The 66,501-nt window shown below is 39.0% G+C and overlaps 3 pseudogenes; 2 read left to right on the forward strand and 1 right to left on the reverse strand.

The window, feature by feature from the left end:
- Positions 1-14,879: 14,879 nt before the first annotated feature.
- On the reverse strand, positions 14,880-14,998 carry LOC112483161 (annotated as a pseudogene).
- Positions 14,999-35,157: 20,159 nt separating this feature from the next.
- LOC112483147 lies at positions 35,158-35,276 on the forward strand (annotated as a pseudogene).
- Positions 35,277-52,198: 16,922 nt separating this feature from the next.
- On the forward strand, positions 52,199-52,317 carry LOC112483113 (annotated as a pseudogene).
- The last annotated feature ends 14,184 nt before the right edge of the window (positions 52,318-66,501 follow it).

Here is a 66,501-nt window from a genome sequence, read left to right on the forward strand (position 1 = left end):
TCATTCCTTTCTATCCAAAACCACCCAAATGCTCCCTTCTCAGGAAGTCCATCTTATCAGTTCTCCTTCACTCTGAGCAAACAGGCTTGGTGAGCGGGTAGAGAGATTGGACTTCCTTGTAATATCAGGGGCTCTTGGATGGTGAAGAAATACTCAGCCATGTATTCATCATGGTTTAGCTGTCAAGTCTTCTTGCTGGCCTGTTTGGATCTGTTGTCTGAAAATAAAGTTCACCTGTTTAGGGCATTTCTCTTAGGTAGTTCAGCTTACAATCATAAAGTCAGTTCTGATGCATGAAAAGGTAGTTGTTGAATGAAAAAGTTGCATAGAACCCCATAGCTTCATTTTTCCCTCAGAGCAAATTTGGATGGAATAGTTGGATCAAGTTGGTTTTTGGATAACGTCACAACTAAAGTAAGAAGAAATCTAAAATGTCGTTTTGATCAAACCGTTGATCTATTTTGGATGTGGCCGTTTTTGCTCTTGAATTTATTAAAAAAAAAAAAAAGTGAACACCCTTAACAATAACGCCTCTCTGGAAAGAGAGCCTCAATCCTAGAGACCACATCTGAGTTCAGTGTCTTTCACAAATAAACAAAGTACTACAATGATTTCTTGGTGAGTCATAATTCATAATAATTAATGATTACAGCAGCTAACACTTGTTCAACTCCTGTGTGTCTGGCATTAAGCACTTTATTCAAATTATTTACTTCTTTCCGTATGTAAGTCTGTGGGGGTAGGTACTATTTTTATGCCCCTTTTTAAATTTTTTGGGTATTTTATTGTTTTTTATTTAATTAAATTTATTGGGGGATAACATTGGTTAATAACATTATTTAAGTTTCAGTTCTGTAGTTATCTGTATATTGCACTGTGTGCTCACCACTCCAAGTCTAGTTATCTTCTGCCACTATATATTTGACCTCTTCCTCTCTGGTAACTGCCATACTGTTGTCTGTGTCTGTAAGTTTGTTTTGTATGTTCATTTGTTTTTCTCTGTTTTATATCCTACATATGAGTGAAATCATAGGGTTCTTGTCTTTTTCCGTCCGACTTACTGCACTTAGCATGATACTTTAAAGATCCATCCATGTCGTCACAAATGGTTTTGCCCCTTTAAAGGAAGAGGATTTAATAATCTATAAAGGATCTTGGGCTCCAAAGTTGGTCTTGGTTATGATGCATTAAACTCATTTTCCCTGTTAGTTGAAGAGTATAAATGCAGTGTGAACCAGCAGGGGCCATAGAACCCCAGGGGCCTTGGTCCTGTGCTGACCAAAAGCTTTCCATGGTGTTTCATTGATTTCTCTGACAGTTCCTTTAAAACCTCTTTTTTCCACCTGTCACTACCCAACATTTTTCAGTGCCATAGTCCTTACCTCATTAGCCCAGTTATCATAGTTCATCCTGTCTGGCTCCATCCTTCTAGATGTCTGCTTCCTCTCCTGCAGTGGATGCCTACTTACCCTGTGGTCAGTGGGGTTCTCCCCTAACCCAGCTGTAACGGGGATGTAGTTTTATGGCTTCTTCTTTGCTGTCATCAGGTACTAGGCATTGAAACTTTTCAACATCATGGACATGTCGGTTAAGAACAGACTCTGCATTCTGATCTAGGTCCCAGTCCTGGCTCTGGTACTCAGCTGAGGAATCTTGGGTAAGTTACTTATTTTCTCTGAACTTCAGGGTTATAAGAGATTAAATAAAGTAGTTAATGTGAAAGATTTAGCATAGTATCTGGCACAGAGAAGGACTAAATAAATGGTAACTGGAAGCCTCTGTTCTTATTTTGGTGGGGATTGGGAAAGAGGGATCACTTGATCTATCCCCCTCTCCACATTCGATGCCTTAGAGCCCCTAGAAATTCTTGTTTCTATAGAGGTACTCCATGGACTCCTGAGATCAGAGTTACTAGTTTCCTTTAGAAAAGTGTAAACACCTGGGCTCTACCCCAGAACTACTGAATCATAATACCTTGGGCCTAGAAATCTATATTATGAAACAAACATTCAGAATGGTTTTTATTCATACTAAAGTTTGAGAACCACAATATAAATGAACCTTTGACTTTAAAGCACCTTGCATTTCTGAAGCTTCCGGATTACGCTGTGCCTTGCCAGGGTACATACACCATTTTCTGGTTGGCTTTCTGGGCCAGTTGTGGACCTTCCTTTTCTTTGCAGGGTAAGTGTTATTTCAGGATCTTGGGAGACCTTGGGCATTAGATGAGGGAGAGTGACTGGCCTCAGGGACAAGCCTTTCCTTTCTGCAGGGATTGGGGGAACTCCTCTGGCCCCAGGGTTTAGGTCTGGAGGGTTTAGGTCTGGAGAGTTTAGGTCTGGAGGGTTTAGGTCTGGAGGGTTTAGGTTTTTCGAAGATGATTGCTCCTCTTCAATGGCTCCCATTCCTTCTTCCTGCCCAGAGGTCAGTCCCAGAGGCCTAGGACCCATGATGAACACAGTTGCTTAGGCTCAGAGCATACGTATTTTTCCTCTTCTGGGTCTTACTCTGAGATATCCAGTTACAGATGTCCTTTCAAGGACCAGATGGTCATTAGGAGTCTCTGTAGGTTGAGGGACATTTCCTGGAGCCTGGCATCTGACAATGTCACATATTGGATATGGCTGGATATCAGGGATTCAGGGCTCACCTGTGTCTTAACTGTGGCTTAACTGCCTCTTTCTGTCCCAGTAACAGATTGCAAGGATCTTGTCAGCTTACAATCTCTTATTATTATTATTTTTTTATGCCTACAGCATCTGCTCTTCCTAGGTAGTCTCCCATCCAAGTACTAACTAGGCCCGACTCTGCTTAGCTTCCGAAATCAGACGAGATTGGGCTTGTTCAGGGTAGCGTGACTGTGGACCAGAATTCTTAAGATTCTTCCATAGATTAGATTTAAAAAAATACAATGAAAGCCATGAAGCCTATTCCCCAGAATAATGTGCATGTGCACATTATATATGCATTAACAAGGAGTTTATGAAGCCCCTGAAATGCTTCCATAGACTCCCTAGGGGTCATGGACCTCAGCTTAAGAACCTCTGCTCTGGAGAAAAGTGTCATCACCATGCGTCTCCCTCATTTAGTTATTTGTATTTTTTATTTTATTCATTCATTCATTCATTCATTCATTAATTACCCCTACAGCACCTGCTCTTCCTAGGTAGTCTCCCATCCAAGTACTAACTAGGCCCGACTCTGCTTAGCTTCCGAAATCAGACGAGATTGGGCTTGTTCAGGGTAGCGTGACTGTGGACCAGAATTCTTAAGATTCTTCCATAGATTAGATTTAAAAAAATACAATGAAAGCCATGAAGCCTATTCCCCAGAATAATGTGCATGTGCACATTATATATGCATTAACAAGGAGTTTATGAAGCCCCTGAAATGCTTCCATAGACTCCCTAGGGGTCATGGACCTCAGCTTAAGAACCTCTGCTCTGGAGAAAAGTGTCATCACCATGTGTCTGGGATTTCAGGCAGTGCTTGGGATTACTAGGGGACAGACCTCATCTCTAGGATGTTTCTGGGATGCTCTCCTTTGATCTCAGTGCCCTTCCCTCGGCCCCTTGGTATGTGTACATTATGGGGGCCTCTGGCTGGAGATGGAATTCAGGTGCAGGAGCTGCTGGCTCCAGTTTAGCCACCACACTCAGGCAGGAGTCTTGGAAAATGGGGACTCCTCAGCAGGTCTGAGGGGTTTGGGAACCCTGGTGGCTGGCAGACTCATCATAAGCTATCTAGAAGGCATTGGGCCTATATTACTAAAAATGTCTAGGGGAGAACAGTACTAGTCGTCAGCACAGATAGATGAGCTGCACCGTGGCTGTATCCCAGGACAGTGGGCGTAGCAATATTTCTTGGGTACAGCACGTTAACAGTACAAACTGCTGAAGACCCAGTACAGCTTGTTGCCATTTGTACTCTTAAAGAAGAGATTTTACTGAGGCCCCAGCCAGTGTACTTGAGAATTACAGAACAATTAACTAAAGCTCAGATAAAAGTACCCAGTGAATATTTTCAAAATAGGTATTGTAAAAACAGTGTAATTTTTCACCTAATCAACAATGCTATAAAGTTTAGCATATCAATTTTAAAATCAAAATAATATAAGAAACTACAACCAAGGAGAGACTACCATAGACAGTGTAATTTATAAGGTGTAATGAAGGAAAATTGGAAGAGGTGACCAACTCTACATTCTTTGTTCAGCCAGGCTACTCAGTGACCTTGAATGATAGATTTTTTTAGAAGAACAGATGCAAATAATGACTTGGAGGGGCCAGAAAAAGGATGTGAAATATTGAGGTATATAGGCACTATGCCACTCCTCTCCCAGGTGGGCTATTGTCGACATTCTCACTAGGAAAAAAAAAAATCAATCAATTAATTAATTAATTAGTGCTGATGTAACCAAAATTTATCATTGTGTTATAGTTGGGTGAAATTTCTCAAGGTAGGGGACATACTGGCTGAGAGCATGTAAATGACATTTGTGATGCCGAGTTGTATTTCCTCCATTGGGGACTGTCCTCCTTTATCTTGGCCCCCTCATAGCCAGCAAGGCAACAATTTTATTAAAAAAGCGTTGAATGTGGATGGTTACTTCAGGCAAGAAGGCAAATTTATAATTGAGTTCTGTTGCTATAAGAGAAGGTAGACATGATGTGACAGAACTGAACTGGCACCTGAAACTGAGCAAGTGAACACCTATGAGAGCATGGAGAATAGACCTTGAACAGTTTACAACACATCTTAAGTCAGAGCTGGAGAAAAGGGCTCTCAAAGTCCTTTAGACTCTCTGAATTGGAGTATTCTAGCAGTTATATTTTGATATGTTAACTTTTTTTTTTTTTTTTTAAGCAAACAAATTTTACCTCCAGGGAATGGGCTTTGGGTTTTAGAGTGTCCTAATGATTAGGGTTCTCATGCTTCTGACTCAGGAAGGGGCCAGTAGGTGAGCATTATGCAGGCCATTGTCAAATGAGTCATCAAATCAGTGACACGCTCAAATGCTTGAGTTCCTCTATAGACAGCTGCTGTCTACCCAAACCTCAGGGAAGGGTGAAGGAAGTGAGAAAAGTGTTTAGACCTCTAGGATTCTAGGCCACTCACTACCTCTTTTGCTTGTTCTATTTTGCAAATTTATTTTGAGACTATCTATTTCAGCTTCTTCAATTTTCAGAAGGCAGCTGGGACTTGGAGGTATTGCTTATTTAGCAATTTAAACCAGGTCTTGCTTTTTTATCGAAGTCCTTTCCTTGACTCTTCCCAGATGCTCTCAGGCACTGACATCTTACTTAAGAGTGAAGATTGACATCACTGCTAAGTCCCACTCGCTTCTATGTCCTCCTCATAATATTTTTTTTCACCTAAAGGTAGAGTAGAAAAAATAGGACTTAGGCTTGTATTTGAGGCTCATCTCTGTTCCATGTTAGTTGTGTGACACTGGGTTAGTCATATAACCTCTCTGACCTCAATTTCATCATCTGTCAAATGGAGCTAAAATATATATCTCCCAGGTTGACCAAGGATTAAACAGGCATGAACATGAAAGGGCCAGGCACTTGTGCGGTCCAGCGCTCATCAATGCTCATCTCCTCTGCCAAACCCCATCTGATCTGTGAAGCCTTGGTGAGAATTCTCTTGTCAAGCTCCTTTTCCCTCCCAGTCATGGTTTCTCATATTTAAAACCAGGACCTTGGACTAGGTTATATTAAAGTCCCTCCCTGTAAGATTTGAGTTTTCAGGCTTTAGCTGGTTAGTTCTTATTGCTCTGTCCTCAGGGTCTCTTTTTCGAAGACCAAAGTCGGTGGATGAGTTTTCTAAAGCACAAGAGATTCTTTGCATCCATTCCTTAACTTAGAAAGTAAGTTTTAAAGAAGTCTTCCTCTGCCCCCCTTTATGCTGTTTCTGAACCCATTTTGGGAGTAAAGGGCATAGCCAAATCTAGAGGTTTAAATGACATCATTTCCATCTCTTCTGCTTCCTGTATTGATCTCTCCGGAGACAGCAAAAATAGCCATAGGCCTTGGACAGAGGGTAGCACTTTTCCCTCTTTTATTCCTATAAAAACACAGAAAGGGCCCTGTCTCCTTTGCTTAAGTCTCAATCATCTCTGGCGTAATCTCTGTATCTCTTAGAGCGATGGCATAACAGGACCATCTTGTGTTGGAGTGCCATGGGACTGATGGCCTCACCAGAATTACCAAGAGCAGGAAGGATCTGTTTGCAAACAATAGGTGTTTATCACTCACGTGGACTGCACACGTTGTCCCAGCATGACGGTAGTTCCCTTGGCCCACACTGTTGTCATGGGAGCTAAGACTGAAAAGGAGGCAAACAGTTCTGGACTTCTGGCAGCTACACGTTGAAAAGTTGATACAACCCATTGCCCCCTCCCCCAACCTGTACTGCCTTGATTGAAGGAAAAACTATTATACATTCAAACCGAATAATTAGTTACTGGCCAAGGGCCTTTTGCATAAACTTGTCCAGAAACTAAAGAATGTACTCTTACTGGTTGGAGTTGCCAGGGTCCTGGGGCACATGTCCTGGTTCACCAACAGGCCACCAGCCTTTGCTGCTCTTTCTTTGGCTGCATTCTGGAGATAAGAGGCTGGGGTCAGGACAGGGGAAGGGGCTTTGAAGGATGCCTGAAAAGCCAGTTGAGGGTTGGATTCTTATCTACTACTGAAAGCATTTCCACTATCATAAGTATTTTTAGAGAATTGCCCAGTGACAAGGGAATGAAAACTGTTACTTTTGTTTTTAAAAACCCATAAAGGGAGAAAAGTTCATGACTGAGCAAGGGGAGGAAGTAGGTCAAATACAAAAATGGGATCCCTCCAGCTAGTCAGGCATTAGAGAAGAGGCCTCAATCAGTATGCCTATCTGAATTTTCCTCCTGAGAAGCTGATAGCCCATATGTCCCCTTAATGAAAATGAGAAAAGGGTGACCCCTGCAGGTGGACGCATTTAGGCCACACTCACCCCTGAGGCTGAGGCCCATGAAAGGTACAACTGCATAACGTTACAGGGTGGGGACCCTGTTTCTCACCAGGCCATGAGGTTCTCTAGAATATGATGTTTCTTTGGTTCTCCATCATGTACCCAGTGAAATTCATTGTACCTGGAACAGAATAGGATCCCAATAAAATTTTTCAAGTGAATGAAATCTTGCGTCATACTTTAAAAGCATAAAGAAAACAGAACTCTTTCTTTTGCAGCTGAATTTAACTGTCAAGTGTGTTGTCTGGTGAGGCTGCATCTTTGGTTTTTGTAAATATTTCGATAAACACCCAGCTGCCATTGTTTATAGGCAAAGTATTTCTCATAGATAAGGATTAGTGGAACATAAACATGTTACTATTTTCCCACATAACGTTCAAGATTATCAGTCTTTGCTGTTCAAGATTATCAATCTTTGCTAACAACCCAGGCAATTAGGGCTATTGGGATTTTCCGTGTCTTTTCTGTGGTCTATTCTTTTGGGTTTACTATCTTTAGCCAGCAGATGGCAGCCTTTGAACAATAAATTCTTATCTGTCTTGTATAATCCAAAGCTTTTTTGGGAAGAAGTTTTATATAACTCTCATGTTTCAGAAACATCATTTCAAAATAAAATATATAAGATTTTTAAAAAATAAGGCTGATGTGTGTTTAACTGATCTTCTAATTAAGATAGAAGTTTGAGAGAAAACCAGGGTGTAGGTGAATACGAAGCATATATAATTGTTAAGGAGAGGCTGTTTGTCTTGGAGGTTAAATAGACTCTAAAATTGGTGAGAGCCAGGGTTGAGGCCTGATTATGACATTTATCAGAATGAGGGTTTTGAGGCATGTTAAGTGCATGATAGGCATTGAAAATATGCTAGCTCATTTCCTTCTCTTAATTTGAGCCCAAGGTAGGATCTCTTGTTCTCATCACAAGTACACCTGGGAGTAGCATTGGGAGCAGACACTTCTCCTGGGCATATCTTTGAACAGTGGCATTGTTATTATGTTGACATATTTGTTGTTAAGTCTCTGATGGTTCATTATTAAAGGAAGCACTGTCAAAGCTGGATGAATGAAACAGAAGGCTGTGTGTGCGTTTTTTATGGGCCAGCCTCCCTTAAAATCTCCCTCTGACGTAAGAGCCTAGCTTCACTTCTGTCCTCCAGCTCTTCCAAGACTTCTGTCTTCTAAGCAGGCAGAATCAATGCCCCAACCTCAAATAGTACCAGAACATTAAGAGCTGGAAAGAACTTTGCAAACCAAGGCTTCTGATAATGTGGTGAACTCTGTGGACCCTTTCCCCATAGGTTTTCATAAAAATCAATCATCTGTAGATTTTCTAGGACAGAGATTCTCAACTAGCATGTGTGTGTATATATGTGTATGTACATCCTGTAGGCCTTGACTATTTCAAACCATGCGGTTTTCCAAACCACACCAGAAAGTCACTCTACTACCAGTGCGAGGGCATCTAATGCCGCTGGGGCTTTGGGTAGACAAATGTTTACTCTCTTGCCTTGAGAATTTATTAAAACTCTTTAATTGCCTCTGATATTCCATTGAGTGCTTTGGGACACAGAAATGGTTGTTTATAACACCAGGGACAGACTTACATCCTTATTAAACACCAAGAGTGCTTATGTTCCCAAATTCATGCTGGGAGCAAATATACTAAAATATTAATGAATGGTCTTCTCTGGATGGTGAGAATGTGGGTAATTTAAATTTTGTTTTATTGTGCAGATTTTTAATTATCTACAGTGAATATATATTTGGGAATATGAAAAAAATAAGTTTTATTTAAAAAAAGTAATAGATCACAAGGGAATGCAATCAACATTATTTGAATCAATAGCTGATAAAACCAAAAATGGCTAATAATTTCAACGTCATGTCAGTTTTCCAGCCCTCTAGAGACAGAAAGACATCCTGCAAAGCTAAACTCCAGGCCTCTAACAGGTTCGATTGGGCCTGAGGATGACACAAATGAAGGTTATTCATGTTCTGGATCTGATTTCATTATCACTAGAACTAGAAAAGTAGATTTTCTATTTGCCCCCAACCTCAATATCTGTCTCTTTCACAGAGACACCAGCTATTCTCTTGTTCAAAATTGTTGTCCACAGCAACTTTCTATTTGTTTTTGTAAGTGTCTTTAAGCAGCTATGGAGGTCCCATGATTTCTCTTGTGTGTTACGTTGCTGTGGCATGTTATAATAAGTTTTAATATTGAACTATCCTTGAGTTCTGAAAATGAACCCTCTGGGTTTCCGAGGGCTGCTCTTTCAATGTTGACTTGGACTCCAGGAAACAGTTTTTGATGGGATGGGGATTGGGGAATAAAGTTTATAGATAAGTTCATGTGTGATTGCTTTGTGGCCTGACATAAAGTATCAGAAGGGGAGGGGGAGCAAATGGGAACTGAAGTCTATGGATAGGGTTTGGGCTTGCTGGATCAGTTCTCAGGATATACTTTATGGTAGAGAATTCAAGTAATTAAGAGAAGTGGAAAGGCAACAAAAAGAAGTCAGAAAAGTTAAAACAATCTACATAATGAAGAGGGAGGGAGGAGAAAGATGAAAAAGATACATGAGGTGAACATTTGGGGAAGACATCTGGGAAATGAAAGCTTTGGAGTGGTCAGGAGAAGAGGGGATTTGGAGCAGGATTGCTTTCCCTTGATATGACCTGGATCCCCTTTAATGATTTTTGAGTGATGTAAGCAAATATAAGATACTTCATTTTTGGAGGTGGAGGGGGAATTTTAATTTCTGTTTTTATTCCAATTTTCATATCTTGTATTTTTTCTCTAGATTACAATTGCTAGATGTTTGCTTATATTATTATTTTTCAGCTAAGTAGTTCTTGTATTTGTTAGTTACCTTCATGATTATAATTCTTTCCTTTTTGCTTTTATCTATTTTTTCTTGCTTTATTTTTTCTAATTTTTTGAGTCACATACTGAGTTAATATATTTTACTGTTAAAATATCTTTTTACTAATAATTGAAATTTTAATGAAAATATTTACAATTATGAATTGAATTGCTGGGTTAAACTTGAGACTTATGGAGACTGTATTGGCTGTCGATAATAAGGAGATATTTATTCTAATTTCAAGACCTGAACCATCAGTTTTCCTTGTGTCCATCAGAGAAGGCATATATTTAAAGTGCTAAAGTGAAGTGGTGTGTTTATCCCTAGGATAAGGCTTCGTTCCTTTCATGTTTTACAAATATTTTTTCTTATAAATGAATAGCCTTTCTCCTTACCTGACTTTAGCAATGAAATAATATGACCTAGGCAATGATCTGCTGTTAGTCTTTTATATGATTTTAAACCTCAAATATTATCTCCTTCAGTTAGGAATTGGCATTTCGATTCTATTTGTGCAACAAAAACCTTTCGGTATTGTAAAGTCATCACCAAACCCAAGGCCACCTATGTTATCTTCTAGGAGTTTTGTAGTTTCGTAATTTACATTTAGATCTATGACCCATTTAGATTTAACTTTTGTAAAAGGTGTAAGTCTGTGTCTAGATTCATTTTTTTGCATGTGGCTGTTTAGCTAAAGGATTAAAGTATTACCTAATGGGGAAATTTTTTAATATGCAGTAATCGTCTCTTTCCTCCACTCCTCCTCAGGCTGTTTTTCTTCCTCTGATAGCTGGAGGGGGAGTGGGGTTATGGGAGCCATTGCCTTTCCTGGGCTGGGTGTGCCAAACTGTTTCTAACTCTAGTGGAACCGTCAGCAGAGGCCGCTCACCTCCTGTCTGTGCCTGTCTGCCAGTTCGCAGGCACCATGGAATGGGAGCAGTGTTCAGAAAACTGTGCATTTGGCTTCGTATCATAATCCCAAACTCACTTTAAAATTTGGGGAAAAATGTGCATGGGCAGCCACTATCAATGTTAAGTGTGAAAAGTCAGTCCTTTGTAGAAGGCATGATTGAATTGTCACAGTTTGGAAAGAACTTGTCACAGTGTGTGGTCTGCCTAGAGGCATTCTCCAAAACACCCCCAAATCCTCCAGGAAGAAATCTTTTCATCTTTTTAAAATTCCAGTTTGCCTTTCCAGGAGTCAGGCTGACCTACTGAGCACAGTGTTCTGTAAAGGCAGAGTTGTATTTACCATTACTGGTGGTGGGAGGAACATACCAGAATGGTATCTTTTTTGAGAAAGAGAGGAGGAACTCATCCATGAAAGGAGATGGGTACAGAGAGCATTCGACTGCCCGGACATAATGCATGAGCAGCTAGGATAGGGAGGTCTCTGGAGACAAAAGTAATTTCCTATGATAGGTTTGCCAGGAAAAATAGAAACTGGTCCCTTCAAGATAAGATTTGTTCCCCGTACTGGGGCCTAGGAAATATGGTGTCCTGGGTACAAAGGCACCAAATGAACAACACTGAGGCTCCCTTTGTGTCAGGCATCAACCCTGGCTACATTGTCATAAGGTAGGTGGCTTTAGTTTCACTTTGTTTGAGGAATTTACAACTCAGAGTGCTTATATATCACAGACCACAGTAGGGAGTGGAGGATAGGGCAATCAGGAATAGAACTCTTTCCTCAGGTCCAGGTACCTTTTCCTAGGTATCCGCACCTAACATGAGCCTTGAATTTCAGTCAAAGTGTGTTAGGTGGCAAGTTGAGAATGACTAAGCCTGGCTGAGTTGGAGACATTAATGGAAGGCTGGGGCATGCTGTTTGGATGACGGGACTTCTTTCCTCAGTCCCCAAGGGGCGGAGGTTGGTGGGCACGGGAGAGGGGAAGGGGCTGCTGCTCCAGCTAGCTGTGAGGCTCTTGCCCGCCTCCTCCCTCCCCTCTCATCCTGGGAAAACCTAGCTGGATTTCTGTGCTGAGCTGGGGGGAAGAAGCTGTAGGAGCCACCACTGGAATTCTTACCATGACAGTGCCCCTGGAGCGGGATCCTTGGCTTGTTGGTGGTACAAGAGGTTGCCCATTAGGGCTCTATGAGGAGGAGGTGGGTGACAAGGAAGATGGTGACTTAGAGGGAGTCCTGGGTCCCAGAAGGCCCAGAATAGAGGAAGGTAGCCCTGTGTCTTTCCCCAGGTTCTGCAGCAGATTTCGAGATACCCTCCATGGTGGTGAGCTGGTCTGAACCTTGCCTGGACTTTGTACCAGGGACAGAGCTGGGGCACGGGGTCCTGGTGTGGGGCCCTCCCCGGGGTTTGGGGTTGTGGGAGGCTTGGGCCCTGCAGGTGCTGCTCGTCACTGGATCCAGGCCCAACATGATCTGGACTAGGACTGCTGGCTGCTACTCCACCCAGGTGAGGGCATCGTGCTGGATTGTGGTCAGTGAATGTAGCTCACCCAGGCAACCAGGCTGTGCTTGGATGCCCAGAGGCTGGGCTGTGAAAAGGGGCCCCATCATTTCCTTGGGGCCCCAGGGCCACTAGTATAAAGTGTATTTGTTGTTGTTCTATTTTTGTTGCCTTGTGGAATACCTGTGCCTATTGTATCCTCAGTGACCAATATTGATTTTTCTTAGTCAAACTAACTGAAGTGACCCACATCCTAGAATCTAGGGCCTGGATGACAGCCACACTAGAAGATTTGGAGTGTCTGGATTCGAATCCCAGATCCATGGCTTAGCAGCTATGGGACACATGACAAGTTGTTTAACTTCTCTGATCCTTGGATCTCTCACCAGTAAAACAGAGAAACTGTAATAGGTCACCTTGTAGGATCACTGTGACGATTGAATGAAATAATGAGAGTAAAGCACTTGGTAGATGGGTCGCTATGATAACTGTGGCAAATAGTTGTTTTCAAAGGAAACATTCTTGTGGAATTGGTTTAATCTATTCATCTGAATTCTTGGTTTCTTTTCTGATAAGGAACTACACAACAATGAGCAGGCTTAAGAAAATATTCATTTGATAGATACAAAATATGCTTAGGACCAAACAAGACATCCTTGACAAAACAAGTCACTTTTTAAAATTTAAATTTTTTCTATTTTTTAGTTTTTTAAATTACAGTTGACATCCAATATTATATTAGTTTCAGGTATACAGAATAGCAGTTAGACATTTATATAATTTATGAAGTGATTCCCCCCAATAAGTCTAGTACCCACCTGACATCATAGATAGCTATTACAATATTATTGACTATATTCCCCATGCTGTACTTTACATTCCTGAAAACAAATCAGTTTTAATTCAAAAGAATTTTGAGAAAGGAAATAACTTAGCTTTGTTATCTTAGCAAAGATAACAGCTTGCAATGGTAGTTTCCATACTGATTAATAAACTTATGTTTTTAAAGTGGAAAAATAATCTGGCAAGTGAAGATTTTAGGTGAATTCACTTCCCAGGTGTCTGGAGCAACAGCCAATTTCAAGATTAAACTCCCAGTCATTTGGCTAGGGGCACATTAAAATCCCAACTCATTTGTTGTGCCCTATGGAAAGTAAACAATTTGTATAATTACAGACACCTGTCCTATCATACCATCCACACTCTGAGTCTTTTCCTGTTTTCCATGTGTTCCATCCTCAGAAATCCTATGAGATTTTAAACCAATGGGACTAATAGCAAAGATGGTCAACAGGGCATCCTCTCTCCTTCTGTGGTCCATTTCTTTATGGATGGGGCTACTCTATATACACATAATTGTATTTTGCATATTATCTACTCTTTTATTTAAAACCTGAAGAGGAGTTTTAAAAAAGACAAGCAAAGGACCTTAAAAAATAAATGCAGGCAGATTCTTTGCTCACAATAACATTCGTAGGCTAGCCTGATAGTACTTTGTATTATAATTAAAAGTGTTTTTGAATTGCTTTTCAGTTTCTCATCACTGTATTCATATTGCTTCTGTTTCTTGAGAGAAAAACCTAATTTTTGTCTTTCTAACAGAATTACCTGATTGCACAGTTATTTTCAACCGTATAAAAGCCAGCATTAAAAATGAGTCAAGGGAAATAATTACGACATGTAGACAGGGAAGAAGTAAACGATCTGATATATAATTCTTGTGCTTGAGGTATTTAATTTGACATCAACAGAAAAAGGATTTGCAATTTAATCCACAATGTATTTTACTGTAGACAGTTCTATTGACAGAATTTGTATAATGTTTTTCCAGTTCATTTGATGTTTAACAAAGGGATTACTTTACCTCTTGCATCTAAATTCATTGTCGTATTATTCTTTAATCTTAATTTTTGTTGACTTAATTTAATCTTAATCTTAATTTAATCTTAATCTTTAATCTTAATTTTTATTGAGATAAGTAAAATAATTATAGTGAGAGATTTTAGTACATATAAAAATTGGACATCTCCAGAAGGCAACAATAAGTAAGGACATATAGGAAAAGTAAACTCGTGTGTGTGTGTGTGTGTGTGTGTGTGTGTATGTGTGTGTGTGTATAGAAAATGGGGGTGGTAGAAGGAAAACATGGAGGGCTTTCCTTTATAGTGGAATTTCAATAGGAATTTTACAGGAAAAAGTCGATTTAGCCAGCCATCTTAAACTAGAAACTGATAACTTTTATGAGAAAAGCAATCTATATTTAAAAAGGAATGAAGGACAAATAAGCCAATGCAGTTTGGTTTACATTAAAGTGTTAATGTATTATAAAGTCACTAAATGCACACTGAAAAGTTACCATAGTAACAGTAATTTTCATGAAATAATTTTAGATACTAGATTCTCGAGTGATGGCATGCTTTGTTATTTGCTTTAAGGCATCTTTAGTTCTCTCTCACACTCTCCTTGGAGGATAGAAAAGGGAAAGGGACCTGTACCTTACACAATTCTGTGATTGAAAGCATCAGATTAATTTTGACTCATTTAAGCCCCACCCTCCAAAAATATATATATATATGTATATATACATATTTTTATGCCTATAGCACCTGGTCTTCCTAGGTGGTCTCCCATCCAAGTACTAACCAGGCCTGACCCTGCTTAGCTTTCGAGATCAGACGGGATTGGGCATGCTCAGGGTGGTATGGCCTGAGACCAAAAACATATATTAATTGGTGGGATCAAAGGATGGTTCATAGGGTTGAAGGAAATGTGGAAGAGGGGGCTTTAGAGGGATCAGGAATATGGAGCAACTGAGGACGTGGCAAGTGGTAACTATGAGACAGCCTCATCAGGGCAACCAGAAGGATGAGTGAGGCTCTTACCATTTTCAGTTTTGTGTCCCTGTGTTAAAAGTTCAAATTCTAGGAAGTTTCTGCTTTGCCTGGTTTGAAAAAAAATTCTACATACACTCACACAAATGCACACACACATATACATTTTTTTTTCTTATAGAGGATTCTTACAGAGAGATTCTCTGTAAGAATAGGGATTTGCAGCCTCTTTCAGACTATAAATTATAAGTTATAGGTAATAGACTAGGATGGCCACATAAATGCCAGTTTCAAATGGAAAAACACATTATGCTCGAACAGTTACATTCCTCTGTGCAGTTTTCTTAAAATTGGTCTTTCTTTGGGATTTTCTTTTATCCTTCATGTGTCTGTGTCTTCCTACTATCTTATATTGTTTTTATTTCAGAACTTTTCATTAGTGAATTTCATTCATGAGGGTGTTCTGCTTTATTATGTTCTCTTCCAGGGACCTCCACTGTGGCATCTCCTGTAGCCCTTCCTCCCTCCTAGGCAATGTCTAAAATACTACACATTTCTAAAACCTACTGTCCTCCTTTCCTTCTGTTCTATTTTCTTAGTGTCCCCCTTTTAAGACCAGCTAGTATGAAAACAGAAAATGTTACTGTATTCTTACTTAATAGTGAGTTCGTGTTACTTTTGGAAGATTGCATTATTGTTCCCAATTCTTCAATCCACCTCTGTGTTCCCGCCCTTTGCCGTGTGACTTTTGGTTCCTCTCACTAGGGATGGAGTATATTTCTCAGTCCCACAGGTGTTGGGATAGGCCATGTGATTTCCTTTGGTTAATGGGATGTTAGTGGATATAATCATAGCAAAGGCTTCAAATATGCTCATGTGTTTTAGCTTGCCCTTGTGTACTTATGCGTAGCCATAAACACATCCTGGATTCTCCACTATTACCAGAAGACTAAGGACATGTGGAGCAAAGCTGCCCCAACTAACTAACATACCCATAGCATGAGGCTGAGCTGTCATCAAAGACCTGGAGACTTATGAACATGAGAATAAATACTTCCAGTTGCATGCCCCTTAGTTTGGGGGTGATCCGTTAAGCAGCATTTTTGTGGCAGTAGTTAACTGATATATTAGTTTTCCAGTGAATGTATTTTCATTTAAACTGAAGTATTACAGGGTCCATGCCTTAATATTTGTGCATGTTTTATAGAGTTTCATGCAGAGTGGAGAGAAAATGCTGGGTAGAAGTTGTCTTGTGGGATCCCTTTATTGTATACCAGGAGCAAAAACCTACTAAATAGATGTTGATTTCCCAAAATAAATGGTCAATGTATTAGAAAAGTGAAGTAGATTCTAAAAAGCCTTTATAACACAATATAGTTATCCAGACTTCTTTTCCAGCTAAGAATATTTTTATTATAATTCTAGTATTGGTTAGAGTGTGGCTCTAGTTATTATAAACTTGCAGGGCTTTGGTGGGTTCTTGAAACTGCTTAATATGGTCCTCAGCAAATTTCCAGGCTGATGTCTTTCAAGGGGAAAGTTGTCAGCACTTTCCTGGAACTTGCCCTGTCTAAGGGATTGACTCTGAGTTCAAAACTAGGGTTTTTTGAGTCTGTAAATATCATTGTTAAGAATCCTGGCATTTGGGAAGTATATAGAGGAGTGCTCATCTGTCATCTGTATCTTTCAGGAGCTTATACTGTGAGAAGACAGCATGAATTAGTTTTTAAACTTTATGGTTTTTTTTATTCCTACAAAAACCCCTACTTCTATAAAATAGTCAAACACATAAATGACACTGTAAGTAAAAGTTCTCAGTAATCCTCCACCTAGAGATAACGACTCCCGATTTCTTTCCTTTTTTTTTCCTTCTCTTTTCTAGGATCAGATTCTAAACCAACATAATTGGTTATTTGCAATTGCTGAAAGCAGTTAAAACTTGGAAGAAAAAATTTAAAAAGGGTATTGGATAACCAGTTAATTCTAACAAATCCAGGTGTTAGAAATTCACACTCTTTACTCAGGAGTGAGCCAAATTTTTGCTTTTACTGTACAATTGTAGTATAAACCCTTAGTAGAAGCAAGACATTAGAAGGGATAAGAACCGTTAGAAGCCCATGTGATGACAGCTGCAAGAAGTGACAGGTGCCATTCTACTCTGAGGATGGATTCAGAAACAATGTTTCAAAAAGACCCAAGAATTTAAAAAAGATAGTGATCCAGAGCCTTTTAGTATAGAGGTGAAGGCTCAGTGACTCTTCAAGAGTTCCTGAAGGCAGTTGCAGGAAAAGAGCTCATCTTTATAATAATGAAGGTCCTGAGCCATAGGAAAAGGATCATTATTGCCCAGTCTGCTGAAATAGGAAAAGTTTAGGAAAACTTTCATCAAAATGTGTAAAATTTAAAAATTAAATGTTTAGAGGGCAAACTCCAGTTTTGTGAAGATAATTGGGGAAGCCCATTCTTTGCCTTTAGAGTAAATCCAGTTGTCCATTCCATTCTTTTAGTTGGAGTGGAGAAGCAGTGTGAGTCCATTTCCCAGGATCCCTTGCAGTTAGATTGGCCATGAGACTAAGTTTTCTCCAGGTGAATGTGAGTGGAAGTGAAGATCTGGCTCATACACAACATCCTCCTCTGTCTTCTCCCATCTGCTGGTGGGATGTAGGTGTCCGGGGCAACCTGAAAAGCCATATCATATGTTGAAGATGATGAGGCCTCTAGCAACCTAGTTTCTGTCCTTTCTGCTTATCTCAGGCTACTTGGACTTTTAAATAAGAAAATTATTTTCATTTTGTTCAGCTATTGAGAAAATGAGGTTTATCTTTACAGTGGTAAGCATTACTTTCACTAATACAGAGTAACATAGTCCTACCCCAGGAAACCTGGCAATCTGTGGAGATAGTCCAACTCCACTTGTTTGTATTTTTTGTGTGTGTGACCTCTCATTGCCACTAAAACATGGTAACAAATGGACCTGGTGTGGCATAGTGTCTTCCGCATCGTCCCGTGACTGATGACTAGAATCATGCAGGAAGCCCAGTTCTCTAGGTTTGGGCATCACAAAGTCACTGGTTTTGGCCTTGAATGGGGCGTCAGTGGGCCTGGCTGGATTTCAGTTGTATAACTTTTGAACTTTCCTGGAAACTGACTCAAATTTTCCTTTACGTTTTACAGCTTAGGTTTGTAATTTTCTCCCAATCTGCATCCTCCACATTTCTTAAGTTTATCTTAGTGATTATTCTTATGTGTAAAAAGATCCTATTGCTACTGGAGCAGGATTTATATTATCATATTTTTGGCTTATTGCTAATATATAGAAAAATTAGTAAGTAATTTGGGTAATTTATTTCATAATTACCCCTTAGCGAATATTCTGATTCGTTTTGATAGTTTGGCAGTTGATAGTTTATAGATAGACTCACATGTGATAATTCTTTCTCTTTTCTGATATTTATACTTGTTTCTTTTTATTGCCTTCTCCCTATGCCCATTTGCCAAAATATTCAAGGAAATAGTAGCTGTAATATTGGATATTCTTGTCTTGATCCTAAAACTTATATTTATAAGGGGTTTGATTTCTCATTTTCTGTTTTTCTGTTTAGGGTTATGTAAATTTTGTTAAATGAAAGAAATTGTTCCCTAAGTTTAATGCTCTGTAATGCATTACAGAGCATGAGAATTATCTCTACCTTGAAAATGTGCTATTTTCAAATTATGTCAACTAGGATATGGAAGAAAATCACATAGATCCTTTTTTTAGAAAGAAAGAAAATTTTAAGAACAGAACTACAATTTTCCTCGTTACGAATTGTCAACTTATCAGTAAAGTGCTTGTTAACTAGATTTTGAAGGTTCAAGAAAAATCTCCAAGACAAATGTATTTGCTTGGATTGAACTAACTGTTCTCCAGCTCCTGATACCCAAGGAGAAGTTAAGAATTTTTCTAATACTAAAAAAGTCCTGTTAATTGCTTTTCTGTAGCACACAATAAACTCTTTTTAAAATTTACTGTTTCTAACACTTATGAAATATTGTTTAGATAAATTACATTATTTTAATAGTGGTTTTTATGAAGAGGCGTAATGAATGGCTCAAACGTTGTTCGGTTTGTAAATGTTTAACAGTAAATTCCTAAGACCTTCCTTAAAGGCTCATTGTAATCAACATTTATATAAAAACGTACACCTGATTTCTTCTATGATAGATTAAAAAAAGAATTCTTGGCAGTTTTGCCCCTTGAAACTTAAACACAATGCAATAAGTAATAGGGTGAGATAATTATGTGCTCATAGATAACCCTAAATTGTAAAACAAAGTCATTAAGGCAATGTATGAAATGGATTTAATAAACTTATTTGGCACATATTATGTTGAGAATTAGGCACACACTTCTGAGTTATGTGCATGACCCACTTTCCTGAGCCCTATGCTCTTCCTGAGCTTTCTCTACCGCCCTTCCTACTTTGAGAAACTCACTCGGTCCAATCTCTCAGTACTTAACTTCCTTGGCTTCCTTCTTTTTCTTCTCTTCCATTCACTCTCCCAGCTCTAAGATTGAAAGCAGTTGAGGCCACTCATTTAGCCATAAGGTTTTAAATTAGGAGAATAGAAGAACTAGAGGGTAGGGTGTTAGGTTTAAGAGAGTGTTTTTCAATGGACATAGGGAGTGTTGGTCAGGGCAAAAGGCAAAATTGTCTCTTTTTTGCCCACTGGTATCCTATGAAACTCTTCCCAACTCTATGAGAATACTTTCTTTTTCAGCATGACATGGGCAGTCCGAGGACCCCCAAGTCATTGAAGGCTGGGAAGGGCTCGATTCACCGAAACAGCTTCTCTCCCATCATTGAAATTCTTTTCACATATCAGTTGGTTATTCTCTTTTACATTTGTACAAGGCATCTATGGCATGAGTCACAGTAAGAAACTCATCATGAGAATGTGCCAGATTGCAAAGTAGATTTTCTTTTTTCTCTCTAATGGCAGATTCAAGGTTTTGAAATTGCAGTGATTCAGTAAGCTTAGGAGTATGATTTTCGAAGCCCCCATACTTTTTTTTTGGCTAATGTAAACTGCACTTTTGACTATAAAAATTAACTAAAATTGTCATTTAATTTAGACATTCTCAAGTTTAATGCCCCTACAGAGCTGTACTCTTCAAATGGAAAATGAAAGGTACAATTACACCATAAATGGGTACAGGGAGGGGATCAGAAGTGCAGATAGCACATGCTGCTTTAGTGTTAGTGTGTGTGTGCTGTGTGTATATGTTGAGTATGTGATGTGTGTGCGTGGTTTGTGTGGCACGGGTGTCTTGTGTTACATGTGTGTATCTGTGGTGTATGTGTGGTGTATGTTTTGTATTTATGGTGTATTTCTTGGTAATGAATATGTGTGTGCTGTGGTATGTGTGTGGAGTGTGTGTGCATGTGAGCTATATTTGTGGTGTGTATTATGTGTGTGGTGTTTGTGTGTTTGCCTGTGGTGTAAATGCATTGTTTGTATAGTATATGTGTGTTTTGTGTGTGTGTGATGAATATGTGGGGGGTGTGTGTGTGTGTGTGTGTGTGTGTGTGTGTGTGTGTGTGGTATTCTGCAGGAAGCAGAGATGGAGAGCTTAGAGTTTTTGTTTTGAGGGTATCTCTGCATTGAGATCACTTGGTAAAGTCTTTTCAAATGTTTCATCTCTCCAGAATTATTTGGAAGGTGTTTTCTTAAGCCTAAGTATTTGTTCATTTTTAGGATGAAACTTCAAATATTACAAACTAGATTAAAGTAAAAGTTTTTGTATTAATGTAATTTTGGCTGACACTATAGTTTAATTTAGCAAACAAACTTGTATTCAGAGTTATTATATACTTGGAGCTTCAAGAGGACTCATCTTCTCTGTCCCTGACTTGTAAGTCTATTTCCCCTTATCAGTTGCAACCATTTCTTTCTCTTTGGAGGATGTTGTATGGGATGATATGCCTCACTTTGGCATCTCTCCCCATTGGCCCTGCGTCATCCTCTGGGAGACAGTATAGCTTAGGGGCTAAGAATGGGAGCTCTTGTGTCAGAACACTTGGATCCAAGTGCTGGCTCCACTAAATGAGCAAGGGCTTAACCTCAATGAGTTTCCTCATCTGTGAAATGGGGTGATAGTGGTACTTACCTCGCAGGGCTGTTGGGAGGCTTATATGAGATGATGATGTAAACATAGGGCTTGAAATATAGTAAATATACAATGAACGTGTGCTTTGATGATGCAAGGGGTCTTGTATGGATATGGCTGTGCCTCTGCAGGTATAGGGAAGAGGGGAGTGGGAGATGTTAGTGGGTAAAAAAGAAAGCTTGACTTGGTGAGCTAGGTGGGAAGGACATCACAGTCACATCTAAGCATGATGCAAATCTTTCAAGATTTATTGTGAATTTATTCCACTTGGCCTGCCTATACCACTTGGATTTATGAGTGACCTCTCAGCTCTTGTATCAGTGTTGCTTGATCTCTTGGTGGGGTTAATAATACATCACTTAAGGAATGCTCACTAGGGGTTTTGAAGATGCCTGTAGTTTTAGGTCTGGTCCAATGCTAGGGTGAAAGTGCTCTCCCTCACCTGTTAAAACTGGCTCTACCATCTGTTTCCTGCTCTGAAATAGGTGTCTCAGCAATGCAGAACTGTACTCTGAGAGCATTAAACCCCCCGCAAAAACACTGGCATATTTATATAAGTCACTCTGACTAACATGTGGTTATTTGGCACAATTTTCAGATGAAACTTCACATTTTGTCCCTGCTATTTCTGGTCCCCTATGTAGACATTAATGTCTGAGCAAAGTGTCCGTTAGAAGGCTCTGGATGCTGAAACAGGCTGTGGGTGCAGAGTGTCTGCTGTGATCATTTGTTTTTGCTCATCCATCCTGTTTAATGAGGAGGATCTTGACGCCCTCTCCTGGTATGAGGAATGGAAATTGTAGGTTCAAGGGGCTTGTGGTGGATGGGTGGGGGGCGAGGAACACCAGAGAAACTCAAAACCCTGCACTTGTCTAGTACTGTAGCCACTACGAAAGAGTTTTGTGAAGATGTGGAGTGCACAGCCAGCTGTAAGGATGCCAGTGGGGACAACTGCTGCACCCACTATGCCAACATCACTCCTGCCACTGGCCTTCATGGTTAGTGCTGGTCTTTCAGATCGCTGCTGGCTTTTTGCCGAATGTCAAGAGTTAATGATGAGGGGACAGTTATGCTAAGTTTTTATCAGAACTTAACTTCTTTCTCTCTTTTCTCCTCTCTTTTCTCTCTGACCTTAGTCTGGACCCCACAGATGAAGGGATGTCTTTAGCATCCCTACCTCCAGGCAGTCCTCAGTCAGACAAAGCCTTCTCTTTAGACCCCAAATTTGTTCCACCTCTCTTCCACCCCATCTACTCTTCCAAAGGTTCTTCATTATCTCTCCAGCAAGATTTGGATCAACAGCTTCACCTTTCTTCAGGCCCCTCTCCAGGCATCCTCGAACTACTTTCCCCCCATTATTTCGCTTTCTCGCCACCAGTTTTTCCAGGAGCATTTTCTTGGAGAATGTTTCATCCCTTCAGGGTTTTCTGCCACTAAGCTTGTGTCAGGCTTAGTTATGCCTGCAAAGTCCTCTCTGTTTAGCTCACCAAGTCAAGTTCTCTTTTTTATGCAGATAACTCCTATTCTCTCACTTCTAACAAATTTTTGTCCACTGTTTGAAAGGAATATGACAACTTTCTCTAGACCCTACTTATTCAACTTGTAACCAGATGTGGTTATGCCTTTGACCAATTAATCAATGAAGAAATCAGTATTTTAAGAATGTTATTGAGCAAGTATAAGTTCTGCTCCTTGATATGTACTTGAGGAAAGATGAGTGACCATGATATATAGCCTTGCTTTCAAGAAGTTTGTCATGTTAGAGAATATTAATATCCATATCAATAAAAGAACAGAAAACAAACATATTAATTTTTATAGTCTACCTACATCAAGGAATTGAGGTGGTTTACAATGAGAGATAGCTCTATAGAATGTTATCATAATAAAAGATCAAGAGCCATGTAATTGATAATTAAAAAGGAAATTCAGTTTAAGGTAAGTCGTTGGGCTTGAGTACAAAATTTAGAATTGGGCTTCCTGGAAGTTAAGAAAAAAGGGAAGTATGATGAATTATATAGTTTTCATGTCTTGTAAGAGGATACTTATCAGTTTGCAAACAATGAATTTTTTTTTTTTGGCATTAACTACTAAGGAGAACTTAGTAGGTTTCATGAAAAATTCTCTGTCCTCATGAGGTTTATAGTTTTAGTAGAGCGAGAGAGTCAACAAAGTGAGTAAATAAAGTAACATTAGGTAGTAAAGAGTGTTCTGAGGCAAATAAAGTGGATTCATGGGATAGAGAGTGCTGATGAGGCAGCAGGAAGGTCTCTCTGAAGAGGTGACAGCTGGGCTGGTACCTGAATGGTGAGAGGGAGTGAGCCATGCAAAGAGCATTTCAGAGAGGGAATAGCAAGTTCCGAGGCCCAGAGGCAGGGGAAAACTTGATATAGTTGAGAAACATCCAGTTTCTCAAATACATAGTGTAGGGGATACAGCAGTGGTAGGGGTGAGTGGCAGGGGACTAGTAGGAGATGCACCTAGAGAAGGTAGCCACATATGGCTTTGTAGAGATTTTGATTATTTCCCCAAGTGTCATCGGGGAGCTGTTGGAAGTTTTGAGCAGCAAAGTCTTATCATTTTTTAAATGTCTGATTCTAATTCCCACTAGCTACTATCTAGGGAATAGTGCGCAGGAGGCAAGAGTGGGAGCAGGGAGACCAGTTAGGAGGTTATTGCAAAGATCTGGGTGAGAGGTGAAAGGTTTTGGTTCAGGATGAAGCTAGTAGGGGTGATGTTAAGTGTTCAGGTTGAAATAGAATCAACAAGATTTGCTCATTAGCTATGTGAAGGAAATGAGAGAAAGAGAGGAATTGAGATTGCTCTAGGTTTTTGTCTTGAGCAGTTGAATGAATGGTGATCCATTTATTGAGATGGTAAAGATTGGATACAAGCAGGTTTGGGGAACAAAACCAGGAGTTCCATTTTGGGCATGTTCGATTTGCTTTACTTTTGAGATAATTCAGTTGAGAATTTAAGTGGACAGTTGGATCCATGAGTATGGAACTCAGGGAAATGATATACATTTGGGCATCAGCAGCATACCCAAGTTGTATGTGTCACTGTTTCAATGGAGCACTTAACATAGTGTGGACAAGGTTTTCAATGGGGATTAATATAGAAACATTTTCAAATAGCCACTTGGTGACTGTATTAGTCAGGGTTCTCCAGAGAAACAGAACTCATTGGATTTGTATATAAACAAACAAATAAATAAAATATAACTTATTATAAGGAATTGGGTTATGTGCTTATGCAGTTTAAGAGGTCCCAAGATCTCTAGCTGGCAAGCTGGAGACCCAGGAGAGCCATTATATAGTTCCAGTCTGAGTCCGAAGACCGAAGAACTAGGAAAACTGATGGTATAAATTTCAGTCTGAAGGCAGGCTGTTGGAAGAGCCATTGTTTCCCTCCAAGTCTAAAGGCTGGAAATGACCAATATCGGAGCTCAGTCAGGCAGGAGTTTCATCTTACTCATCCTTCTTGTTCTACTCAGGCTTCAATTGGTTGGATGAGACCCACCCACACTGAGGAGGGCAATCTGCTTTACTCGATCTTCTTATTCAAATGTTAATCTCATCCAGAAATACACTCAGAATAATGTTTGTCCAAATGTTTGGGACACCCCATGGCCCAGTTCAGCTGATGCATAAAATTAACCACCAAAGTGACGATAGAGCATTACATCAAATTATAATTCTATGAGGAGTGTATGTGGCTAAAATAGGTGTTCTAACTTTTCTCAGGTTAGAACTTATAAACTCCAGAGGCAGGTCTGGCTTGCATGGTAATTTTTTTTTTTTAATCATGAAAGAACTTTAGTTTTTTCCTTATAGAACTTTAGCTTTTGAGTAGAGCTGAATCCAGTGAGCCTGCCAAAATGAATGCCAGATGAATAAATTAATTGACCTAGTGAATGAAGTTAATTATCAATCCATTAGACATTTATAAAAATTTTTTAATTAGCCTGATAATACTAGTCATTTGGGAGAATACCACATAAACAGATAAATTATGATTCAATGGGGCTAGTGCCTGGCCACTGCCTGGGTGTGAGGAATGGGCTATGGAAGAACAAGTGAGGAGGAGACAATTCTGATGGAGCAGTGGGTAGTGGTCAGGGAAGGAGTCACAGACCAGTTTTTTTTTTATTTGCTAGGGGAAGGAAGCAGAGGAGTTGTATGTAGAGAAAGGCATGGAGGTATGGGAGGTCCTGAAGTGTCTAGACAAGAGTGACAGGTTCAGTGTGACTTGTGTGTAGGGTGCACTATATAAAGTGGAGAAAATAGATCAATTGGGCCCAGAAAGTGAAAGACTTTGTATTACTGCCTAAAGAGCTTGGATTCTCTCCTGCAGGCCAGGAGGCGTCTACCTTTAGTGGGCACAAGAATCATCTGGGGAGCTAAGTAAAAATGGGGATTCCTAGGCCTCCTCTCCAAGGAGATGGATGCGATAGGTCTGGGGCGTAGAAAGCGACAGCTTAATGAGATCTCTAGCTGATTCCGGTGTAGTTGGTCCGCAGACCCCATCATTGCTATGGACTATGAAGGCTTTTAAGAACATGGAGTGACGTGACCTGATTAATTTTTAGGAAGATAATTCCTCAAACTGTATGGAAAATGGCTTGACTTCACTAGCAGGGAAAACATATAGGATGTTGCTATAAGCATTCTGGTGAGGGATGGTGGGACTGGGGCTAAAACATTAGTGGGGATGAAGAAAAGGGCTGAATTTAAGAGACCTATCTGAGTTAGAATATACAGTTGACCTGAACAGGCAAAGAACTGAGAAAGATGAAGATTGATTCTCTCTAGTTTAGAAGAATGAGTGATCAGTAATGGCTGACACTTGGAAACCATTTGTTGAATGAATGAATGAATAAATATAGGACAAAAAGTAAATGAGATAAGGTAAGAAAGAAAAATTTCAGTTTCGATGTGTACATTTAAAGTCAATACAAAAAATATTGATCTGGTATTTGTGAGGGAAGTTCACACAGGTTTGGATATACAGATTTGGAAGTTGTTAGTGTAGAGATAGTTCTCGAAGCAATAGTAGAATTTGAGACTACTCAGCAAGACGATATAAACCTTAAAGAGAAGAAAGCGAAGGACACAAACCTGCGTGTTTGTGGGACAGACAAGACAACTAGCTGGCATAGAGGGGAAAGTGGCTGAAAAGAAGTTAGAGGATCAAGGGGAGGCATGTTCTGCAAAGTTTTGAAATTAAAGGATTTTTAGGAAGTATAGCATGTGTATGAGTGTGAATGTGTGTGTGTGTGAGAGAGAGAAAAAGGGGGAGTGTGTGTGTGTTGGTAGAATATATTGTCAATATGAATGCTGAAGTATTTTTTACCAACATTTTTTTTACTAATGTAGTTTGCTAGTAGATTTATTTCTTTTAAGGTCACTCTGAATCATGATAGAAAAACCAGGTCAACAGCACAAAGGAAGATAGTAGTTTTCCTATTTGCTGTAGCTGGAGAGCAGTACTTATTTCTTACAAGTAAAAGCTGTTTTGACTTATTTAGGTGTGAGGTGGGCTGGGACATATTAACACCTGTCCTCACAGCATTTCTTAATAGCAGTTAGGTTAGAATTATCCTTGTTAGCCTTATTTTGATTTCTACCCCAGGCAAATACTTTTCAGATGGTTATTAGACTCATTTATATTAATGTTTTTTCTGTAAATTCTATTCAGGATTGTTGACCATTTGTATCTTGGGTCTTAGCTGTTTTTTGGTTGGATATTTGTATGTTCCTTATATATTAAGGGCATTAATAGCCCTTTGTAATACTTATCATAATCATTTTTCTAAACCATCATCAATGTAGTGATGGAAGGGAAGTGTTAACCATTGTTAGAGAAGGCTCTACATCAAATTCTGAGGTTCATTAGCCAGGCTTGTCTTCTGGCCCTTACCCTTTTGTCTACATTTCTGGGAGGTTCTATAGTCCAGCCCAAGGTAGGCCTCCTTATAGGGTCAGCACCCTTGAAAACAAGGAGCGCCTGAAAGTAAACTGAGTATGAGCTTATGGATCATATCAGCTGTATGACTTAGCTTTCTTTCTTTTACCCCAGAACTCAGGCAGACATAACTGGAACTATTATGGCACGTGGGACATTGAGTTTGCAGCTGAATGCCAGGAGAGTTGTGCTGAAGGCCTGTCTAAAAGGAAGACGTGGATATATTCATGTTTGCTGGAGAAACTGGAGTCCAGTTGTCCAATTGTGTAAGTGTAGACCATCTCTTATAATTACTTCCTCCAAAGTATTAAATTCAGCATCAGATGATTATTTAAAAACAATTAGATCTGAGCTCCATTGGGAGGGAGAAGGTGAAAGCTACTATTGCAAAATTTTTCAAATCTCATTTTCTAATAGTTTATTTTTAGTATTTTTGTTGTATATTGACCTCATTTACAGGTAAACTTGAAATATTTATTTTTTTATAGATTATCTTCTCTGAGAGAAGTTGTCTTAGCATTGGTATTTCTCCTTCCTTAAATGGAAGAATTCATCAGTGAAAACTAGATAGGGAGATTTTTTTGTGGAAAGGTTTTAAAATGATAGATTCAGTGTCTTTAATAGCTAAAGCTTTATTCAGATTTTATGTTTCTTCCTATATCAGCTTTGCTAAGTTATTTTTCTAGGAGTTGGTCCATTTCATCTAAACTTTCAAATTTATAGGCATAAAGTTGTTCTAATATCCTATTAGTATATCTTTAATATTTGCAGGCTCTGTAGTGAGGTCTTCATTTTTATTCCTACTATTGGCAATCTGTGCCTTTTCTGTTTTTTCTGGATCAGTCTTGCTAATAAAGAATTGCCAGTTTTATAAGTCTTGAAGAGAAATCACTGTATGTCAGGCTTTCTTTCCTAGGCCTCCCCTCTTCAGGAGTCTTGGCTATTTTAAGTCCTGGCTGCCTTGGCAGGCCTCAACTCCTGTTTTTCTTTCCCAATTCCATGAGAGTACTGGTTCTCTGCCTCTCAGCATTCATTCTCTGCCTGGCTTCTCAGCACCCTTATACCTTTAACCCTCCCACAACCCCTGCCACTGTTAGGAATCATCATTGCCTTGAGGGGTAAAGAGGTAAACAGAAAATTGGACTTACTTTAGTGAACTTCCCTTTTTTTTTTTTTTTGAATGTTAGCCTTTTAAATCTCGGTTATTTTGACAGCTCTCTGATATCTTTAAACAGGTGGCTGAAGCCCCATACCCTGTAGCTCTCATTTTCTAATTCCCCCATCTCACCCCAACCCCCTTCCCTAGGCAACCATTAATCTACTTTTTGTATCTATAGTTTTGCCTATTTAGACATTTCATATTGGTGGAATCATATAATATATAGTCTTCTTTTACTTAGTATAATGTTTCAAGATTTATCTATGTTGTAGCATATACCAGTACTTTATGCTTTGGCAAATTGTCATAATCCTTTCTAAGTCTGAATCAGCTTTCAACATTTTATCCTTTTCATTTTCAATGTTATGAAATATCTCTGAGAGTTCCCCTAACCTGAGGTTTTATTTTGCCAGTGTCACTTCCTCTGAGATATCTTTATGTTTTTTGTCACAGCCACTTTTATATTTGAGAGCATCATAACTACCTGCCTTAACTAATCCTTGGAATCTGGGTTTAGATTTCACAGCAGCATCCTTATTTGTGCTAGTCATTTCATTAGGTAGTTTAACATTAATCAATTCATGGCGACATCTGAATCAATGAAAGCAGTCTTTATTGGCAATAAAAAGTTCTTTTTTGACCGTTCCAATTTTTTTTTTCAATATGGCAGCTACCTTTAACACTTTGGCCTAAATGCTAGGCAGACTGGTTGTGATTATTTTTTTTTTTTTGCAGCCTTCAATCCAAGTAGAAGTAAGTGCTGCATTTCAAACATAATTGGCTTTCTGTTCCTACTACAGTTTAAAATATGTTGAAGCAACTTTACATTGTTTTTCATATTCATTGAATTTTGCCAATGTAGTTTATACCATAGCTTCATGAAAGCCTAGCTCTTGTCCTACCTTTGCTTTTCTGTTACCATTTTTCAAATTTTCTAATCACATCCAGTTTTACTTCCAGCATTATAACTTTTTATTTTTTTGCTGCACTTTAATCTTTGTTGTAAAATGTTTCATGAGCTTATCATTGGGAGATAAGGAGGCAACACAGTTATATTCTAATGTCTATGTAAGAACTGAATAACGAATGCACAGTGGCCCATCATTTACTCATAGTTAATATACGGTGGTAACTGAAATTTGAATTGTTTCATTGAATGGTGTTATTTAACTAAACCATGGAAACTGAAATTTGTACCTCTTGGAATGGTGCAAAGTAAAGGATACCTGTAATCTATTTCAATGACTCACTTATCTTTAAACCCCACTTACTTAATAATCTTGGGTCTCAAACTAACTATGAATATTTTATTTGAGTAAGAGTCTCAAGGCTATACCACTCTAACCTTTGAATTTAAAAATTATGGTAGCTGCTCTGATCCCTGTAATTGTCTCCTCAAAATGAGGTCTCCTCCTTGCTTCCTACCTCCACTAATGAAGTCTTGAGCAGCTCTGCCTCTGACATATGTCACTTCCTTTTATGGACAAAACGGCAAAGCCTTCTCTGTCTCTGATGTCTCCCGTCCGCCCTCTGTTTCTCTAATGTTCTTGTGTTTTAGAACTGCCCTCCAGAAACACATGGCAGCCCTTACCTGGCTTTATAGCTCTTACCTTCCAGCCAGGATGAAAGTTTTGCCTTAACACCCACAGCGTCAGCCAGCTAGACCCTGCCTTTCTAATGAATAACTCATAAACATTGAAAGCACTATTTTCCCTGAAGAATGCCTCATAGTGGCTGTCACAACCTCTTTCAAACCTCAGGCAAACCTGTATTTTTTCCCCTCCTTTTAAGAATCTAAGTTTCAAAAACTCTTCTGTAGTATTTAACAGGGGCTTCAAAAGCTCACAGAGGAAAAAGTTTCTTGAAGAGGTCTGCCTCTCTTTTATCTTTGGAACCTTTGAGGCATTTTCAATGTGACAAAATAGGTTTTAAATGGATCCGGAGAGATTCCTTGTTCTTTTGTGCTTCCAAACACTTAGAGCATAGTTAGGCACATAGGAAGCATTTGACAAATGCTTGTCACTTTATTGATTGAAATGACAAGCTACAGGCATACTTGGATTTACATGTTAATTTATGTCTGAAAATTGATTTTTTTGAGGATGGAAAGGGAGACATGATACTGATTTGGCAAGAGCGGGGAAAACTTGCTCTGAGAAGATTCCCAAAATGGATTCTCCTAGCAGTGACAAATTCAGACATTTTTTGATGATGCTTTTGATGAAAATAAGTAGTTTGCAGGCAAAAATATCTTTTAAATGCGTATTTTAAACATATGCTTTAATGTGACGTGCTCATGGACAGACTGTTAAGTCCTCATAGGTAAGACAAAATAAAAAGGAAAATAGCTCAAACTTCCAACAAATTGGGGCACTGCTCTCTGGGGGGAAAGGATGAAACCTAATGGAAGTTTCTTCTGGAGACGTGCTCATGGACAGACCATTAAGTCCTCATAGGTAAGACAAAATAAAAAGGAAAATAGCTCAAACTTCCAACAAATTGGGGCACTTAACGGTCTGTCCATAAGCATGTATCCAGAAGAAACTCCCATTAGGTTTCATCCTTTCCCTCCAGAGAGCAAGAAGTCGCAAAACCTTTCCCCAAATCTCACGGCCTTATCATTTTAAATACTAATCTTTTGTTTTAACTGCAAAAGTTTCCCTCTAATAGATAGCTATCACATTAAAGCATATGTAAAGTTGAAATGGCAGCTGCACACAATGAAAGTCTCACATAATACCAGTGCTAATTCCATCCCAAAACAGCACAGTTCAGGAGTTTCTCAGTGCTTGCTTACTTTGGTTTTTGTTCATGTTAGTTTGTGTTTTAGATGAAAAGTTTCCAGAAAGCAGGGTTCAGGCCTGTTATGGCCTGAACTGTGTCTCTCCAAAATTCACATGTTGAAATCCTAACTGTAGTACCTCAGAATGTGACTGTATTTGGAATGGGGTCTTTTAAAATGAAGTCATATGGGTGGGTCCTAACCCAAATATGACTGGTGTCCCTATAAGAAGAGAAGATTAGGACATGGACATGCATGGGAGACGATCATGTGAAAACACCAGAAAAAGATAGCCATCTATGAGCCAAGGAGAGAGGCTTCGGATTAAAAATAACTCAGCTGACACTTTGATCTTGAACTTCTAGTCTCTAGAACTATGAAGACAAATTTCTGCTGTTAAAGCCACCCAGTCTGTGATATTTGTTATAATAGCTCTAGAAAACAAATCGAAGGTCTATTTATATTTTTATGAATAGTCAAGCCTTAAGGCCATATGTAAAATAGATGCATTTAATAGGGCAGAGGCAGGCAGAAATATAACAGGTGATCAGAACTTTTATTTTTACCTTTTTAATGGCAGGTATGTCATATAAAGGCCAGAGCTGAATTGAGCAGAGCCAGACAGAATGATAAATTTAGTATCTTCTATTTTATATCTGAAGATTTCTCAACACCCTGAGAACGAAGTCTTTGGTGGGAGGTAGAGAACAGGAGGGACTTCTGGGACACTTTGATGCTGTTAAGGGTTTAGTAGAGATTATGCTGAAAAACAACTTTAGAGAGAGATTTAGAAATGATCAATATCTACTATTATCTGGTCTAAGCAGTGATTTTAAATAGCAGTCTATAGCTGCATCTTTGTTTTTATCAATGTTTAGGGAAAATTAAGGTTTAAATAATGGAACATGTAGTATATATCTGTGTTTGCCCCTGCCCACTGTTGTAGGGCTTCTACACTGCTGTCAGTCTCCTTACCCCTCATCTTTGTTTCAAGCAATTCCCAGGGAAAGATTCCCCTATAGCCTCATGAACATGGGCCTCTCATGATCTCCCTCACCGTCTATCTAATTATCTATCTACCTATAACAATTTAAAGACCTGTTTAATGTGTTTCCTAAGTCTGAAATTAGTTTGAATGTTTTAATTTGTTTACTTATATTTCATGAGAAGTCTAATATAACCACAATGCAGTCATGTGTTGCTTAATGACTGGGATATGTTCTGAGAAATGTGTCATTTTTGTCATGTGCAAACATCATAGAGTGCACTTACACAAACCTAGATGGCATAGCCTACCACATACCTAGGTCATACAGTATAGCCTAGTACTTCTAGGCTACAAACCTGTACAGCATGTTGTACTCAATACTGTAGGCAACTGTTAACACAATGCCTACAGCATTTGTGAATCTAAACATAGAAAAGGTACAATAAAAATATGGTATAAAAGATAGAAAATAGTACACCTGTATAGGGCACTTACCATGAATGGAGCTTGCAGAACTGGAAGTTGCTCTGGGTGAGTCAGTGAATGAGTGGTGAGTGAATGTGAAGGCCTAGGACATTACTGTACACTGCTGTAGACTTTATAAACACTGTACACTTAGGCTACTAAGTTTATACAAAATATTTTTCTTGCTTTAATACTAAATTAACTTAAGCTTACTGTAACTTTTTAGCTTTATCAACTTAAAAATCTTTTAATTTTTCTACTCTGTTGAAGTAAGATGTAGCTTCAAACACAAACACATTGTACAGCTGTACAAAAATATTTTCTTTCTTTATATACTTATTCTATAAGCTTTTTTCTCTTTTAATAACACTCATAGTAGCCTAGACTTACACAGGGTCAGGACCATCAGTATCACTGTCTTCCACCTTCACAATCTTATCCCACTTTAAAGTCTTCAGGGGAAAAACACACATGTTGCTGTCCTCTCCTATGATAACAATGCTTTCTTCTGGAACACCTCCTAAAGGACCTGCCTCAGGCTCTTCTTCAGGAGGTGTCACTCTTTTCAGAAATAGGTTTATGGTGGTTTGCTTGATTGGTTTCTTTTTTCATCAGAGCTTTTCTTGTAAGCAGATAATGTACCATGAATATTCCTCTCTATTAATGAAAACCTTTTGGTGTTGGGGTCCATGTTTTCAAACTTTTTAAGGGGCTTGTTGAGGTCTGTAAAAGCTTCTGCTAAACCTTTTCCTGTGAATTTTCTTGTGGGTTCCTCTTTTTCCTTCTCCTGCAGTTTCCCTTTCTCTTGCCTCTTCTTCAGCTATGTGTTCCTGTTCCAGTTACAACAATTCATTAGTCAATTCCTGAGGAACCACCTCCTGGAGCTCCTCAATGTCATCTTTGTCCACACCCAGGGTAAAGGTGTTTGCCATCTCAACCACAGCCTCACTGATTTTTGCAACCTCCTCATTCTTAGCGAATCCTTTGAAGTCATGGATGACTCTCTTGAGTGTCTTCTTCCAGATGCCATTCATACCTTGGTGACATCCTCCTAAGCCCAAGCAAGGTTCTTGATACAGTCATAGATGTAATCCTTCCAGAATTGCATGTGTCTTCTTATTAGATGCAGCAATAGCCTGGGCAAAGGTCCTCCTCAGGCAGTAAGCCTTAAAAGCTTCTATAAGTCAGTCTTTGATCCACAGTTTGGATCAAAGAGGTGGTGTTTGGAGGGAGAAACACCACTTTGATTTGGGGAGGATCATCAATAAAAGGAGGATATCTAGGAGCATTTTCAACAGTAAGCAAAATCTTGAAAGGTAGGTTATTCTCTGAACAGTACTTTTCCATTTCTCTCATAGAGCAATCCAAGAGGGCATCTTAGAAGAACAGCTTGGCCACCCATGACCTTATTGCTTCTGTAATACACTGGCAGTGTGTGCCTAGTGGTATGCTTGAGGGCCCTGGGGTTCTCACTGTGCCAGATCACAAAGGGTTTCAATTTGTAGCCTGCAACACTGCTCCCAAGGAAGGCTGTTATTCTGTCCTTAAAAGCCTTGAAAGCTGGCATTGACTTGGCCTGCTTAATGGATGAAAGCCCTTTCAGACATTTGTTTCCAGAATAGGGAGACTTTATCCATATTGAGTATTTACTCTGGCAAGTAATTTTCCTCCACAATCAGCACATCTAGAGTTTCCAAAAATTCTTCAGCTGCCTTCACATCAGCACTTGCAGACTTACCACTCACTTTTCATTATGTAATGAATGGTGATTCTCAAACCACCTGGAGCTAGCAGTAAATTCAGTATCATAGTCAGGTCCAGCCTTTTCTTTCAATAAATTTTTTCTTTGGCCATGATTCTCGTAGTGATGAGAGGGATACACTCATATATCTGGTCTTTAATCCGAGTCATTAGAAGTTTCTCCATGTCTGATAAAGGCCCTTCTCAAATTTGTTAGTCTTTTTGCCTTCAATGAAGCAAAGTCCTGTAACAGCTTTTATCATTGTTGTTCTTTCAGATTGTAGCTGTGGTGGAATGGAACATGCCTGACTGGCGAGAAATAATCATCACTGATTTTCCACCTTTGTAGTCCTTAATCACTTTTAATGTTGTTTTCAGATCAGTCACTTAATATGGCCTCTTACTGGCAACATTAGCAGAGGATTTTGTATGCTTAGGGGCTATGATGAATGAAACATGAGAATGACAATGGATTTCTTTGAACATACTTTCCCCTCCTGTTTTTTATTTACTCCTTAGAATACATTCCTATTAGTTGAATTACTATGTGAAAAGGCATGCTCATTTTTGTGTGTAGAAGCTTAGAATATGTCCTACTGTTGGCAGTAGCATCTCTTATAGAGAATCTAGGGCCACTCTTCTTAGCTTATCCTATGCCAAGATCGCCAATATCTTGGAAGCACTGCTGCTGCCCTTTGGGGAACCATCTATCTAGGTCATAGCTAGTGCATTTTGCCTAATAAGTTTGCAGGATTAGTTTGATGAAATTCAGTGGTAAAGAAGAGACCAGTCTATGGCCATGCTACCCTGAACAAGCCTGATCCCATCTGATCTTGGAAGCTAAGCAGGGTTGGGTCTAGTTAGTACTTGGATGGGAGACCACCTAGGAAGATCAGGTGCTGTAGGCCTAAAAAATTTTTTTAAAAACAATTGAAAATAAGGGATTATAAACTGACAAGGTCCTTGCAATCTGTGAGGTCAACTAAGGGTTGCCTTGCCTATAAATAAAAATAAAAATAAAAATAAAAAATAAGAGTGAACCAGCTAAGACTCACATGAGGAGTTGGTTGAAGTGTCTGAGGACACTTCATATCCTCAGTGACACTTCACATGTTAGTGAAAGGGAGTGTGAGCACAGGAAAATGTACACAGAGAAGCAGCTCTGTTGTACTCATCAGGAGGAGACCTTGGGTGTGGGGGATGTAGTGACCATATCACTGGGCTGTGGGTCTTGTTTGGGGAACAAGATGTCAAGTTTTCCTGGAGTTTGGGGAATATCTATTCCATACCCATTATATTTCCTTTGTTCTGAATAATCTTCTGATTGTTGTTTGTCTTCTTTGGTATTTTGATATCAGAGTGGTGACAGTGTGCCCTGTAACTCACTGTGTTTGCCTCTTTATTCCAGCAATAAGGAGGCTACTTGAGAAAGAACATAGGATCTCCTGTTATAGTTTGCAGGCTGACTTACTTCCCATCTTGTTTTCTTAATTTTATTTGCTCTTTGCCTCATCTTTCTATTTTGGATTTATTTTTCTCTTGTAACATGTTTACATATTTCTAAATAGCCTTAAATTTGTTTTGGAATAAGTCATGGTTCGAATGAAGAATGAAAGATTGGCTTTCTGGGTTTAGAAACTGGTCTGATCCATTTAGTCTGAGCTTGTTACTGAGAAGTTGCTCATCTTGGGTTCAGTATCTGAATCTGCCTGACATTGGATCCTGATAATGCATCCTCAGTGTTGTCCTTGACATCCTGTTGTTAAATATCCAGCCCCTCTTATGCATTAACTTCCTCCACTTTGTGCCTCTTCCAAATGACAAGCACAGGTAGGTATACTTACCTCATTTCTCTTTTCTGCCTCTTTATATATTTAACTTGTATACTTTCAACCTATAGAAACTTTAGTTTTGGCCAAAGGAATAAAGTGGATTTATCTTTTAGCCTGCGTTATTCTGCTAAGTAAATGTTAAAATTTAATAATTTAGAATTTTGGAACTGACCCCTTTTAGTACTGGGTTACTCTTATATTGTCGAGTTTCCCAGCATATTTTTAAACGAACTTACCTCTTCTTCCTTGAGGAAGCTCTTGAAGGTAGGAACCTCTCCATCTTTTAAGTCCTCACAAAACTGAAATGAAGTCTTTGCACAAAGCAGGAGCTCAACACGTGTCTGTTGAATACTCTCACCTCCAAACAGGCTTGAGAAATAAAGATTTTTAGGCATCTTATCCTAAGAAACAGAAGGCAATCCTGCTAATAAGTATATATAGAATTGATCATCTTTACGAAGGACTCTACTCATTCACTGATGGTCAGGAAAGACCTACCCACCAGAGGTGTCACACTAGGCTCTGATTTAAGTTCCACTTGCAATCAGGAGCCTTGTTAATTTTAACATTGAAAAGTATTTGTATGAAGAGTTCTATGAAGATTGTGCTTACTTTTAATTTGATTAATATCATTTCTATTTGGTTGTTTGAAATTAAATTTCAAATTTTCATAATAGTGAGAAACATCCAAAATATTTCATATACAGAGAGAATAAGAGCTAAAGCTTGTAGTTCTGGCAGGCCAAGAGTCTCTAATTTGAAGTGAAAACGTGATTTCTTTGGAAATCTCGTCTAACCTTCCAGTACATTTTCTTAATTTCCTCTAGTGAGTCAAATATTTCGAGAGCATATGTAGGCTGAGCCATTTGAGCATTTAAAAATAATAACTATACTTTGGGTATCCAGCTTATTACTGTGGTATTTCTTGAGAACATAAGATACAGAAAAGGATTTTTTTTTTTACAGAAGGTGAATTCCATCTAGTTGCATTAGATCCTAACTAGGGAGTGAAAATAACCCATTTCAGAGCTCTTCAAAGTGATTACATTCCACATTTACTGCTGAATAGTCCTGATCAGGAGAAAGGATTTAAATAATACCACCAGTGCTCTTTTTTTTTTTCTCTCACTTGCTTTTGCTCTGCACTTTCTTGTAATTAAAACAATGCTTTCTCTTATGTATTTATTGTTCATAAAACAGCTTCTTTCTTCTGGTGGGATATATGGTCCCTAGATTCCTGATGATGGGCAAATATTCACTAACACTCTGTCTACTGCTGGCAAAATGACCCAGTGAAACTGGACATCCAAGGTATGAGGCATATGTGTTTGAACACGCTGCACAGGACATGCAACTGTCAGCCATTGTCACATAGGAAATACATTCTTTAATAAAATGATGTTTTATGCCTATGTGTAAAGATCAATGGAAAGGTTGTTATATTTGAAATAAAAATTCTGAGGTGAGACTAGGGCATTAGATCCAAGTGTGAAATTCATTCACCGCTATTCATAGTCAATCTAGTGTAGGAAAGAATTGAAGTCAGAGGGTACAGATCTCCACAGAAGGACGTTTATGTAATTAATTTTATAAAAGCAAGGATTTAATAGTAGAATCATCCCAAACTTTGTAAAGAGAAAGAGAGTGACCATGAAAATCTTTTGTATCACAAGAAGGCTTCTGGTCATCTTGTAACAAAAGAATGATTCTTCTTAAAGATGAGTTATACATTTCCCTTTTTAATAAGTATTCTAAATTCATTGATCTCTTTTGTGACACTAGCAGCTATTTTTTTTTTTTAAAGTTTATTCTGCTTCTTCAAGGCAAAGGTGACATTTTATCAATGAGAGAGAAAACATCTGCTTTTCAAAAAAAAAAAAACACCTCTGCAATGGATGTTTGGAAATATTTCTTAGAATTATATGATTTTGTTGTTGAAAACAATGGACCCCGACCACAAAACCGTTGATGTGTCTGCACTTCCAAAACCAGAATTTTCTAACTAGTTAGTATAAAAAGTTCCAGAAGAGAAAGTCAGTGGATTCGATTAGTTTGTAAAAAATGATTGACATAGGAGAAGGTGAGTATTTATAAACCTAATTTCAACAAAAGTCTTTGCATAATTGGTGATTGGGATTAAGAAATCATAATGTTGAAAACCCTGCCAATGATTTGTCTCTTTTTTCCATTTGGACCTATTGTCATTATGAATTAGGTTTTCAGCTATGCAGCCATTAAAACCAACTATTACAGATGAACATAGCATCCTACATGACTCTTTGTGTCATAGAGTTGATGAAGTCTTAAAACAATGACTAATTAATGAATAATAAAATTTTAAACATTTTATTAATACATTTATTATAGAGAATAAAAAGATTTTGTGCATAAAATTAAATATTAAAACATTTAAAATATTTGAGATAATGAAAATCATATTTATGCAATATACAAATGAATATAATTATGAATCCAATTTATAAATTAAAATATCTGTGGAAAGTGTAGTAAACCTTTTTACTGATAGGGATGTACTCTCAAAAAAGTTCAGAGGTCACTGTTCTATACATATAACTGTCTAAATCCTAGATTCCCAGGAAAGAGAAGACAATTAGTTTAGTTGGGTCAGATGTTCATCTCTGATCCAATCAGCTGTGGCCCAGGGAGGAAGGTGGCATAATAGAGGCATCCTGAATATTGGAGTGTTCACGATCCCAGTCACAGCAATTACATGATTTCATAGGGAAGCAACATTTGTCATCACATGAACATACTCTTCAACCTGTAAAATTTGTCTTCTCCTAAGTATCTAGCCTGCTTTAAATGCCAGAACCTGCCTCTCCTCACCTGTCATATTTTCCCAGTCAGTTTTGCTGATGAGTATTGTAACCTTTGACAGTATAAATGCAGACTCAATGTAAATAGATTGTGAAGTGAAATTATACTCTTGTAAACATTTCAAGATTTCATGAAGTTGAAGAAACTGATGTTGGAATGTTGTTCAAATCATGCACAAATGAGGTTTGGGAAAGTCAGGTCAGTTAACCAAAGAGAAAGCCAGTAAGGGTTATGACATAATAGGTCTTCAAAGCAAATGATTTGAATGTGAAAGGATGTTGATATTGGTAAATTAATATATCCTTGAGTATATATATATTTTTTTTTTGCTGAAGTGACCCTCTTTATGATCTTACTACAAAAATTGACCATGAAATGAAGGATATTATATAATGCTTTTATATTCTTTTTGTTGGAAAAGTTATGTCCCCTAACATAAATATTTGACTTGTTTAAAGACTTAGTACATAGCTGTGCGAATTAAAACCTAATTAAAAAGTAAGATAAAACAAGCTTATTTTTTTAAATTTAAATTTCATTTATTAAAGATAAAGCCCTAATCAAATGTTTCCCTCCAACTTATTTTAGTAAATTTACTAAATTTACTATCAATTTACTTGGTTTTGTTCCTTGATTGAGGATCTGATGCCCAGTTTACTGGTTATAGGGCTGACCTTTCCGAGAGCTGTAGGTGGGAATTGATATTCTGTACCCAGCCCTTAGCACCTTCTTTGACTAATCCCTGATCATTTGCCTCTTTAAACTTGATCCAGCTTGAACCCTAACCCTTCAGGGTCTTTCCAGGCATCTAATTTGTTGATGTTTATAAAATTAATTTGAGCCAAGATGTTTAAAAAAGGTAGTAGCTCAAAAGGTTACTCTTTCCTGAATGCACCTTCATTTGAACAGCAACCCTCAGTGCCTAAAGCCGAGAGGTGAAAATAGGAGAGGTTTTGGCATTTTGAGAGATGATTATAGGCAAGGGGGCCTTTTATGCCACCTGCCATCTATAAGTGCGCTGTCTTTGCCATTTGCAGAAGGCCAGCTCTGCAGTCGGTTTATCTTCATACCATCAACTCCAATACCCCTGTGTGCTCCTGGGGTGGGATCTGTGTACACTCACCCCCACATTGACATTTTGGCCCTAACCATCCACAGGCTAAGAATGGCAAATAGAATTCATCTCACATGCCAGCTCTGATCCATGAAGAGTGACTGTCTGAAGAACTGCAATGAGCAGGTTTCTGGGACCTCGCCTGGTTTAGTAGGACAGAGTATCAATTGATTAATAATGTCTGCCATAGTCACTGGAGATGGGGTGGTAGCATGCATACCACATTTGTGCTATCTCTGTTTTGGATTTTGGGAGTGAATGTTACTGCACCACAACAGGGATGTCATTTGTCACCATTTAGCTCTTGACTGTTTACCAAGGCTCAGGGTTTACTATTAAGTTCTCATGACTCCCAGCAGGTCCCAGTGTGTACCTTATATATATGCCTATGTCTGTGCATATAAGATTCGTAGCACATCTTGGTATACACAGAATGTCTCATTATTTCTACTTATTATAACAAGTACAATTGATTTCATTAAAGGAGCCTTGCTTTCATTAGAGAACACCAAGGTATGAAACTGTCAAGTATTGTGCTCGAGCTACAAAGAGTATTTTAGATTTGGCCATTCATCCTTTAAAACATACCTGGAACAGACATTTCTGTGCAGCTCAAGCATAGGGAAGATATCATTTTTCAACATGTCACTTCCAACACAATGTGCTTTAATACCTTCTGTACTGTCAGATATTTGAGCAGTTTTTAGATTTGGGAACTTCAGGGACAATTCTGTTAGAAAAAAAATCTCAGGGGAAAACAGTAAGGGCTCATAACCCTTATTTTAGCCAATGCACACAAGAACATGAGGAAGTAAATGTTTGCTGTGGTTTTATTGGACTCTAGTTAGCTTCACCCCTGAGCCCTAATGTCCCTATAGGAATAAGATGTGCCTCATCAATGTGCAATCTTTTTAAAGCTTGTGCTCTCATGGGACAATAGCACTGTTGTGGTTAAAATAATATAGTTATTTCTAAAAGTCTCAGCCCTTTACTTGCCTTTTGTGAAATCCGCAAGGGTAAGTGAGGATACCACGGTGATATATCTCTAACATCTCCTTTTCTCATCCATCTATTTCCCTCACACTGAAGCAGCTTTCTCATCTCCCTCACCTCAAGTCTTTTTCCAACAACCCCCACCATACCCCACGAACTCTTGTCCCTATGACTCTTGTCATTCTCCCCAGCTCCTTTCCTCTGCATTACAAAGTTCAAAGACCTTTTATTTATTTATTTTTTTAAGCAAAACAAAACAAAACTAAACAAAGCAGGACCATTCCTGGCTGGGAGGTGGGATGAGGTGGATCAAGATAGAATTCTTTCTCTCTTCCTCTTTTTAAAATTTTTTATTGTAGGACAGAATTCTCTTAAGTATGGCAGGAGAAGAAAGGCTTGGAATTAACATATGAACAGTTTTCCTCTTATCATGTACTTCATGTACATCCCTTAGAGATTCACTCTCAGGTTATCAAATCCTGGGTTGTATTGCAGTCACTTGGAAAAGAAGGATTGGGTGGCAGCTCTCACTCTGGGCCCTCTAAAGAATCTCCCATACCTTTCACTTGAGTCTGCCTTTGTGGTTTTGGGTTGAGAGCTGTTGCTGTGGGCCATGTGTTTTAGTAACTGGCTCTGGGTGGTGGCCAATCTGCTCTTGAGATGCATTTGTCATGGCCTCTTTCCTATTGGCATTAGGGGATGTTCCCTCTAGATGGCAGCTTTTGGGATGGCTATCTTTCTCTTCTACTCTTCTTATGCCCTCTTGTAGAGTGCTTCTTGAGTTTGCACATCAGTTGGTGATTTAGGTCCAAAGCTATTTTATTACGTGTGAGGCAATTTGGGGGGTACCAGTACATACAAGTGGGTAAATTACAGCTACAGAGCCTCACTACCTAGTTCATCTCTTTTACAGCCCCTGCTTTGTGTCACTCCTAGAGCTGCCTTTAAGCCCAATGCTGTCCTCACCCGTGAATTTTAATGTTTTCTCCACTATCTCCACCCTCAGCTTCTTGATTGAATCTTCCTCTATTCTCTTCTCAGGGACTTTCCCTATGCCTGCTATTCCTTCATCTCAAACTTTTTTCTTCTTTTTTAAACAAAGCATTTCCTCACTACATATGGAAGTCAAAGATAAATGATTACTATAGAAATTAAGAAAATACAAAAAAAGTGCCAAGAGAAACCATCCACAATCATAGAAATAACCACAGTTAAAATTTGATGACTTTTCTTTGCTTTTATATAATTGCAAATCTACTGTATAAATAGATCTATATTCTGTTTTTTTTCCTCTTTTCTTTTAATTTAGTCTGCACCAACCCCTACCAAAGTCAAGGTGCCATTATTACACTGTCATTTACGTGTGCATGTGCGCATGTGCGTGTATGTGCATAAGCACACATACACACAATCACATGCAATGTAACTGGTGTCTTTGGGCAAGGTGCTGAACTCCTGGTCACTCTACAATCTGATTCACAACACTCTACATTTTGACCTCCTTTTATTAGTTACTTTTTTCCTCTACCTGTGCTGTCCCTCCTTTATGGATATATAATACATATTTATGTGCGCATGTGCGTGTATGTGCATAAGCACACATACACACAATCACATGCAATGTAACTGGTGTCTTTGGGCAAGGTGCTGAACTCCTGGTCACTCTACAATCTAATTCACAACACTCTACATTTTGACCTCCTTTTATTAGTTACTTTTTTCCTCTACCTGTGCTGTCCCTCCTTTATGGATATATAATACATGGATTCTGGTTGATTAAATGAATTATTATATGATGTCTAAAGCCTAAATTTAAATTGGAACAGGTAACACTATGGACAAGAGGGAGGCCCACTTTTTTCATAATTGCCTGTTGATCCCCTTCCTGTGGTATTTGGGACCTCTCTCTTCATTCTCCTCAGTCTTATCTCAATTGCTTATTCCGAAAAGCCTGCAGTCTCCATTAATTGCTAGGAAACAAGGTCTGAGTACCCAAGGAGAATTTCCTGTTATTTTCTTGTATCATGATGGTAGGGAGATTTGATAAAAGCTGAATGAATTTTTAGCCTAGGATGTTCTGTTCTTAAGCTATAATTGCTGTTTTCCCTTTAACTCTAGAAGTGATTCTGCCAAACAAAAGAAACTTTAGTTTTCGCATGTTTGTTATTATTATTTTATAAAAAATTCTCCATTAAATGTGTGATTTAAAAAAGATTTCTGTATCATTAAAGGTGATTTTCTTTTTTCTTGGGACTGGTTTGATATTACTGTCAGAGGGGGAAGATTCACTTTAAAAGTTAACTTTCTAGGATGCATTTGTTCAACAAAGTGAGATATACTCAATTGCGGTAAATATAGAGAAGACCATGAAATAGCCAATTTAAAAATAATTTTATAATTTAAAAATGCTAAATCAAACTCCTAGTTATTAAAGTATATTACCTAAATGATTTATATTTGATCTTCAGAATGGAATATTACTGAAGATAGCATAAGAGAGTAAGAATTAAATGATATTTTGGAGGGATTTAGGTTACACATTAGAAGCTTTACAAAATTCAGAGAAACCAGTATCCATGGTCATAGATGAGAGAAGCCTTATCTTGGGATCTGTAATAAGAGAGCAGGTTAGCTGTCTCCTTGTGTTACCCTTCAAGGAATCAATATGATGATTCAGGAATGCTTCTTTCTAATCAGTCATATGTCCCAAAGATGACTATGGGTCTTGATTTTGAGTATTTTAATGTGGATAAAGAATATTCTTATAAGATTAATAGCAAATAAATATGGTTTCATGAGCTATGGTTTTCTTGCTGTCATGTATGCTGCAACGAGCTAAATACTTATTCCAGTGGAAAGAGCAGGTTTAATGTGCACTACACTGAATAGCCCTAGGGTATTTATTGTCTATCAAATTTTTTCCTTTGCACTAGAGCTGCAATGTGAAGTGACTGATGGATATATCCTTGAGGTACCCATAGATCATGGACATCCCAGGGCAACAATGCGTGAACTAGAATGGCAATCAGGTTGAAGAGATGGAATGAACCTTGGCTGTACTGATTCTTAGCTTTATTGTTATTCCAGGTAGTATTGGTCCATGAAGGTGTAACCTCTCTTATTGCCCATATCACAATTGGAAAGATGCAGGCTGCTCTGAAAGTCAAAACTGCTGGGCTACCCACAGTGGGTAAGGAAGCAGAATGTCTGTTCAGTAGGTCAGAAGGTGACTCTAAGCTCTGTGATAGGGTCCAGGTAGGCCTTGTTCCTTGCTGTACCTCAAATATCTAGCATAGTTCCTGAGTAGCACAGGTACTCAGTAAGTACTATTGTATTGCAAAAAGGGCTATGTTACTCTATGGCCAAACCTGTCCCTTTCATCAAGGGTCCTGACTAAATCTCTACCTAGATTCTCTAGAGATTTCTGCATAAGAGTATCTAGAAGCTTTGCCTGGAAGACCAGAGGTGTGGCTCTGCAGTCCTGGCTGGTTCTGGGGCCCAGATTGGCTTTGGGAATACAGCTGGGACATCTGTAGACAGCACTGGAGGAAGCCAGGGTCAAGGACCAAGCTGATTTTGGACACAAGCTCCTCCTCTGTGCTCTCTCTCTGCTGGGTTACCCCTGCTCTCTGTTCCTTCTTCCCATGGCACCTGAGGGACCATGGCTCTTGTAAGAGGCAGATCAAGATCAAAACTGGCATGAAGCGATTGGCCAAAGAAAAAATGATGTATGAAAAAGCAAAAGAACAAGAAGAAAAGATTAAAAAAATGAAAGCTGAAGGTGGTAAAGATTATGCCATTGAAAAGCAGGCAGGAATCCTGCAAGAGTCCTGGATGATGATTCCAGATCGCCAGTGCAGATTGGAAGCTGCATACATCAATCTTCTGCAGATGCTAGAGAGTAAAAGAGTTGGAAGAAGCAGAAGAACATAAGGAAGCACATTTAGTACTGGATTCAGTGAAGTGAGAAGCCAGACGTTTTTCTGTCCAGGGTATATTTTTCATTAATCCTGGGATTCCTCCCACAATAATTATTTTTGACCACTGCTATATGTTCAAGTAGTATGAGAATGTGTTTCTTTTTCTGAAGTTGCATATATTTTTCTTTGCCTAATTTAATGTGTAAATAAATGAATTCATCTAATAAAATTGTTTATTTAAAAAAAAGAACCAAGCTGATTTTAACATCATTCTGGAGGGCCTGGGCAGAGAGGCAAACTTGGGTTTGAGGCACAGAGAAAGAACAAGCAGATTTGGAAGACTGAGTAGGAGGCAAACCTAGAAATTCTAGATGGAGACACAGGGATTTTATGAAGCAAATTCATCCTTAACCAGGACAGCCAGAACCTCTGAAGACATAAAGTACCTTTTGTTAGTAGCTCTTTTATACACAAGTCGCTTGATGCAGGGCCTCATGTCCCCTACCCAACTCTTCTCAGGAATTTGCTTTCTTTCCTGCCTCAGGTAGAAAGACCCAGGTAGTCCCCCTAGAACCCAAATAAGGTTCAAGCTTTTCTTTCCTAAGCCAAGTAGCAAGTTCTAGAATTGGCAGGTACCATCAAAATATTGCCTCAGTAATCCAACTCCCCAGGACTTCCAGAAAGCCTGGGATCGAAGCCAACAGTAACGGGTTCAGCTCTCCAGGAAGGTTTGCCATCATTACCAGCCTGTAGAATTCACAAGCTGATCCCCACAGCTTTTTCTCTTGGTGGCTTCTGGGGGAACTGAAGGTAAAAGACTTCATGCCCGATGGTCTTATCTTAGGCTCCATGAAGGCAGCACTCGCAGAGCCTTTGGGCCTTTAAGGACTTGCCCATATTTGATGCCAAGCATATTCTTTGAATGTAAGAAGTTTAACAGAATTAACAGCAGTCTCTGTCTGGATATAAGATAGTTTTTAACATACGATTTTTTTTTAGGATTCTTCCAATGCACCCCAAGGCTCCTTGAGGCAATTAAAACCATGCCCTTGGCGATATGCAGGCTGCAGAAGCTCTTTTTGCTACAGTTTGGGTTTTTTAAGAGCACTTTCTCATCAAATCTAGAAGAGATTGGGTTTGACCAGTGCGAAGAGAGAAAGCTTTCTATAGGTGGTCCTTTTGAATTCTTAGTTACCTATTATCTCTGATACATTATAGGCCATATTGGTGATATTGCAGCAAGGTTCCAAGTGCTACCCAGCAATTTCATTTTCTTCTGAACCAATGAGGTTCAATTTACTGGCCAAATTCAGCAGTTAGAAGATACTACATAAACTTAGGCCACAGGGAGCAACGTTACTAAAAGGTATCTTGTTGACCTGCATAGAGAATTTAGGCAGTGGAAGCCTCTGGATCACTCTAAGCTTTCTGTAGACTCTTCTGAAGGTTTAAACATATTAAAATGTACCCACATCTCAAATGTAAAATTTTCCATAAAAATGTTAGAAGGATTTTTATAATTTTGCTTTTGAAATTATTTGCCTACATATGACTTATTAAATGTACAGTTTACTATGTCTTATCAATTATTGTATCTACTCAAGAATTCTTGTAAAACAAGAGAATCAAATCCACAAATTATTCTCACATGAAAATTTTTATGAATAATAAATTTAACAATGCAGTTTAGATAATGTTACATTTTGCAGGCTGTTAATTAAAGGTTTATTATTTTCAGTTTGCTTTTCTATAGCTTAGAGCCACTTCTTTTTTTTTTTTTCTTCCCCATAGGCCTCTGGAAAGCTCATGGGCCCCAAGCATGGGGCTTTTTGGGCCTAACAGATAAAACAACCCTGAGGGAATTTAACTCTGATGTTTGACTCAGGAATAAAGATTTAAACGTTATAGGGTTATGGTTTCAAACATTAGAAGGTCTGTTGTGTCAAAGAGAAATAAGACCCATTCTGTGGTACTCCACAGGACGGGAGCAAGTAACTCTCCAGAACAACATATCAAAGAGGCTGTCCCAGGAGATATGTGATCTGGAAGTGTTCAGTGGGAGCTGGAGGAGTCCTTTGTAGGGGTTGGGAGGTTGGAGAGGGCCCAGAGTTTAGAGTCAGAAGATTAGAGTTCAAGTCCCTGTGTCAATTGTTACCTGAGTGACTTTGAGCAACTCACTTAATCTGTATATATTTTATTTCCTCTTCTATACAATGGAGATGTGTCTCTGCTTCACTTATCACACAGGGCTGTTGAAGATCAGAGTAAGATAATTTCAAACTCTTAGTCAAACTAACACGTTCTATGTAAACGTTAAGCCCCATTCATATGTTAGAGTTATAAATGCATTTCTAGGATACTAGTGGAATGCCTAATATAATGGATGGGGATCTATGAAATGAGTCATTTCAAATTCATTAGTGCTACTGATAATAATCTTAGCATAAATGACTCTTAATGAAAGGAAAACTTAAAACACATTGAACAACCCACTGCTATTTACATAGTAAGTCAAAGCTCTATATAAGGCAACCTAATATGGACTTTGAGCTTTAGAAATAAAAGATTAGAATGAACAGGATTAAAACTGAAAGGGATGTTGGACATTGAGCCCCACAGAGAAATGATATGTAAAGTAATTGAGTGATTTGAAAAGTGATTTCTATTTCTTTATACCCTGCCTTGTTTTATAAAGAATTTCAAGGAAATTATAAGAATAAATCAATGAAATAGGAAAATCTAAAATAAAAACAAAGCTGTGATCATGAAAAATAAGTTAAAGTAAAATGGCCAAGTGAAATGGGGATTAGACTTATAATGACAATATAAAACTTCCGTAGAGATATTGAAAATGAACAATAAATTTTGCTGTGAGCTTCCTGGTTAGCCAAAGCAAAATTGGAAACCAAGCTAGTGATAGAACTAGCTTCAGAACCTGGTCTTAGATCAGTTTGCTTTTTGTTCTATTTAAAAATAATTTTTTATTGAATTTACTTCTGATGGTCTTAAAGTATTTTTTGTTTAGCATTTTTTTTTTCTTTCTCTCCATCGGTGCAGCCTATGGGAATGGCCTTTGTGAGGAGAGTGTGAGCTGCTCCTTGTACCCCACTGACTGTGGAGAGTACCTGGGTGATGATCACCTTTCTAGCCTGTTTGGTCTCTACCGCCTCTGCCTTGACCATTCTGGTAAGATTTAACCAACCTCTCATGCGAAGTTATTCTTAGCTATTTTTTCCTTGTGTTTATTATTCTCTGTCAGGATCTGATATCTTCTTAGAGTTCTCTGTTGTCAAGAGTCTTTGAAATTATATAATTCATCCCCATTACTTTACAAATAAGGAAACGGAGGTCCAGAGATGTTAAGTGATTTGCCCAAGGTCACGCAGCAGCAACTGACCTTTCTTGAGCACAATATGTAGCTTATCTAATTCTTATGGCAAACCCTGATAAGTAAATATTATTATCCCTTCTTATAGATGAGGAAAATGAAGCACAAAATGGTGAAGTGCTTAGCCAAGGACAAAAGAGTAAGCGAAGGAGCTGGGATTTGAACCAAGTCTGTCTAGCTCCAAAGTCAATTTCTTTGTACAACCTCCCACCTAGTGTTACCTCTAAAGATGTTGACAGAGCTTGGATTGAATCCAGTTTTCTGGACTCTAAGTCTGATGATCTTCCTACCACACTTTAGAGAAGAAAGTCTTGGGCCCTAACTCCCCTTGGGCTGGAGAGTTGAGTGAGACTAGTCCCCGACTTTGGAAAGGTCCACACTGAGCTTGACCATCACTGTCTGGTCCTGCTTTTGGGGGATTGTTTCTCTGGTCAATCTATTCAGTCTCTATAGACATTGCTAGTTTTCAAATGTATTCTTTTGTTGCCTTAATGTCCATGGTTCTCAGTCTTGCTATTACGATGCGCTGGTGTGGAGCAGTGAGTTGTGAGGAGCCAGTAATTAATAATAGTTAAAGTAATCTGGGACTAGTGCACCTGGGGATTTCAGAATTGGCAGCTGGGACTTCTTTGCCTCTTCCAGAGCCTCAGTGAAGGGAACAGGGAATCGGTACATTCTGCATTGAGGCCATTGTAGCGAAATGGCCTCAGTCCTATTTCTGCATCAAGCAGTAAACTTTAATGAGCATATCTTGCCGTACTGTGTGTAGAGCTGTGTAGAGCTCTATACTTTTAATTCTTATTTTACAAAAGGCAGAGTACATGATGTCAAAGAGCTTAATTAATAGGTGAGAGGAAAGCAAACTGTGTTAAAAGAATAAAATACATGCACATATATATACAGACACACACAGCCATATCAATGATTGCCAACTAATCTGGTAACTTGAATCTTTGTTGGCACTTGATATTATGCAGATGGAGATAATCACCTTGTGGTCCAGTCCATCATTGAGTCTCATTCAATGAATAATAGACCAGCAAATAATTAACATTATTATATATTATATATTATAAATAAAAAAGTTAAAGCGTTTTTGTTATCTCTTCTGAAAACTCTATAGCATAACTTCTTAAAAATCCTCTTTTTAAATTTCAAACTGTTTCTCCAACATCGTAGCTTCTCTAGTCTATCTTTTTCTGCAATACAAGCTACTCTCCAAATCTTTACCCAATTGAACGCACGTAAACTTGCTTATCTCTTCACTCTTCCTTCTTTGCTCAGCTTTTCTTTATGTAGGTCAACATAGCCTATTTGGCAACTTTAAATTTCCCCTTTCCCCCATTTTTCTTGGTTCTGTGCATTAAAGAAAGGTCTAGGAGCTGATCCAGAAGTTAAGATAACTTCCTTCTCAGATGGAGGCCGGGAAGTGGTTTGGGGAAGACACTAGGGCTACTCAAGCATTTTTTTTTTTTTTTTTTTGGTCCCTTGTCAGACCAACTTTAAGTGTATCCACTGTAGCAAATTTAAAATCTCAAATTCTTACCAGTTCATACACTAATGTGTGGGCTCCTGCTCCTCCTGTCATTTGGCTTATATGTAGAAAATTGACAAGGTGCATCTAAGCATTGTTCTAGAAAGTGTTATTAGAAAGACCTAGTTACCCCCCAAACCTATATACTGTTCTGAAACCTAAAAGTCCATGGTTTGGCATTTTCTATAAGTTGTTTTGGATTGTTGATGCTAATGTTTTCCTCCCCGGGACAGATAATAGAACTTGTGTGTGGGGGATGTGTGTGAGAGAGAAATAATTTATTAGAGCTAAAGAATGGAGATAAATTCACCAGACTGCTAAAGAATGATTCCAGAGAAGTAGGGGAGGGTTGGGATGGAGGAATAGCAATAGCTTTTGAAGAGCTAGAAAACAAGATTTTGAAGCTGAAATGTGCAATGTATCAAAATTAAGGATTTTGATAAATCTAAAATGAAGTCATTTGACATTTAAAAACTATCGAATTCTCTAGTCTTTAGCTTTTTATTTATCTTACTTTAATTGAACTCCTTATTAAATCTTTTGCAATTGACTTTGCTAATGAGGGCCATCATCTTACTGGCACTGTTATTGTCGATAATGATGAATAATTAAGTATTAATTTTGTGCTGAATGCTATTGCTTTGATTAATTTTTACTGTAAAATCTTTAAATCATATTTCTATTTTTGTTGTTTTAGTGGTTTTGGTGTCAGAAACAAAAGATATTTGGGGATGAAAGTTGGATAGTAGATTTCACTCATATCAAACAGAGTTTTTTGGTTTTTTTTCCCCCCATTCAATGCACCATTTACTGTTGTAGGAAGAAATAAATTTATCATGAGATGTAGGATCCAGCAGAGGGAACAGCAGAAGGCAATGAACTTTAGGGGTCTAATCTTGAGCTCCATCTGACTCCAAATACTAGGGTTCAGCTCAATGACCAAGAAGCCATTGATGAGGCAGAGGGTGCTGAAGGAAACCCCTGTGGTCACTTGGTGAAAATAGAAGACAAGTGTACATCCAATATCATCCAGAAAATAACTGCATCCAAAAGCTGTTGTTGTCTGAGGGATACACTCAGACACCAGATGTCTGCTCAGAGCCTGGGCTCTCATATTTTCTTTTTGTCACTTGCCCATATTCTCTTCTTGTCATTTGCCTGAGCATAAAGCCTGGAGAGTAAAAACTTGAGGGTCCCTGTCAGGGACATGGGAGAGATGACTTCGGAGAGGGCTTTGCTGCCCTGAGCCCGGAGGCGGGGTTCCCCCAGGCCCTGGGCTCCAGCGATTCTTGGATGGTGGCAGATTGTGTCCCTTCCTGGAGGCTCTGGGAAATCAGGTTCCTGCTTGTTTGGGTGGGCAGAATTTTATTTCTACACCCTTCACAATCCATGTTTCTAATGAAGACTCAAAATTGGTTGAGATCGGAGTACTCAGGATCTGACGGCCTAGATCTATGCTTGGTCCTGATAGTCTTTGGCTCTTGGCCAGACTCATGTGAGTCTCCTGGAGAGTACCACTAAGTTTCAGAGAACGATGAGAGTTGGGCTAGTATATATTTAATTCACTTGCTGAGAAGTGCTGACTGGTGGCAAAGATGAGTGAAAGATAGCATTTATGTTAGACTTCTAACTTTTGCAAGGACCTTGAAGGTTATAGATCTTGTTCTCTCTCACTTTTTCTCTCTCTCTTTTTTTTTTTATAATAACACACTAAAAAAAAGGGAGAAATGGACAAAAGAGAAAATCTTTTGGAATCTAATGAAAATTGTCAGATTAGATGGGCTCTTTGGGAATCATTGCTTCTTATAATGCTCTACATTTACCCAGAGAGCACAGGAAATCACATGTCAAGGTCACTGGTCAGCAGAAAATTTGCTTAATGCCACATAATAATGAGTGAAACAAATGAAAATAAGGCTTTGACCACCAGCCCACTTCATTAGGTGCTTCAGCTCTACTTTTCCTACTTTTTCTACGAGCTATGCAGCCTCAGTTCAAAGGCCCCAGCACTTTAGACAGTAATGCTTGATGTTTTTCTGCTATAATTCAGTTGAATTAATCATCTAGCCAGGTTCAGGGTTTGGCGCCTGCCAGGTTAGAGCCCACCCTGCCCCCAGCATGCTCCCTTCCCTGGGCAGACCCGATTTCCCCTTGTGTATCTGACAAGGTAGTGGTTTATGTATCACTAATGGGAAATTAAAAAAAAACTTTGTCTACTGCCATGCCACCCTGAACATGCCTGATCTAGTCTGATCTCGGAAGCTAAATAGGGTCCGGCCTGGTAGGTACTTGGATGGGAGACCACCTAGGAAGACTAGGTGCTGTAGGCTTTAAAAAAAAAACACACAACAAAAAAACCCCTTAATAGTCGTGTATTTATTTTAATGCATATTAGAACAAAATTAACTGGAGTATCAGCTTATGATTGCACAGATATTACTGTTTAGACAAAGTTAAATAAGTGATTTTACAGAAACACACGAAGTAGATTATAGCAGTCCACAGATATTCCAAAAATTGTAATGCTGGCGTGTGGTTGATGATGTTTGGGAATCATCACAATTATGAATGGACAAGTAATGTTAGTGTCCCTCCCAACTCTGAGAGACAGTGAGTGTAAGTAGCCTACGATCACATCCTAATTACCCAGAGATTACATTCAACAAAATAGAATTCCTAACTAGCTCTGTCTGCCACCCAGCTCATTCTTGGGGCACCAAATTTCACTGTCATCTCATTTGAAATCAGGGAATTCAAATTAATTTGAGCCTTGGCCTATCTAAAATCTAATTAGGCAGATAAATGTAATGCTACAGAAGTGAAAGAAAAGGATTTTTAGATGACCCAACTTTGGGGATTCTGAGGATCACAGTTATTATAAATAATCATATAAATGGCATCTCTTTGCCAAGAAACTTTACCTCTGTTTACTTTTTAATCCATCTTAAACAATGGCAGCAAGTAGGCAAATTATTTGAACCAGGGTTCTAGTCTCAACTCTGTCACCAATCAGGTGTGTGACTTCAGGGGACTTGTTCTCGAAGGTTTTGTTAGAATAAGTTTTGCTAAAATCTACTTGGTAATTGAAAATAAATCAGGAACTCAAAGCTAAGTCTTAGGTAGCATCTGAGTAGGAGATATCCAGGGAGTACTCAAGTTCAGATTGGGTTAAGCAGTAAATTCTAGGTCCTTTGTATCTTATCTCATTGAATCCTTAAAATCTACTTTTATAGATAAGAAAATTGACGCCAAAATAAATATTGAATCATTACATTGTATACCTAAAATTAATGTAATGCCATGTCAATTATACCTCAGAAAAAAGAGAAAATTGAGGCTAAGTTTAAGAAGCTTGTCAAGGTCACCCACCTCTCAAATGGCATACCTGAGACTGAATTCAAGTCTGGTGGGCTGTAACCACTGGGCTTTATTGCCTCTTAAGGTTTTAAATAGGCATGGGAATGCAGCCTGTAGAGCCAGGTTCGGAGTCGCCTAAGTTTTTAGTGCAGGTGAGGAGAAGAGCCAGCTGTGGCAGATGCTCAAGCAGGCTCAGCACCTGTGGAGGGGGTGACAGACAAGGAAGCACAGATGGGTCATGGTTTTCTGAGTAGACTGCTAGATTTAAGGGGCTCAGCACAGGCTTGGAGGAATAAGTGCCTCTGCTTGGTCAAGCAGGCACAGGTGGCAGAAGGGGCAGGAGAGCCTGGGGATCCATGTATGATATGACTAGGCAGCTGTGGTAAAGCCTAGATTGCAGATGGCAGAGTCCTGGGCCCAGAAACCCCCATCAGTCAGGCCTGCCCTGCTTGCTTCTCAGGAGAAGTCTACATGTTGGAGTGAATAGTATCTATTCATCCTGGTCTAGTCTGAATGGCTCTATAACTGGTTAGCTATGGAAAGTGGGCTCATTCTTTCTCTGGGTTTTTTTTTGGGGGGGGGAGGAGGGTCTCTTAGTTAAGAGCTCAGAATCCAAGTCACATAGGCCCAGAGTAATTTGTTTACTAGTTGTGTAACCTTGGGCAAGTTACTTACTTGCTATCAGCTTCTGTCTCAACTGTAAAATGAGGATAATAATAGTATCTCCTTATAGTGTTGTCATAAAGATTAAATGAGAGAATCTAGGTGAAGCACAGTAACTGGCTCAATAAATGTTAATTATTATTGTTGTTATTAAGTGATAATACTTATGTGGGATTAAGTCTTTCTGCTACCCAAGGACCTGGACTTAGTACAGCCAGATGTTCCATTTTAATCAACAGTACCATAACATTATTTGAGTTTAATCATAAGTTAATTTGAATCCAAGTTCTTGCTCATAATTGTCAAATATTGAGGGAAATTATCATGATTATATTATAGTCAAATCCCTCTATTCTCATAATCCACTCATTTTCCTCCTCTGGCCTATCTCACAGCTCAGGAATGAATGAAGCCTCCATTGCTCTGGATCATGCGTCATCTCTGAGAGGACGAAGGCCAGCGCTGGCCTTCACCCTCTTACAGACAGATTGGCCTGCAGGCCCCTTCTCGTTGCCTGTCTGAGTCTCCAGGGAGCAAGGAGGGTTATTCATAGTGTCGGCTCTGACCATGGTGCCTGAGGACATAGATATATTTTTAGTATATCCTCCCTAGGGTCTGGTTGAAAAGGTCATGCCTATATTCTATGCCTAATGTCAACTTCTGAATAAACTCATTTCTGTTAATGGCACTCAAGCAATGTCAGAGTGTTGGTCCCTATTTCCCTTTTTGGAATGTCATTTTGCTAATGACCTATAAGGGAAATACTTTGTAAACTCCAAAGCATTTTATAGAAGTTCTTATGGAGAGGATGAGGGGCTATGTCAAAGACTGCTTTGGGAAAGAGGGGTTAGGTGAATTCAGGTAGATTCAGTGGGGCTGAACTAGCACCACAGAAGGGTAGATATCAGGAGAGGTTTTGGATTTTGTGATTTTAACTCATCAGAGCTGAGCAGGAGTGGAGTAGCACATTGACAAATAACGAATGCCTTACCCTGTGTGTGTTCAAGCAAAGGCCTCCACCAGGATGTTGGTGATGAGTCCTATGGAAGCAGAACACTGGATGAGGTGGGCTGAGGGCCCTTCTGCTCAGATCTAGTGATTCTGAGGGGGTCGGGGCTACTCTGCATGTTGGGACTGGGCATTGAACGAAATGAACACCAAAAACATAAGGTGCAGCAGCCCTGATAATAAACCTATTTGTGAAAATAAACCTATTTTCCTAGGGCTGATTTTATGTTTCAGTTTCCCCATGTCTTTCTTAATTGGAGAATTTCATTTGTCTGCTATAATAGTTAAATTAAATAGGACTAAAATACGTTTTTTTCATTCTCCCCCTATATTTCAATAATAATCATCCTAGATTCATCTCATTGCATCTTTTTTGGCCCACGAGAAAACTGAGTTGGGTAATTAAGTGACTTGCCTGTCATACAGGGTGTGAACAGATGGAACCTTCTGGATCCTGGTCTAGTGCTCTTTCTGGTAAACCAGACTGCTCCTACTGTGGGCATTGAGAAAGCTGTGAAAACCAGAGCACTGAGCTCAGTGGAAGTCACACACATTGAGCCCGGAAGGCCACTTCCTTTAAGCATAAGTCCTCGCTCTGTGGTAAAGTGCTTGCACATACTAGGTGCTCAGCAGATGTTTGTTAACTTGAACAAGGCAATCCTGTCAGTGCCTGGCACCTAGCTAGTCCTCCATAAATGGTTATTGAATGAAAGCAGCACAACTTTCAAGGTCTTCAGAGAACTGACCGCCAAAGCTCAGGATACATAAAAAAGCCCATGGCTTGTTCTCATGTTCTCTATTCCTGAATTTGTGGGTAGGTTCAATCTCGGGAGAGTAGCAAGGCTTCCTGCATGCCTTGAGGTCTCTTGCCTTAACTTCAATTCTGGGCTTGAGCAAAGAGGAGTCTTTCTGAGAATGCTTCCTACAAACAAGGGCAATGAGCCCAGCAAGAGCCCCTGGTCATCCGGGGTGAGTCATTGGTAGACAACAAGCAGCTGCTCCCCCTGCCCTGGCCTTGCAGCATCCCTGGCATCAGTCTCCTGTGATTAACAGACTGTGCTTAGCTGTGATCAGCAGGGCTCCTAGTCCAGGAATGGCTAGACTCTAACCCTGGCTCCTGGGAAGCTCCTAATTGGGCTCTACCTGTCAGGAGGTAACAGAGACTTACTGATATTTTGGAAGTGCAACTTTGTACTTTTTGATAAATAGTAAATAGCACATTGGTGCTTTCTCATTTTGCAGCCCAGTCCACAGGAGACTTATGGAAGTCTGTGATCTTACTCCTTCCTAATTGCTGAGCAGTATTCCTCTGTTTTTGTCTGTGAATCACTCAGGACCCAGAGTCGTTGTGAATGGCTATGAGAGGGGCTTCAGACATCCTGAAGTTTCCTGGATAGCTTGGGAGACAATTGATACAATATAAAAGACGGCTTTTTTAAAATTCCTTTTTGATTTGAGGACTTGGTTAAAGAAATGTCAGTAGATAGAATAATATTTAGGTTTTTATTCTATGCCAGGAGTGCTAAGAAAAAATTACTGGTGTCAGGGCTGATCACTTCTGGGAAGAAAGTGATCACAGCTGGGAGCTCCACCAGCCCTTGAAGATGAAGAGATATTTGCATCTCAGCATTTCCTGGTGAGGGGTGACAAGACATCCAACATGAAATAGTGGTTCGGAGTCAGGATCTTGAAATTAGGCTAATTCAGTTCAAACTGTACCTCTGTTACCCATTAGTTGGCCAAGGTCATGCCACCTGGGGCATTGGGGACAGCATCTGCATGGCTGCTCTTGGTTTCTCCAGGAAGCAGTACTTCACCCAGACTGGAATCTAGTAGGCTGGCTCCTGGACATATGTTCATTGTGGGGCAGGGGTATGTTCCCATCATCATACTAAGCTTTAGCTGTAGCCAGTGAACACTCCCTTGGACACCATTCAGGCCAGAGGCAAGAACTTGGTTTCCTAGGCAGAAACTCTGTAGACTAAGAGAATCATTTATAATCTTCTTCCTCCATTCAGCATAATTGATGTCCTCTAACTTTTTCTGGGTGAGCTCTTAGACTGGAAATAATAAGGAAATCAGACTGTTTGTATTATTGATGGCGTTAATAACTAATATTTACCAGGGACCTACTTTGTGCCAAATATTGTGCGAAGCCCTTTCTTTGTATTATTCCTAATCCTTGAATCCTACAAGGTCAGTTTTATTTTCCCAACATTATCTGCAGGGAAACTGAGGCACAGAGCTGTTAAATAAACTTGCCCAGTTTTTTCAAATAGTATTAAGTGGAGCCAGGATTAGATTCCAAGTCTATTGGATTCCAAGCACATTCCTTTACTATTAAGTCATGCTCTTCCCAGTGCTGGCTCAAAGTAGTGCCAATTTAACTTGGAAAATATCTGAATTTCTGGGTCACATGGTGGTAGATTACTCAGCAGAGATCTAGTATGCTTCTTTTCCAACTTCTCATTAAAATAACAATTATAATGGTTTAGTGGCATCTGTTTAACAGCCCCTGATGCATCTTTACCCAGCTTCTCAAGAAAATACCTAAAAAACAAAGAAAAGAGTGACTACCCAAAATTCCAATTGGCAGTTTTTGGTATGAGTTAAATCTGCTACGGAGACCATTTTATTTAGCCAATATTCTATCAATTATTGGGGAGAAAGTCTATTTAACTAAAAATATTATCTTACCTCTAAACAAAACAGTCCAGTTTTTACAGTGAAAACATTCACCTAAAAGCTACCTCTCTGACAATATTTTGCCCTTTAGATTTCCAAGTAATTTGGGAATTGTCTGTTGCAAGCATCACGGGCATTGTGATTAAGCCGTGCTGTGTCTCAGAAAGCCCCAGCATGTATCATAACCATCCAATCCTTTTTAACAGGTCTAGTATAGGTTTTGTTAGAACAAGTTTTGCTAAATTCTACTTGATATGAAAGAAGCTTCTGAAAATACAGATTTCCAAAATTTGTAGGAAAATTGAAGTTGGACTGAGAAAACCATTCATGAACTACCTTTGTTTCGCTTTACATGAGGGCAGAGTGCTGTTTGCCCAGGAGAAGCAGAGGGAAGCCCCATTGCCTGCTCTCAGCCTCAGAAGCCTCAGGGCCATGCTAACGAAAACGATTCACGATTTCATTTGGAAAAATCAACAAATGAGAATATCCAGGGACATTTTTTTTCTTTTGGAAAAATAGTACCAATGGGAAGTATTTTCACTCTTTGATATTATTAAAAAAAAAAAAAGAAAATTAAAGTAATTAAAAGAGTGTGTTGCTGAAAATACTTTACAGTAGATAAGTTTGAAATGAAAAAAGAATATATATGAAATAAATACATGACAAAACTCAAATATCAGTGAAGGAAGAGAGAATTATTCAGTAAATTAGGCTGGAGTAATAGATTAGTTGTATAGGAAAAACTGAATTATATCCTTACCTCACTCTATACCCTAAGTTAATTCTAGTGGTTTAAATAATTTACTGTAAAAAATAAAAGCAAAATAAGGTTTAGAAAGGAGTTTACAAATTTTGGATAAACTCAAAAAGCACTGGATAAACCAGAAAGGAAAATATTGATAAATTTGTCTGCATTAAAAGGTGAAAATATCTAACTCATTTGATCCTTCTGGGAAGAGCCAATTAGATTAATATTATTAAAATGATTTACACACTGCAAAGTAGAATAATTTAAAATTATTTGGAGTCACTGACAAGAGGATTTAATCTATTTATTTGCTGATCCCAATTCAAATTCTATCTTTATCTTAATTTTCACTTGAGCATGCTAGGTTCATGTTCATTAGAGTTGTTTTAACAAAGCCTAACTGGTAGTTTATTTTCTACCAGTTTTCATAGCAAAGATATCCATCAGTTTTATTTTTTAGAGTGAAAGTAGCACCTAGCTAATGTGTATTAATTCATTTTTTTAAATAGTTCCTACTAGAAGGACACAGAAATGCTTTGGCATAGATCCTTAGGACTTGGAATTATCATAAACTAACAGCTCCCTGGGTTGTTGGAAAAACTTTAAGGATAGGGGAGGAGTCTTACAGAGTGGAGATAGGGCAGAGCCACAGAACCAGGGAAAGGGACTGGGCTGAGTTTTATTTTCTTAGAGAAAACAACACGGGCTTTGGAATTGGCAGATATGGGTTGAATCTTGACTCCTCACTTACTAATGGACATCTCTGGGCAAGTTACTTTACTTCTTTGTTCAAAGAAGATAATAATAGTGCCTGCCCCAGTTGGGTTCTTGTTAGGATTAAACCATCACCCAAGAGTAAGTGTGTAAAGCAAGGAGTCTGTGCCCTGTGGTAGTTCCTTTCCTTCTTTGCCTTCCTTTCCTTGTTCCTCTCCAGCCCATTCAGCCCCAGCTCTCTATCCAATTTATTCAACAACCTTACATTGAAAACTTACTCTATATTTGGCTTCCAGAAGGTGCAGCGAGTACAAACAGAAAAAGACATAGTTCCTATCCTCAGGTTGCTCACAGTGTCTAGAGACCTGGATACTTAAGGAAATAATCCAAAATAAGGTATTGAGAAAGGTTGATACAATTCTATGGGAGCTTTGGGAAGGCAGTGCCTGGAGAAGCTGGGAAAACAATCTAGGAAATGTTATAAAAACTATGTACTAAAGGGGTAATCCCCACTTCTGCCTCCTCACCTCCTACTCCTTTCAGAGGCTTGAAACTAACAACTAAGACCCACAATTAGGTTTTTAGCGAGAAGGCCTACAGCATGTTAACATACTTGGTAGCTGCTCCAACTTCCCAAGCCTCTCCACAATCAGTGTCTTCCACATTCTTGAGCAAATTACTGTGCCCGTCAAATCAGCTTGTCCTGGGAAGACATTGCTTCAGCTTATTCCTGGGTGAGGAGGGAGTATTGTTCTGATCTCACACAAATGAGTCTAAGTGGCTTTTCTTATTACAATGATGGTAGGACTGTGGCCATAAGGAAGATCAAGAAGAAGACAGTCACTCTCTCCAAGGTGATCAGAAGGGAAGTGAAGCAAGTAAGGTAACTGGAAACATGGGACTGGTGGGCTCGAGGAATGATCCCTGTGGGAAGCCTGAGCTGCACAGTGGTTGTCTGCTGTTAACAGGTGACACCTTCATTCTGTGGAATGGATTAGGAGCCTCAGTCTTGGGGCTCTGGCTCTTGGGTTATTGTTTCTCCAGAGCTGTGCTTTTTAGGGCTGTGGTTTTATAGAGCTACAGTCTTTCTATAAAGGTACCTCTTCCATTGTTAGACAATTCTGCTCTAGCAAATCTTCCTTATCTTGAATGCCAATGGGTCTTCCTATAACTTCTACCCATTGGTCCTTATGCTGAATTTAATTCATTCTCAGCTGCCATGTCACCCACTGGGTGCTTTCTATGCATCATTTCTACTCCCTACCTTCAACTATTTACTTCATTTGATGGGTAGGCATTATTACTCCATTTTGTAGAGGAGGAATCTGGGATTCAGAGAGGGTTATCAGTTTGCTTGAGGTCACAGAGCCAGTATGAGCCCTATGCAGAATTTATACTCTTTTCTGACTGACTCAAAAGCCTATACCTTTTACCACCCCCTAATGCTATTTAAAAAAAATTTTTTTCTTTATTGTGGTAAAATATGCATGATATGAAATGTATCATTTTAACCATTTTTTTTACTATACAGTTCAGTGGCATTAAGTACATTCAAATTGTTGGACAGTCATCAGCTATTTATTTTTTAAGCATTTAAAATGGCAGGGGCATCCAAGTCTATTGGTAGTGGGCCAAAAGATCATTAATTAAGATAATCTATATGTTTGTGGGCCAGTGAATTTCTACTTTGTAACAGTGACTTGGTGAGTAATTACTTGGATGTGACTCAAATGTTCATCTGAATTTCTGAGCTTTATTTATATTTATTATCTTCTGTCAGGAATGTCATAGCCTCCCAACTTCAGGAAATTAAAAGAGAATATCTCACTATTATGTTGCTAATCACATTCAACTTTAATTACAATTGCTAATTGATCCCAGCTATTGGCTTGACATCTGGGTACAGCAGGCACACCATGGCAGTGGCAAGCAGGTAGATTCATGAGAGAAATCATGCGGGTTGCATAATTAGATAAATGAGTGCTTCTAAAGACCTCAGGTGGTCCACCTCGGGGGCAGCAACATGCTGGGTTTCTGGAGAGGATGGATATCAGGACTCCTTTAAGTTTTCTCTTCACCAGGCTGAACATCCTTATTTTTCCTAATAAGATACAGGTTGCAAAGCCCTTCGGTGAGTGCATTCCCTTTCAGCTTGTTGATTAACTTTCCAAGTGTGGCATCCGGGATGGAACCCAACATTGCCACCATGATAGTGCCAGTACAGAGCAGAACACACCTTTCTAACGTTGGACTGCACCTGCCACCCATGCCACCCTTGATAGCATCAGCCTCCCTGTCAGTGCTTTCATGTTGCTGGCTCACGTGAACTTATAGTCAGTTCAAACTCCAAATTTTCTTTATATATAACATTTCTTTATATATAACACTAGACCTCCCAACCTTTGTCCTTGCAAATAGGCCTTTTGGTCTCAAGGATAAGACTCTATTTCTATCAAGAATGAAAAATATGTGCAAATGCTATGCTGTGAACCTTACACATTGCTTTTCCCCCTTTTTTCTTACTTCCAAGACTACCGGGGTAATATGTCAGTCTTCATTTTCCTCTTCAAACAAAAAAGGTAGGGAATAAATGGGGAGACACTGGGCTGTCAGCTGTTTAATATTGGTTAGGAGGTTAGAACCTAACCTGGGTTAGGTCGAAGTTTGTAGTTTTGCAATATAGTACTGATAGTGAAACTAGTCTTTTATATTCTCTGATCATTATGCTTTGAAACTAGAGATCAACTGCAAAAAGAAAGCAGGAAGAACCAAAAATACATGGAGATTAGAAAACATGCTACTGATGAAACTAGTCTTTTAGGTACAAAGTAGCTGGCAGTATCTGGGAGCCACATACTGTTTAACTCCCAATTTTTTACCTTTGCAAAAGGGGGCTCTGTGGCTTGCCAGGTTCAGCAAACCAAAACATTCCTGGCTCGATGAGTATATAAAAAGCATATTGTGGATTAGAAAGCAGGGCACAAATGATCATTCTTTTAATGTGCCACCCTTCAGGTCTCATCTTGCAGTCAAGAGGGGTTTCCTATGTGCCCTCGACTTGGTGCCATTCTAATGTTGATAGAGAATATTTTTGGAACCTGGTTCCCAAGAACTTTCAGTTGTTAGATGTTTAGGTCGCTATTCAACTCTCCTTTTTCTGATTCTGACCAATGGCAGGAACATACATAGGAGAGAAAAGTATCACTCTTTTCATAGATAGACAAACTCCTGATATCTAAAGTAAACTTTGGTAAAAGTTGGATTGGAGGACCTGATGCTTGTGTGAAGTTGAAGTGCATGCTTCTACTACTCATCTCAAATCTGAGTCATTTAGATTCACATACTCAGCCACATGACGGAGTGAGCAAGTGAGTAACTGGGCCTGCAGAACAGATATAAAGTCACTTTTCTAACCATCCACATGCCAGCACTGTAGATCTGCCACACGTACTCAGTCATAGGTTTAATAGAAAGAATGGCAGGCCTGCCCCAACTAGGAGGGACTGCCCAGAGGTACTTACCATGTGGAGGAGAAATGAAAGAGACAGTGTTTAAAAAGGTGATTCTGCCTATCAGTAGTTGCTACATCGTGAATGTGAGCTCTCACCCATTAAATGGCCCACTTCCTTAGCAGAAAGTGAGTAAAGGGTGGGAGAGACCAGAACATTCCATCCAGTTTTCCTAAAAGAAGGGAGAGGGCACAGAAGGCCCTTCATCTGCTAGCTGGGACTGTACAACAAGCATGACTATTCCTCCCCTCACTGGTATCAGTTTTGAAAAATATGGTGACTGAAGGAGGTTAGATTTTGGGTGGTGAACACACAATGCAATATAGAGATGATGTCTTATAGAATTGTACACTTGAAACTTATAGAATGTTAGAACCAATGTGCTCCCAGTAAATTTAATTTATAAAAGTAATGCTATTGTGCTATCCCTTGGAGGACATCTCATTTGTGACCTAATTCAAGGATTGACGATTGGGGAAACGAGCTTCAAGCTGCAAAGATGGTGGAATTTTGATTGGAGAAAAATGTTATGACTGGGAAACTCTCCATGGATAATCTGCAAGTCAGTCCTTGGTTTATGCAAAGCAGCACCTGTGCCTCTGTGCTGATGGTGCAGATGTAGTAATTAACCACGCTGAAATGCCAGCCTCATGCCTGGGATTTGGTGAGAGTCTTCTCCCTCTGGGAATGGGGATATGGGACTCTAACTTCAAGAGAAACAAACATGAGAGGCAGGTGTGGAAAGACTTTGAAGTTTGTGAACATTGCCTTTTGTTTCCAAACTAACATTTTTGAGAAAAATGAAACTTTTCTCAATGTGAGAAATTTTCTCATTGTATTTTTATTTATATTGGAATGCACTGTGCTAATGTTAAAAAATGTAGTAATGTTAAAAAACCATGAACGAATATTAGAATTAGGCCAAGACAAATCTAGGGTCTGGCTTGCTTACCTGTGAGGGGCCTTGGCTGGGCTACTTCACCTCTCAGAGCCTCAGTTTCTTCACTTAGAATGGAGATAATCATAACTACCATGCAAGGCTATTGTGCAGGTTAGAGATAGTGAATGTAAAGTGTCTGGTCCAGAGTAAATTGTGTGTTTGATGATGGTATATATATTTTTTCTAAATATTTTATTCTGAATCACAATGGGTGAATTTATAAGTTTTACTTATGCACCACACTAAATCCAGGAGGATATTTGTTCCTTTATGTGGTCAGAAAAACTAGGTCAGATTTTAAAGTGGGAATTAGGAGATCATGATCCAAATAAATCCTTTCCGGTCTGTGTTATTGATTTTTCCAGAGAATTAGGTCATCCAAACATTTGCAGATTCCCTGGAGTCTGCAATGAAATGCCAGATGTGGCTGTTGTGACAGAATACTGCCCAAAGCAGTGTTTGGTGGGTGTTCTGCTCAACGATGACTTTCCTCTCAACTGAGGTTTCCAGTAAGAGCCGGACATTTGAGTGACAGGAGACACAACCAAGCCCTCTTTCCATCAATGTTTCTAAGGATCTATTGCCACCTGAATGCATTATCTTGGAAGAGGATTTGTGCTATATCTTGGGGTATGGATGGGAATGGGTGGGTCATTATATCTAAGCAGGGATGCCTAGAGGAAACAGGATTTTGAATTGGGCCCACCCACTGGTGCCCAGGGGAGACCTGGCTAGGGACACTGGCAGCAAGTCCTTTAGCATTTGAAGAGTATAAGCACAGGCAACAGCAAGTAGTCCTTGCAAGTACTAGGCACTGGCTAGGTCTAATTAATTTATATAACAACCACTGTGCTGGACACTGAAGGTTACAAAAACAAATGTTCTTTTCCTTCAAGAATGTCTTGGTCTGGGGGGAAAGACAAATAAGCAGTTATAGAACAGATGATAGAAATCCTGGGGGTCTCAGGTGCATGGGAGTAGCCTCTAGTCCAGACTGGGCATGGGGAATGGGCCATGGAGGTTTTCTCAGTGGAGGTGAGCTAAGGAAGAGTAGAAGTTTGCAAGGAAAAGGGGAGAAGAGAGGTCTTTCCAAAAAGAAGGAACAGCATGTATAAGAGAAGCTGGTCCAATCTGGGATTGTAAATAGATTAGCATGGACAGAGCTTAGAGATGAAGGTGAAGGAGTAGGAGTTGTGAGAAATGAGACCAGAAAGATAAGTAGATAGTTCTGAAATGGGCCAAAGTAGGTACAATAATTTAGTATTTGATAAAAACGGAATTTCAAATAAGTGAAGAAAGGAGAGATTTTTTGAATAAAGAATTCAGGATGACTGTCTAACCGTTTGGCAAAAATGCCTTTAGATCTCTCGTGCACACCTTTTACCAAAATTGGTTGGGGACAGCTTTAAATTTTCAATATGAAAAGTGAAACTTTAAAAGTACTATAAAGAAGTACTCATATATGATTATATAATACCACAGTGAAAACAAGCAGGCAAACGAGTAATTGGGAAAAGTATTTCTAACATGATCTCTTACTGAGTACAACAAACAGAAAAGTTCAGGTTGATATCCATAGACTAGTGGATATTAGCAATGTAAATAGCATGACAAATAACTTCTGGTCTGTAATTATGGACAAGTCTATGAACATCTAAATTTGTTTTTAAATGGGACATATGTACAAGTGAATCAGATTTATTTAGAAGAAATAGTCCCTTTTTTTTCTGGATAATTGAGACTTATTAGCATTCACAAAAATGGGCATAGCTGAGCTTACGTGAAATGATGTCTCCACTGTCCCTGTAAACTGGCTCTGCATGTCACAGAGAAAGAGCAATCTGTGTGGGCTTTAATTTGTTCTGGATGAGGGATTTCACATCGAAATGACCTGTGTTTCTTTTTGCAGCTATGCCATCGTTTTGTTGGAGATTGCCATACAAAGTGACCCAGTCTCGGTCAGACTTTATTGAACATATTAAGTGAACATATTTTCAAGTCTGCTTCTCTATTGCTCAGTAGTGAACAGTGCACCCTACCCTAGCAGAGAGCAATGTTGCGTCTAATTGTTCACATACGTTCGAGAGGATAAGCTATATTCATCATCATCATCATCATCATTATCATCATCATTATCACCACCACCATCATCATCTATATTTGAATAGCATATGCTTTTGGTTCAAAAAAGCACTGAACAAAAATCCCATACCCTAAACTCTTCTGGGTATTAGAGTGAGTTTCTCCATCCAAACGTAGGCCTACTGAGTTGAAGGAGAGCAGAACTAAAAATACTCTGGCTGCACCTGGAGTACAGAGACCCTTTGGGATTTGTTACGTTTGACCGCATTCCGATCATAATGATGTTGAGCATGGATTTTGTTCCCCGGAATGTGAGTCCTTAAATAAATTCTTCTCACCCTTAGGTTTTGTTTATTTATTTTAAGAAATTTCTCTCTAGGTTTATAAGTTCTAACAGATCGCAAAAATTATACATATTTTCAACAGAGACCAAAACTGTCTATAAGAGAAAATAGGAGGTAAATGAGAGTGGGCATGGTTGCTTGAAATGACTTATCATTTCATTATTTTAAATGTAAAACCCTTGGGGATTGTGCATGTTGACCAATAGTTTCATATACTTCTGAATGCCATTTAACAGATAAATCAAGGGACATTGCAATTTTAACCAGAGAAATCAAACATTGTTCTTGGTACTTTCAAATAAATGCAAAGAGGAACAAAAGGAGAGATGATAGTATATGATGAGAAAAATCTGTCCCATTTGCCTCAATTTTCTGGTTACTGCCCAGCTTTAATATATGTTTAAATAAAGTAATTTTCAACAATCGTATAGTTTAAGTGTAATCTCACAGAGACTGAAAACAAA

The sequence above is a fragment of the Pteropus alecto genome, unplaced genomic scaffold, assembly GCF_000325575.1.
Source record: "Pteropus alecto unplaced genomic scaffold, ASM32557v1 scaffold206, whole genome shotgun sequence".
Lineage (NCBI taxonomy): Eukaryota > Metazoa > Chordata > Mammalia > Chiroptera > Pteropodidae > Pteropus > Pteropus alecto.